Source organism: Rattus rattus, chromosome 2, assembly GCF_011064425.1.
Source record: "Rattus rattus isolate New Zealand chromosome 2, Rrattus_CSIRO_v1, whole genome shotgun sequence".
Lineage (NCBI taxonomy): Eukaryota > Metazoa > Chordata > Mammalia > Rodentia > Muridae > Rattus > Rattus rattus.
Genome location: NC_046155.1, coordinates 199,685,454 through 199,757,542, shown reverse-complemented (window position 1 = coordinate 199,757,542; position 72,089 = coordinate 199,685,454). Strand labels below are relative to the sequence as shown.

At 39.2% G+C, this 72,089-nt stretch overlaps 3 protein-coding genes across 4 annotated transcripts; all 3 read right to left on the bottom strand.

Moving 5' to 3' along the window:
- Positions 1–739: 739 nt before the first annotated feature.
- LOC116893530 (zinc finger protein 664-like) lies at positions 740–10,344 on the bottom strand. The gene is made up of 3 exons (XM_032895257.1): positions 10,321–10,344; positions 9,778–9,940; positions 740–3,931 (listed from the first exon to the last, which is right to left on the bottom strand). Exons 1-3 carry the CDS (start codon positions 10,342–10,344, stop codon positions 2,814–2,816), a joined length of 1,305 nt encoding a protein of 434 aa, XP_032751148.1. The 3' UTR covers positions 740–2,813.
- On the bottom strand, positions 4,024–4,876 carry LOC116892898 (60S ribosomal protein L34-like). Its single transcript, XM_032894811.1, has one exon. It carries the CDS (start codon positions 4,395–4,397, stop codon positions 4,044–4,046), a length of 354 nt encoding a protein of 117 aa, XP_032750702.1. The 5' UTR covers positions 4,398–4,876; the 3' UTR covers positions 4,024–4,043.
- An 8,746-nt stretch (positions 10,345–19,090) lies between the features above and the next one.
- LOC116892897 (zinc finger protein 58-like) lies at positions 19,091–61,416 on the bottom strand. Of its 2 annotated transcripts, XM_032894810.1 has the most exons (5): positions 61,286–61,416; positions 55,458–55,584; positions 54,910–55,005; positions 22,871–22,966; positions 19,091–20,966 (listed from the first exon to the last, which is right to left on the bottom strand). In XM_032894810.1, the coding sequence occupies exons 1-5, from the start codon at positions 61,289–61,291 to the stop codon at positions 19,801–19,803; spliced, it is 1,491 nt and encodes a 496-aa protein (XP_032750701.1). In that variant the 5' UTR covers positions 61,292–61,416; the 3' UTR covers positions 19,091–19,800. The 2 variants fall into 2 exon arrangements, with proteins under 2 accessions (XP_032750701.1, XP_032750700.1); XM_032894809.1 differs by lacking the exons at positions 19,091–20,966; positions 22,871–22,966 and adding an exon at positions 50,649–52,977 and having other exon boundaries at positions 61,286–61,415.
- Between the last annotated feature and the right edge of the window lie 10,673 nt (positions 61,417–72,089).

The following is a 72,089-nucleotide window of genomic DNA, read 5'->3' as shown; positions in this document are numbered from 1 at the left end:
TAGCTCTGACCATCTTACTACCTTCCCTCCCTCAGGGTTCCCTGAGGTTTGGCATTAGGTGTGTGATGTAGGTGTTTCACTCAGGTCAGTGAATCCACAGGGTACTATTTGCTACAGGTAAGCAATGGTGAGTTTGTGTATTATTGTCCTACCACACATTTCATATTTCATAATGAGAAGTACTTGAATATCTGGGTAGAAAAAGGAAAAAGTAAATAAAGTAAAAGCACATGGGTTCATTTAGTTACCATGCTCACTTACCAGAATAACAGGTTCATCACCACATTAACACCACCTGGTATTATTTACAGCCTGTGGGCTGAGCTTTAAATCCAATTAGAAGATGACTGGTTACTACCATAACTACCAGGCCACCATTGCACTGGGAGGCACATTTTCCTTATTATACTCCCAAGGTTCATAATTGAGTCAGAATGTTTACTACTTTATACCCATGATAGCATATAGAAAGCTCCATACCTATGAAAGTCACCCATTACAGAGGAGTACCCTATGTTAGCACCACTGGATTTCACAGACACAGTTCACAAAGTGAGATTTTTGTCTTTACTTCACCACTGGCTAATGAAGGAACCCATGCAATAAAGTTTGAGATGCTCCAGGTTGTGAGCATCAAGAGTGAAGGAAGAACTGCATACACATAATTCTTCATGGTTGTCATCAGGCATTGGGTAATGTTGGGGTCTGGGAATCGCCTCACAAACCACACGAACACCAATAACAGTCAGACAGGGACAGTTTATTGAGCATACACCCCAGGATTCATTGGCCACAGCTACAGTCTAGATTTGGGAAATGAACCATGACATTGAGTTTAGATCTTATAGGATTTTTAAGCCCCAAGTCCACAAAAAATCTATGCCAAGTTATTTCACCCTCAGGATTTAGGGATGGGGACATTTCCTTAGGAACATGTCTTTGTTGTGCACTTATCCTGCCCCCATTGCTTGAGATATTCCACTGTGTCGGGGGCTTACCTGGTGTAACATTCATGTCTTAACTTTCCAATCAGGATGTCAGTTACCCACTTACATGTTTCCCTCTGCCAAGTAAGATGTCAGTTCCCAGGGAGGTCTTGGGAACTTAAACATTACTCAAGTATAATTCAAAATAGAAAACTTAAGTAGTTTTTTTTTATAACTCTTACATTGGGGCCCATCCCAGGAGCAGCTTATACCACAGAAGCCTAGACACAGGTACAGGAAGTGCTGTTGAAGGCTTGGTTTTAGTCCAAGCTTATTGTGGGTAACTACACAAAACAGTTCCACTGACTTCTATAGCCATTAGTTTCCAAAGGCAGAGAATGTAACATAAAATTTAATCAGTCACATGTTAGAAAGTTTCCTAGTAACAGCAGAAACTTATGATAAAGTTTCCTTATAATGGCAGGCTAGCTATTATATATCACATAATCCTTAACATTTTACCTCGGCCTTAATGTTCCATCTAGGCTCAACATTCGGAATCTAGGCTTTAACATTTTACCTAGGTCCCAAACAATAAGCATATCTATTGTCTCTGCTGAGTGAGTGCATTTGGCTTTTGTCCTTATTACAGTATGAGAGTTTGTTATGACAATGTTGTTGGTACTGACACACATATACACATATGTACAGGCACATGTATGCACACAATTAACACTTTCTGAACTTAAAGCAGATCAGAGATTCTTTATTCTGGAACCGAACACAACTATCTGTTGTTTTGGGGCTTCCTGGGGAGACAAACACTAGTTCTCACTCACCTCAGGCTGGCTGGGACCCAAAGCAGGTCATTTCATCCTAGTCATATCTGGTGAGAAATGTGAGTTCATGGAGCTTCCCACAAAGCCCATAAGAGACATCATTACAGTGCTTTGGTGTCTCCGCGGGGAAAACAACAGTAAGTATACCATGGCCCAGTACTCAGATTCAGGTCACCCAAACAACCATGTAACAGCATGGTAACAGTTTCATGGTACACTGATAGCACAGAAGAAAGAAATTTATCAATCAAGGTATATTCCAAACACGCTGGGTTAGAGAGTAGTGGGGAGATTACATCAAAGATGCATTTTTACGTCATCTGATCATATTCTTAGCATTTGTGCTCATGGATAAGAGATATTTAACATTTCAAAACAATTAACTTAGTGGGTACACAAGGGTAACATAACACAAGGAGACACTCTTCACACTTGGTTTTTCTACAGTATAAATATTTTGAAATTTAATTCTAGAGTGAAACGTTTTGCTGCACTCTTCACCTTAGTGGCATTACTCTTTCTGCTGATAACAGTCAATAGAAAAGGCTTTTCCACATCCATTACGTTTTCATGCTTTCTCTTGACGTTGTATTCATTTATGTTTTTTCAGTTGTAATGTAGAGTAAAACATTTTCCTACATTCTTCCCACTAGTAAGGTTTCACTCTAGTAGGACTTGTGTTAAATTAGGGAAGAATTAGAAGACAAGGCTTTCCCACATCATTCCTACTTTGACAGTTTCTCTAGAGAATGAACAAACTTGTGTTTTGTAAGGGTAGACAGCATAGAGAAGACTGCTACATTACCCACACTTGTAGGGACTGTCTTCACAATGAATTATTTCATGTCTTTTAAGGGTTAAGGAAGAGGAAAAACATTTCCTACAGTCTTCACACTTGTAGGGTTTCTACTAATATGAACTGCCTAGTTTCTCCTAAGAAATGAATGGCAAAGGTTTTTTGACAGTCTTCACATTTGTATGTTTTCTCTCCACTATGAATTTCTAGGTGTTCCTGAAGGCGGGAAGAGCTAGAAAGCCTTTTACCACATTATACCCACTCATGGGGACTGTCTGCAGAATGGAGTGTTTGGTGTCTTTTCAGGGATGTAAAAGAGGTATAACATTTCCCACACTCTTCACACTTGTAGGGTTTCTCTCTAGTATGAACTGCTTTGTGTCTCCTAAGAAATGAATGATAAAGAAAGGCTTTGTGACAGTCTTCACATTTGTATGGTTTCTCTTCAGTATGAATTTTCTGATGTTCCTGAAGGCGGGAAGAGCTAGAAAACTTTTTGCCACATTCTCCACACTCATGGGGAGTGTCTTCAGAATGGATGATTTGGTGTCTTTTAAGGGATGTAAGAGAGGAAAAACATTTGCCACACTCTTCACAACTGTATGGTTTAACTCCAGTATGAATTGTTTGATGCTCCTGAAGCTTTGAAGAACGGGAAAACCCTTTGCCACATTCTTCACACTTATAGGGATACTCTCCAGAATGCCTTCTGTAATGTTCCCTAAGATAGGAACGATAGCAAAAGGATTTGCCACATTCTAGACACTGGTACCTTTTCTCTCTGGAATCAATTCCTTTATGCTGGTTAAGGAAGAAAGCAGAGGAAAAGACTTTTCCACATTCCTCACACTTGTCAGGTTTCTCTCCAGAATGAATTCTTTGATGTTGCTTCAGCATTGCAGGATAGTAAAATGAATTTCCACATTCTTCGCACTTGTAGGGTTTCTCTCCAGTATGAACTGCCTGGTGTTTCCTAAGATATGAGTGATGAAGAAAGGCTTTGTGACAGTCTTCACATTTGTATGGCTTCTCTCCAGTATGAATTTTTTGATGATGCTGAAGATGTGAGGAACGCAAAAACTGTTTGCCACATTCTTCGCACTTGTAGGTTTTTTCATCAGTATGATATTTCTGGTGTATTAAAAGTGATGAGCGACTACTAAGCGTTTTATGACATTCTTTACACTTGTAGGGTTTGTCTCCAATATAACGTCTCTGCCGTATAGAAAGTGTTGACTGAGAACTAAGGGCCTTACCACATTCTTCAAAGTAGTAGCATTTCTCTCCTCTATGAATTCTCTGGCATTGAATACTTAGAGAGTTGTGGTTGATGGTCTTGCTGTGAGTATTAAATTCATTGCCTGTTGAGCAAAAGTTAAAATATGAACAAAAGCTAAGAAATAGTCAACATACCTGCAATATTTATCTTTTTTTCCCCCATAGACCAAGTCTTGATTTTTACTACTTAAAAAAGTTGCACATTTACTTTGCTTTCTGACTCTGTGCTTGTGCCTTCAACACTTTCACAACGATTTTCTGCTCCTCGATAAAAAAAAGCCCCCTTGATCCTGCACGGACACTCTTGGCACACATGGAGCCACCATAGGCCCTGCTGACGTGCTTCTTTGTCTTATATAATCTCATAAGGACTTTGGGTCTCACAGCATGAACCCCTCGCAGTCTGCCTGGGCATATGCCACATGCAGATTTAGGTGCTTTCCCAACCTTCTTGGTGTAAAGGTAAACAATCCTGTTGCCAGGAGTTCGAGACAGCCTAGTTTTGTTAGAAACTGTATTGTAGGAAAGCCTACGAAGGTATGTCAAATGCTGAGCCATCCTGATTGCCTCTAAGCACCGTCCCCAGAAGAGGAAAGCGCAATATTTCTTTACAATAGAGACCTTTACTCACACATTTAACCATAAATGAAAATCTACAATATATTTTAAAAGTTGTAGGTACTGACCATAAGTCAAAAAAATATAGTAGGTGAGCTAATCTATCCTTCTACTGGAATAACTACAGAACCAAATAGAACATAGACACAATGTCATAATTTTCAAAATTAAATAGCTAAGTAACTTGTTAGGTTATTTTAGTAACAGCAATAATCCTATTAAAGAATACAAATATGATATAGCTGGACATCCATGAAGGTATAAAGCAGTGTCACCTAGAAAAAGAAAGCCAATTGTGATTGTTGGGCCATCTTCAAAATAAAAACAAAATTTATTATACATTTAAATCCTTATTATTGAATATGCCACTGGAAAAATTTAGAAGACATTTTTAAAATTTACAAAGCAGTTTGATGAGATGACTTTCACTAATAGAAATCGTAGGGCAGTGGAACTGAGTCATTAGACAGAAGAACTGGTAAAGTAATAGCTTGTGCAGAACCCCAATAAAACTGATAGTTGAGTACAGCATGAGTTGGAACTAGGTCCCTGTCCTGGAGCACTTGACAAGGAGCACACCCTACTAAGAGGACCATGACAACCAGTCACTTAGCATAGAATCTAGAGTTCCCCATGCTAATGATGTATCTAGATAGGCTCTGAGTGTTTAAGCAATGAGCTTCCCTTCCTAGGAATCCTTTTCTGCAAAAAATATTTAATCCCTGTTTGCCCTTAAGTAAGACTTAGGCATCTTTATCCCATGAATAAAGCAGTTTGGACAAGGAAAGACTCCTTCATCAAGTATCACAATGGGGGAGATCTTAGACATACAGAGGCTTATAGTGCAGAAGTCTCCCCTATAAGACTACTCCTGAAACTTACTCAGAGTTAAGCCAGATCACCACCTCCCCACTACCCCCTTCCTGCCCAAGACTCTTAGACAGGCAAATTTACAGTTATGAAGTAGCAATTAAAACAATTTTGTGGTTAAGGTCACTACAACATGAGGAAGTATATGAAAGGGTCATAGCATTATGAAGGTTGAGAACCACTACTGTCAAGGTATCAAAAGAATGAATTTTTGAGGCTGGAAATCTTAACAGAGATAAATTACTTTCATTTATTACATAGTAATCCTATGAGAGCCACTACTTGATTTTAAGGTATTATAACAAAGGTAATTATTAAATTTTGTTAAGGATGAGTCACATTATCAATGATTATCTAATCCTTAATATGAACAGAACTGTGTTTGTATTCATGATAAATACAGATATAATTTACAGAGACAATATTCGAGGGAGAGACACGTGCATAACTTCCATTAGACAGGGCTCTGCACATGCCAAACTTAAGCATAAGGCAGGTATCTCAAACACAGTGACGTTCAAATCAAAGTTTGCTTAATATCCAAATATATTCAAAATCAGGTGTACTTAAAATGTTTATTGAAACTGAATGCTTGAATAAAGAGGGTTAAACCTACATGCCACATTGGCATGGTAGGGCACTGCCAGGAGCCAAGAGCACACTTGCCTTCTGATGGGACACAGACCTATTAGAGTAAATAGCATGATAGCCTCATCACAGGATAAGGATGCATGGGGAATAGAACTTGCCAGCAGCTGCTGCTCCTGACTCCCTCTGGCCTATAAACTGGACCACGAACTTTAACTCCTTATGTGCAGGGAAGATGAATTACTCTTCCTGTTTCACAAGACAAGGGGATGGATCCTCTCATGCTGATTCTGCACTCATATCCTAAATTTCTCAAGCAATGGACACACCCAGTATAATTAACTGGTACTCATGTTTACTGAATATATACAGAAGCCAATACACTCAAAAAGGAAGTTTAAAAAAAACCAGATCTTTAGAAAAGACCACATGTTCCCTTTTTTCTTCTTGACTCATATTAAAATACATACAAAATGCTTCCTATAGGACTAGTCACAATGGTTGTCCATTACTGAACTCTATAAATAAGCATTTTACTAGCTGTAATATAACTTGAATTTGAGGTTAAAATTTTATAATGTTAAAAATTTTATAAATGAAAGTTTTTGACTTCTTAAATTTAAATTATAGGGCTGACAACTATGGGAGAAGCCTTTTGCTTGGCAGAGTCCATGATGGTACCCAGAACCCAAGATAAGACCATGCTCAGAGATCACCAACATTTCTCAGAGTACACAGAGCTTTGCGGAAACAGCTCGCATTACCCTCATCACCACATCCCAGCCCACAAAACATGCAGAAGCCCACTGCTTTACCAGAGGCCACAACTTGAACTGGAACTCCAGGTACCGCTGCAGAACCCTAGAGGCCATGCCAGCACCCACAGCCCTAGAGGTCACCCAGGGTTTCATAGTGAACCAGTAGAGTCACCTGTCACCATAAACACAGGCCACCCAGGCCAGAAGATCAGAGAGGAAATAGAAACTATGAATAAAAAAAATTAAGTAAGACAAAGGCAGAAATCAGCACCTAAACTTATAATTACCACAAACCCAAATGGCTAGAAGCCAGTGTGAGGACAAACAACAGCTTAGGCAATTTGTCACCTCCAGAGTTTAGCTATCTTACTAGAGCAAGCCCCGAGTCTTCCAACACAGCTGAAGCAGAAGTCAAAGACTTTGGAACCAACTATATGAAGGTGATAGAGGTCCTTAAACAGGAAATGAATAAATCCCTAATGACATTCATGAAAACACAAATAATTGGAGGAAATTAATACATCTCTTAAAGGAAGCCAATATAAATAAATAAATAAATAAATAAATAAATAAATAAATAAACAAACAAACAACCAGAAAGGAAATGAATGAAACTGTTCCAAGACCGGGAAAAAAATTGAAGAAATAAAGAAACCACAAACTGAGGGAATCCTGGCATGTTAACAGGAACTACAGATGCAAGCATCGCCGAAAAAGTACAAGAGAGAATCTCAGATGTAGAAGGTATGGTAGAAGAAAGTCATACAGAAGTCAAAGAAAATGTTCATTCTAAAGAATTCCTGGCATAAAGCGTGGAGAAAATCTGGGACACCATGAAAAGACCAAGCCTAAGAAAGACATGAATAGAAGGAGAAGAATCCCATCTCAAAGGCCTAGAAAATATTTCTAATAACATTATAGAAGAAAATGTTCCTAACTTAAAGATAGAGATGTCTTTAAAGGTACAAGGAATTTACAGTACAACAAACAGTTTGGCCCAGAGAAGAATGTCCCCATGACACATAATAATCAAAACACTAAACATACAAAACAAGGAAAGAATATTAAAAGCTGCAATGGGAAAAGGCCAAGTTATATATACAGAGAGACATATTAGTCAGGAGTTCGGAAAGGAGGCTCTAAATTTAGAAGCTCCTGGAAGGATGTCTTGCAGTATCTAAGAGACCATGGATGTCATCCCAGCGTACTATATCCAGCAAAACTTTCAATCACCATATAGGGACAAAACAATATATTCCATGACGAGGTCAAATTTAACCAATATCTATCCACAGACCCAGTCCTACAGAAGGCACTAGAAGGTACACTCTACCCCAAAGGGAATAAATAAATGCATGAAATCATAAGAAATAAATAATTTCACACCAGCAAAACCAAAAGATAAGCAACACACACACACACACACACACCACTACCTTTTCCACCACCAACAAAATAGCAGGAATTAACAATTATTGGTCATTAATGTCTCTCAATATTAATGACCTAATTCCCAGTAAAGTAACACAAGCTCAGAGAATGGATGCAAAACAGGATCCATTTTTGTGCTGCACACAACCAACACACCTCAACATCAAAGATACACATTATATCAGAATAAAGTGTTGGAAAAAGAGTTTCCAAGCAAATGGACCCAAAAAGCAAGCTGGTGTAGCTATTCTAATATCCAACAAAATAGATTTCCAACCAAAATTACTCAAAACACATGAGGAAGGGCACTTCATACTCATCAAAGGGAAAATCCACCAGAATGACATCTCAATTCTCAACATCTATGTCCCAAATGCAAGGGCACCAACGTTTGTGAAAGAAACTATACCAAAGCTCAAATCACATATGGACCCTCACACATTAACAGATGGAGACTTCAATACCCAATTCTCACCAATGGGCATGACATCCAGACAAAAACAGAAATAATGGAGCCAATAGATGTTATGAATCAAACATACCTAACATATACACAAAGAACATGTCACCCAAACACAAAAGAACATACCTTCTTCCCACCATCTCATATACCCAGTCACAAAGCAAGTCTCAACAGATATAAGAAAACTGAAAGAGTCTCTATCTTTTCAGGCCACCATGAACAAGAGGTGAATTTTAATAACAGCAGAAAGCCTACAACCTCATGGAAACTGAAAACTCTCTACTGAATGACTGCTGGGTCAAGGCAGAAATTAAGAAAGGAATAGAAAGACTTCCTAGAATTGAATGAAAATGAATGCACAACATACTCAAACTGATGGGACACAATGAAAGCAGCCCTAAGAAGAAAGCTCACGGCACTAAGTGCCTTCATAAAGATATTGGACAGATCTCATACTAGCAACATAACAGCACAGTTGAAAGCTCCTAGAATAAACCAAAGGAAACATACCCAAGAGTAGTAGATGGCAGGAAATAATCAAATTCAGGGCTTGAGTCAATGAAACAGAAACCAAGAAACAATACAAAGAATTAATGAAATAATTGATTTTTGAGAAAATCAAGATGGATAAACCCTTATCCAAACTAAGGAAAAGACACAGAGAGAACATCCAAACTAACAAAATCAAAGGAAAAACAAAATCAAAAGGAAAACAAAACAAACAAACAAACAAGAGGACATAACACTGGACTCCAAAAAAAAAATCTACCTAATGGTCACACTTCAAACACTAGTACTTTATAAAATTGGAAAATCCAAAAGAAACAGACAATTTTCTTAATAGATACAACTCATTGAACTTATGCCAAAGTCATATAAAGAATTTAAATAGATCTACAACCTCTAAGCAGTCAGTAAAAAACTCCCAACCCAAAACAGCCTAGGGCCAATGCCACTTCAGGGTGGAAAGATCCTTCTGGGTCAGTCTGCTTATGAGCAGAGCTCACTAAGAGGGCAAGGAAAAAGCTAAGACACTTAAACCATCGCAAGTGTCTGAGAGATGTCTTTCCAAGATAGCAGAAGACTTTAAAAGCAATACCTTAAAAACAATTTCTAACATAACAAATGGCTCAATGTTCATGGTAGATCCTGGTTTCATGTTGTATCTTTGTATGTCTCATCTATCCTCTGACCCCTCACTTCTACACACCTGGAGGGATGGTGGCTGCTTCTTGTCTTTTCACACCCGAAGACCCTTGGGTTTGCTCCAGAAATGTTACCAAGTATGGCTTAGCAACAGCAAGACCTGTTTGTAAAAAAAAGAGATACAACACTGTTGTAGTGTCCTTCTCCTGGGAATAGGTCAGTTCCGACTAGAATACTGCTTATGAGAAAGGATATGATGCAATGCAAGAAACTATAAAAATACTAATCCTTTATATGGTTCCTGATAGGTATATTAAAATACTGTTGGGGGACTTAGAATCTGCAGATTCTGATTTTCATTTAAAGGGAAAACATGAATAATTGAATTGTGAAATATATAAATAAACTTTCTAAAATTCCCATTAGACTGGAGGAGATATACTTCCAATACAGGCAAGTTACAAACACAAGAAGAAAAGTAACATGTTTCTTAGCTATATTGCAGTCTCTCCAATAGAAAGCTCAGGGAGCTATTATACCAAAGGAAGAAATTACACTTGATGGTGAAAAAGAATTCGCTCTAGATGGAATGCTCACCCAGGAACACAAGGTTGCTGTAATTCTCCAACATCACGTCCCTGTACAGACTCCACTGAGCAGGCCCCAGGCATTCCCTCTCTTCTGGAGAGAAATCAACGGCCACATCCCTGAAGGACAGCATTTCCTGAAATAAAGACCAATGAATGGCAAAACACTGTTAATAGGTCAAAACAATTAATAATAATATAAATACCAATAGACTTCAATGTCATGAGCCAGGCTGAAGCTCACAATTTTTAGACTGAAAATTGGGAAAACACGAATCACACAGGGTGGAGAACCTACAACGTGGCAATTACAGGACCCTGAGTGACCCAAAGCTCCTCAATTCCATCTTTTAGTGTTTATGACATAGTGTAAGTGTTGAAGAAACACTTCCATAAGACTGTACAGGGACATCACAGACCCTGCCTGCCATACTTAGCAGCTGAATTGGTTGAACAGAAATACCAGACTATACAGAGGCCTGGAAGACAAGGCTGTGAATGGAGAGCGATGCACACAGCCTGTCAGGTCAGCAGGAACTGTGTTCCCTCCACAGAACTTCAAGACCCCTCAAGTCACTAAAATCCCTAAAAGTCCACATCTGTCCTCACACCAACTCGTGTCTCCATCCCAAAAGGGATTCACACTCTCAACATCATGTTCTCTGATGGAACATGGAGGGTTGTTGGTAGTTTCTATTATTTTTCACTCAGCACTGTAGGGTCAATGTTGTTGGGACAGTCAATACAAAGCTCACAGTATCCTGTGACAGCTTTGCTCTGCCTCCCTATGTGAGCGTTTGTGTGAGAATTCGGCTCACAGTGGTAGACATTTTGTTATGATGTTGAAAATCAAAAGCTAACATTCAGATGTTGAAGGAAAAAAAATTTTTTTCCACAGGAGGGCCAGAGTTACCGTCTCTCAGACAGGAGAGACTGAAGAATCCACAATATCCGGAAGCACAGAGAATTTATTAGGTAACATAGATGTTTAGTTCAACAGTAGGATAGCCAATCAGGACAGACAGCTCGTTCACAAAAATCCAGAAATCAGAACTGTACATTTGCAGAAGAATATGATCAAGGGTCAGCCAACTGAAACAGGCAGAATGTGTGCAATCTTACAATGAGGGCACCTCTGGTGTCATTGTTAACACCTTGTGACAGGTTTTACAATCCTATGTTTGACAACCTCTAAGCTTACAACCTCCGAGGCAAAAGTTTTTTATCTCTTGATAATTAATCCTGCATTGAGAAACAGCTCAATATCCTTTTAGCAAACATGGATGTCATGCTACTTTCAAGTAAGGAACTAAGGGTTGGGGATTTAGCTCAGTGGTAGAGTGCTTGCCTAGCAAACGCAAGGTCCTGGGTTTGGTCCCCAGCTCCGAAAAAAAAAAAAAAAGAAAAAAAAAAAAAAGTAAGGAACTAAACAGTCTTCATGAGGGATTCCTATTCCAAATGAACCATCTTTAAGTTCACAATTCATTTCAAAGAAAGTAGGATAAACATCACGTACACCAATGTCCCCTTCAGGACTCTGAACCTGGAACCTACCAAGTCCTGTCACCTCAAAGCAGGAGTATGTGCAATGGTTAAAAACCAGCTCGGTTTCCAACTGAGCATCCAACACAGCAACAAAAACAAACAGCAAACAATATTAGTGGGACATGCATTTCTGCTTCTTCTGTAATCTCTCTTAACTGCTGCTTGCTCAGAAAACAAACAAAAAATATAAAGAAGCAGAAAATCCCGAGTTGAGACAGTTGTGTTTTGTGACTTGAAGAATTCCAACCCCTGTCTTCCCTTGCAGCAGTTCTCAAACTGGCAAAGGAGGTTGTAGCTCTAAATAAGGCAGTTTTGTTTGTTTGTTTGTTTGGTTGGTTGGTTGGTTGATTTCCCTTTTAATTCCTAGTTTTGTTTGGTGATCTTTCTCAGTGGTCCTGAATTCCGTACAGTACAGAAAGGACCAGATCTTCTCTTATCTAAATGCACTGAGAAAAAGAGTAACAGCCACGTGAGAGTGACCCAGCTAATGAACAAATGCTTCCACCAGCAAGCTGGAAAATGAACGCCCAGAAGCTCCATGCCCAGGCAAAGACCTTCACCCAACCCGCATTGCCGGGGAATCCAGGTCCTTACAAGCGTCTCCATTCCTTGAATTCTGTCAGCTAGCTACAGTCTACCACAGAGGTCAGTCCCACCACCACTCGCAGCGCCCTCTCTCCAGTCCTGATCAGAAAGCTTCTGCAAATCAGCTCCCCTTCACCCCCTTTCTATCCTGTTGCGTTTTCCCTCCAGACCTACGCACCCCTCACAGCCCCTGGGATAACTGAACCCTGGACCAACCTCCATGTCAGAGATCCAACGGGAGAGCACAGCAGGACCAGAGCCTGGCCCAGTTTTGGCAAAGAGCCGCACATGCTTATTAAAAGCTGAACTCTTGTTTACCAAAGTACCGACTGTGATGTCACTGTGTTACAGACTACATTTCCCACAAATCTGTGCGATGGCGTTTCAGCAGTCCTGGGAGAGTGCGTTGTACTACTTAATGATCCTGGATTTCTGCACTATTATCTTTTGCAATGTAGTGTCACCTAGTTAGGTAGCATGGAGACTTCGAACAGTGTCCAGTTATAACGAGCCGAATGCTTTGTTTTCCTCAGTTTCTGGGCCCCAGCTTAAAGGGGAAGAGGATTTTAATGGGAAAGTTAATAATTACTTCATTTCCGTGGAATTTGCAGCTATTTGGGGAACTGCCTCCAGGTGAGCCTTGTTCTCCTGTATTGACACCCTGTGTGAATAATTGACAGTGTACTGAGTTACCAGGATGGTAAGAGGAAGAGACACTGCAAGATGTGATACACTTTAACAAAAGCAACAGAGGAATCGGCTTTTGATGTTCTGACAGTCAATATTGTCATGTTTGCCAGGATTGTTTTATAACTGAGGTTATGCTAAGCTTCTGAAATTCCCAAAGAACATAATCCCATGAATTTGAGATAACAACCAAGGATTATTTACAGGAGATCACAGCAAGGTCTAAGAGCCATCACTCTGGAGTGAATGCCATGTGCAATGGCCTTCTAAAACATACACAGACCAGAAGCCACGGCAGGAACTAGTTTCCATGTGAATATTGGAATCCATTTGCTTTGGAGGTTAGTCAAGAGAAACATAGACTATTTAAATCATTGATCAGTTTTAAAGTCCTCTCTATTGTTTATTAGTAAAGAACTCTCAGATTATCTCACAGTCTCTCCATCTGTAAGTTCCCTATTTATGTAAGTGTTGTGAGTTGTCCTGATGTTGTTTCATTTTTGATGTTTAATTTTGCTTCCTGCAGAGGGGTGGCACCTGGAAGAGAAGTTGATCATGTACTCAGGTGATCTCGCGTGAACCGTCTCCCCATTTACTGATCAATAAAGGGAAGAGTCTGTGATTGGGCAATGGAGAGGAAAGGTGGCACAGGAGAGGGGGAGAGGGAGAGCGAGAGGACAGGAGAGGAGAGGAGGAAGAAGCAGCAAAGATAGAGCAGAACAACCTGGCCAGGAGAAACTTGAAGTAACTAAGGGTCTCAGAGCTGGGGAATACGTTAGTATATTGTTAGTTCTGGCCAATCTAGGTTTATTAGTTATAAATATAATAACTGAATTATATGGATTTTTTTGTTTGTGATTATTGGAGTTGAAAATTACTGCTACATGTATAAAAGTTTTAGTGAGTCTCAGAAATACTTCTTACCTTAGTTACTGTACCTCATTTTGGAACTTTACATAAATCGGATGAACAGAAGTCTGCAAGATTCTCTGAAAATTCTGAAGTACAAAGTGGTACCCAATGGTGTAGCTTCATCTAGATCTGACTTGCCTTTGCTTAAACACTCCTCAGGCCTCAATTCATCTTTCACATTTTCACATTCTTGTGTTCAAAACTATGTCTTAAGGCTTGTGTGACCAGCAATTTTCCATATTAGTTCATTTATTGTCCCTGGCCATCTTGTTTGCAATCTTAATTTCTCTAAGTATTTTATGCATTATTAAAACTCATAAATACAATGTTCAATAGCCTTGTTTCTGACTTTCCATTATATTAGTCATCATAGAACTAGGAAAAAATACAATGGAACATAAAAGAGGAGAGATAACAAAAGCAACAATCAAGAAAAGATAGATATATCTTGGCTGACCTCAAACTCTACTACAAACTCTACCTATTTAGCTGTCTCTGTAGTTCCAACCTGTTGCTAAAGATACTTGAGGAGCCGCTTGTTTTAGTCTATGAGGGAATCCAGAATATTTTGATTTAATAAGGGTGGCAACAAGTGGATGGAGAGTCAGGGCAAGCAGTGGAGAAGCAAAAATTCTTCCTTCAATACTCTTTTTTGTGTATTATTGACAAAGAAGAAGTACTACTCAGCTATTAAAAACAATGACTACATGAAATTCTTAGGCAAATGGATGGAACTAGAAAATATCATCCTGAGTGAGGCAGCCCAGTCACAAAAGAACACACATGGTATGCACTCACTGATAAGTGGATATTAGCCCAAAAGCTCAGAATACCCAAGAAACAATTCATAGACCATATGAAGTTCAAGAAGAAGGAAGATCAAAATGTGGATGCTTTAATCCTCCTTAGAAAAGGGAACAAAATACTTATGGGAGGAAATACAGAGACAAAGAGTGGGGCAGGTACAGAAGAAAAGGCCATCCAGAGACTGCCCCACCTGAGGATCCATCCCATATGTAGCCACCAAACCCAGTCACTATTGCTGATGCCAAGAAGTGCATGAGGACAGGAGCCTGATATGTCTCCTGAGAGGCTCTGCAAGAGCCTTGCTGATACAGATGAGGATGTTTGCAGCCAACCACTGGACTGAGCACAAGGACCCCAATGGAGGAGTTAAAGAAAGGACTGAAGGAGCTGAAGGAGTTTGCAACCCCATAGGAAGAAAAACACTTTATAAGAATTCCCAGAAGCTTGGGTTTCAGTTGATTCCAAGGCAGTCCATGGTCACAACCAAGATGAGGAATCCCTGTATCTAACAACACAGACACAAGTGCACATACAATCAAACATTCAAGTTTTTACTGAAAAAGGAAAAGGACATTCATTTGTACAGAGGTTATACTGATGCTATACTAGTGGTAACTGTGTGTGTGGGCGGTTTAGGTTGATGCTGATATGCAGGTGAGGGCTGGCACAAGTTAGGTCAAGGCCCATGACTGGAAACTAAAAAGTAAGGTGGGGGACAAAGTTTTTGTAAGGTGAAAGGGAAGAGGAAAAGGAGGGGGAGAATCAAGATGGAGATAGAGAAGGACGACCTAGATCTGGGTGGTCTTAAATGACCATAGGCAGTTATGAATATTTCTTAAGGGGTGGCTTTCTGTAGGTCAATTTATCTTATCTATGTGGGAGGATTATATCTTTATCAATTGGCTGTGAGTTTATTGTGTGGATGTATTGAGAATTTAACATATATATCTGACTGCTAAAGTACAGTTTATTGAGTCTTGTTTTCATGGGTTGCTGGGAGTTTATACTATAACTACCAGGGGGCAGTTGCTGGGAGTGTGGGCAGAGTCCTCGACAGGGAGTCATGATAGGCCAGCCGCAGGAGAGGGCAGCTGGCAATGGGGGCCAAGAGACTGACGGGGGTAGAGGATAGCGAGAGGTAACGTGGCATGGTGCCACACTGGAACCGGTTGCCACTGAGATGAAGGTACCCCACAGATGTCATGTGGCCCTATGGTGCCAACACTAGCATGGGATAAAAGTTCCATTTTTTAAAATAATTTAATAATGGGAGTGGTGTATGTGTGGGGTTACATGTATAAGAAAGGTAACATTCTTAAGGGGAATAGGGTAGTAAGGAGGTAGACGGAAAATAAGAGGGTAAAAAGTGCTGCTACATATGTATTAATGTCAAAGTGATATTTTTACTTGGCATGCAGTCTAAGTAACTTACCCTGTCACTATCATAAAATATCTGACAAGGGCAACTTACAGGAAAAAGGGTTTAATCTGACTGTGGCTAAAAGTTATTGTCTACCATGATGATAAAGTTGAGGCAGCAAAAATTTGAAGCAGCTGCTCATGCTGCCTCGTCAAGAAGCAGATGGAGAAAGATGAGATCCTTCTTATACAATCAAGGATCCCAACCAACAAATAGGACCTATCTGTTCACCTACTATCAAAAAGTCTTCTGACCTCAATTAATCAAGGTTCAAAGGAATGGTCTGAGGCTTATCTAGGATGTGATTCTCGATTTCATCTATTGGCATCTAAGATCCCTTCTCCAACTCTTGTTACTTGAACCCAAACACAACTTAAAAACATGTTTTAAGTTTATATTTATGCATATACATATGTCTGTCAGTGTAGGCCCATACACAGAGGTCAAAAGGCAACTTACAGGAGTGGGTTTCTTCTTTCTCTATTATGTGGGTACTGAGGAAAATTTCCAGTCATCAGGATTGTTGCAAAATACATTTAACCCACTGACCCATGTTGCTGGCTCCTGCTATATCACTTTAAACCATAACATTCCTTCCAAGTACCAAGTCTTATATCCATCTCCTAAGTCAACTGGAGTCCAGCTTTCAGGAGATATAATAAATTTAGCAATTTCATGAGTTGAAAAGATCATAATCCATACTTCATCCAAGACTCACGGCGATCACTTCATTCTGATCCCCTCCAAAATAAAAATCTAGCAACAATTCCCAACATACAACATAGAATAAATATTCCCGTTCCAAAACAGAATAATCAGAGCACAAGGAGTGACCAGACCAAGGACTAAAATTCAGTATGACAAATATAAACAATCTAGCAGCTCCACTCTGACATGTGGGTGTAGGTTGATATCATTATGCAGGTGAAGGCAGACACAACATAAAACGAGGTCTGTCATTGAATGAGAAGGAAGGGAGGCGGGAACAGATGTTTTAGAAGGAGAGGGGGAAGCAAGAGAGGAGAGAGGCAACATGGAGGCAGATGTAAATGATCCTTGCCATGAATCTCTACATAGATACACGTTGTTATGAATATTACTTAAGGGTTGGGTTTCTAAAGGTCAATTTATCTTATCTAGGTGGGAGGTTTATATCTCTATCAATTGGTTGTGAGTTTATTGTGTGGATGTATTGTGGATTGAGATTTTAATATATAAATCTGATTGTTGAGTTATAGTTTATTGAGTCATGATTTCACTGGGAGTTTATATTTTCACTACCAGAGTTTATTGCAGGGGCCCACAGTAGGCCAGTCTCTGCTGGACTTCTAGAGCCCTGATTTTATCAGGTAGTTGGAACTAGCTCTCGGCTAGTAGAGAGCTGCTGAGAGAGATACTAACCAGAGATAAATTATGATTAGTTCCATACGACTCTCCAGTGGCGGAAGTAACTCTAGGGGCTAGGGTAGCAAGGTGCCATGCTGGAACAACCTGCAGACCACCTAGGACAGAGAATACTTGGAGACAGCATGGAACCACTGAAATAAAGATACCCCGCAGTGCCATGTGGTCCTATGGGTGCTGGAACTAGTGCAGGATAAAAAGGTTCCACCTTTTTTAATATTTACCGCAACATGTGGGGACCTCTGATGAAAATCAGTTGACTGCGAATGGCATAGGGAGCCCAACCATCTGGCTCTGCCAGCGGGACTCATTCCTTTGTCTTATCTCAACCTCTCTTTTTGCTGATTATTCAGCAGACCATCCTTGCCCCACACTCCTGCATCATCTTCAATATCCTCTGCCATGCATTTATTCAGTTATCTAACAGATTGTTATTCTCAGACTTGAGTGATCTGCAAGATTCTGATGTCTGTAATGTCTTCCTTCAGTCATATCAAATACATCAAATTATTTGCAAATAATGCCTCGTGTTTAGCCACACTCTGTATTATTAATATGTATCATTAATACTTCCATAATATACATTACTAAATAAGTTCTAAGGACAGACATTGCTACATTATTGATATCAGTGTAGTTCATTTGCTTTTATGAAGTGTGTATACTAGAAAAGGATTCTGCCAGACTCAGTGTATGTAGGTTTTTCTGTAATATGGACTCATCATGAATTCAATACAAACCCTAAGAAATTAACTTGGTTAAGGCTATTTAATTTGTAGGGTTTCCTTAAGAAATGTTTTATGATGTTAAGGTGTGAAAAATAGAATAAACAGCTTCTATTATCAATTAAGTATCTTACTTTCATTCCTGCATGCAGTTTTCACTGAGTTTGGAATAACTTTTCCACATGTAGCTACAAAGTTCATCTACAGTATGATATTTTGGTGTTAAACAAAGGAAACAAAGTTCTTTGCTGTACCCTTACAGGACTTTTCTGCAGTATACAAGCTCCGGTGTCCTGGAGAGGCTGAACATACCTAAGGGCTTTGTGTTATTGCTTCTAGTACAGAGGGGAGGGAAATGCTTCCGATGCTTCCCTACAATAATTTGTTGGTGTCATGAATGGCATGACCAAAAACAACTTTGCAGAGCAAATATTTTATTTCAACATAAAGGTCACTGTCTTAGGGTTTTATTTCTATAAACAGACACCATGATCAATGCAAATTTTATAAAGAACAATATTTAATTGGGACTGGCTTACAGGTTCAGAGGTTCAGTCCAGTATCATCAAGGTGGGAGCATGGCAGCACCCAGGTGGGCATGGTGCAGGAGGAGCTGAGTTTTACATCTTCACCTGAAGGAAGTCAGGAACACACTGAACATCCTCAGGCAGCTAGGAGAAGGGTCTCCAAGCCCACCTGCACAGTGACACACTTCCTCCAACAAGGCCACACCATCTAATAGTGCCACTCCCTGGGCCAAGCATATGCAAACCATCACAGTCACTGTTTCTCTTCCAGGGAAGCAAGGGCAGCAAGTGAAGTAGAAACCATGTTTCCTGACATGTTACTTACTCTCCTGCTCACCTAAAATTCTTATGTAACCCAAGAACACTTCCCCAGGGTGGTGCTGCTTGTCCTGACTGGACACTACAACATTAGTTAACAGTCAAGAAAGTGCCCCAGGACATTTGTAAAAGGTACTCTCATCCAGGAAAGCACACATTCAGATATTGCTGGGCATTCATGCTTATGTAGACATAAAGAATATCTAAGCCTTGGTCCTTTTCTGCATATAAGTAGAGTTTCTCTCAGAAATGAATTATTGAGGTTTAACTAGGACTGAATGATAACTAATGCCTTCACCACACCCTTCACCTGATAGCACTGATGTTCAGGATAAAGATCATTGTGACTTAAGATATGAAGCAACACTAAAAGCCTGTCACTCCCTTCACAGTTGGGCAAGTTTCTCTGCAGAATGAACATTACTGATGGTAGAAAAGTGTTGACATCATGTTAAAGCACTAAGCATTGTTCACATGCACATGGCTTCTCTACTTAATGGATTCATTTGTCTTGGGTAAGGTCTGAATATTTAGCAAGATTTTTATCACATAGTACTTATAAAATTTCTATTAAGAATGAATTCCTTGATGTCTTTTAAGGGATGAAGATCGGAAAAAACATTTGCCACATTTTTCACATTTATAGGGTTTCTCTCCAGTATGAACAATCTGGTGCTGATTGAGGCTATCAAGTCTAGAAAAGGTTTTCCCACATTGTTTACATATGTGAGCTATCTCTCCAGTATGGACTCTCTGATGTGCAGTCAGGGCTGAGTAATTAGGAAAGCCAGAGTGGCATTCCCCACATTTATAGGCATGAATCTTTTGGTGTTTTTTAAGGTCTAAAGTAGAGTAAAACATTTTCCCACATTGTTCACATTTGTACAGTTTCTCCCCAGAATGACGCAACTTGTGCCAAGGGAGGTATGAAAGGGTAGAAAATGTTTTCCCACACTGTTCACATTTGTATGGTTTCTCTCCGGAATGAAATCTTTGGTGATCCTGAAGGTGTGGAAAAGAATAAAACCTTTTGCCACATTCTCCACACTTGTAGGAATTCTCTTCAAAATGAATTCTTTGATGGTGCTTAAGGAATGCAGAAGAATAAAATGCCCTGTCGCAGTTTTTACACTTATAGGGTTTCTTTCCAGCATGAATTTTTTGATGTCGCTTAAGCAATGAAGGGTAGTGAAATGCTTTGCTGCATTCTGTACACTTGTAGGGTTTCTCTGCAGAATGAATTATTTGATGCTTCTTAAGCAATAAAGGACAGTAAAATAGTTTCCCACATTCTTCACACTTATAAGATTTATCTGTAGAATGAGTTCTTTGATGTACCTTAAGCAATGAAGGGTAGGAAAATACTTTGGTACATTCTTCACACTTGTATGGTTTTTCTCCAGAATGACTTTTCTGGTGTCTATAATGTGTTGAGCGAGTACTAAAGGCTTTACTACATTCTTCGCATTTGTAGGGTTTTTCTCCAGTATGTATTCTGAGGTGTTCAGAAAGGTTTGAATGAGTATTAAAGGCTTTACCACATTCTTCACACTTGTAGGGTTTTTCTCCAGTATGAACTCTCTGGTGTATAGAAAGTCTTGAGCGAATACGAAAGGCCTTACCACATTCTTCACACTTGTAGGGGTTCTCCCCTGTACCAATCCTCTGGTGTTGAACAAGCAGTGAATTGCAATAAAAGGCCTTGCTGTAATCTTTACATATATTTAGTGTTTTTCCTGTTGACCAAAAGTTGATATATGAACAAAAGCTTAGCACATTCTTTATATTTTTAATGCTTATCTTTAAATGGAGACATTTACTCATACCTTCTTATTGATAAATCAGAAACAACACAATATTCCTACACCTGTATTCATTAAGCATAAATCAGAAAATATAATAGGAGGAAACAATGTAAACTTCTACTGAGGTAAAAGCTTGATCAAATCAAATACAGAAATAATGTCTGCCAGGTGGTGGTGATGCACACCTCTAATCCCAGCACTCTGGAGGCAGAGAGAAGTGGATATCTCTGAGTTCAAGACCAGCCTGGTGTACAGAATGAGTTCCCAGGCAGTCAAAGCTACACAGAGAAAATCCACCTCAAACAAACAAGCCAAAAAAGAAAAAAAAAAAAAAAGAAAGAAAGGCATATTATTCAAAGTTAAATTAGTAATTATCTATGACAAACATATCCTAAGGGTATTATTTGAACAAAAATAAATACCTTAAATACACATAGATATTATATGTGGACATACCCAACATTAACAACTTGGAAAACAGGAGATAAAAGGTGACTGTGTGAGACTGGCGCAATACAGAAATAGCATTCTTACCCTAAGTATGAATTTTAGAATTTTTAGATATGAATGAAAACATGCATAATAAATACATCTACAATAATCTTAATATACCTCATGGATTTCAGGCAGTATTTATATTCTTCTTGAATGACAAATATCTTACTATCAAAATTATGAAAAAATATTAGGTTAACCTATGAATAACAACTTCTGCTAAAGACAATATATTGTCAATGAAAAAGTGTTAAAATTAGCCTACATTGTAAGAACTATTAATTTACAAGATGTAACACCCACTGAGCAGTGAAAAGAGACAATGTTCAAGGCATGAAAACACGAGACTTGTTCTTTTTTTTGTTGTTGTTATTTTTTTTTAATTTTTTTAGATTTATTTTTTATTTATCTGAGTATACTGCAGTTATCTTCAGACACACCAGAAGAGGTCAATTAGATCTCATTACAGATGGTTGTGAGCCACCATGTGGTTGCTGGGAATTGAACTCAGGACCTCTGGAAGAGCAGTCAGTGCTCTTAACCGCTGAGCCATCTCTCCAGCCCCATGAGACTTGTTCTTACACAGGAAGTGGAAACACACTGTTGTGATGCTCGCAGTACTAGAACTCACATATATCCTTACCTTACACTGGCCGCAAGTGCTTATCATTGGAAAATCTATCCACAAAATTATATAGGTTACATAGAGACAAATGATTATAGGTTAACCACTGTCAAGTAACACACTCAAACTACCAAGAAAAAAGAACCTTGAATCCACAACACTCTGAAAATGTATTGAAGAGCTATTAAATTTCTTCGAATTTTGGGCAGTTTTAATCTATGACTAGATATCCACAAAGGATACACATTCTAAATCCTTAGTAGCAAGTGTGTTATAGGGAAAAAATAAGGATACATTTTCATCGTCATTCACAAAGAATTCTGATGAGGTGATTTGAGTATAAGTGATACCAAATACATTTATGTATGAAGTTATGGATTCAACAGATAAGTCTTTAGAAAATGTGTGCAGATTTTCAGAGGTTTAGGACACAGTGTGAAGTCAGTTACAATGTAAACTCAAAAAAATGAAGTTCTTCCAAGTCCCTGTAAGGATGAGTACATCTCAACATCAGGGAAATACAAAGCTTAAGAAAATAAAACCATCATAAACATCTGAGGTGAATGTTTTTGACAAAAAAAAAAAAAAAAAATGAAAGGAGAGATCTAAAGAATGATTCCCTTGACAGCACTTCTCAATGCCTCTGGTGAAGCCTGGCTTTCTGTTGAATCTTTGGACCTCAACTCTGTCCCCTGATTCCCTCCTTCCTACACACCTGGGTGCACAGGGGCTGCTGCTTGTCTCTTCTCATCCCAAGGTCCTTGTCTTTGCTCCAGGAATGTCACCAGGAATGGCTTAGAGGCAGCAAGACCTGTTTGTAGGAAAAGAGAATAAGATTGTTTAAGTGTCCTTCTACTGGGAATTGACATGTCCCTTCCAGTACAGTGTTTATAAGGAAGGAGATGCTGCAATAAATGACTGCAGACATTTAGTTCCTTAAATGTCAGACAGGATCATTACCATATGTGAAGGAATTTACAGTGTCCAGATTCTGAGTTTAAAGGGAAAGGCATTAAAATTGAATTGTGAAACATTTTCTTTCCTAGGTAAGGTACATGCCTATTGCAACAGTGTTTCTAACCTTCCCACCTCTGTGGAGGATGCATTCCACCAACACAGACAGGCTAAACGCACAAGAGAAAGCAATGCTTTTCACAAAAGCACATTCCATAATTTTTCTTTAAAACCAAGAAGATGCAGCTCACCGTGGGGAAGCCTATGCACAGGTGAGATAATGTACAGGGGAAGAAACATGTTAACAGTGAAAGAAGAATTCACAGGGCACATGTTCTCACCCAGGAACACAAGGTTGCTGTAATTCTCCAACATCACGTCCCTGTACAGACTCCACTGAGCAGGCCCCAGGCATTCCCTCTCTTCTGGAGAGAAATCAACGGCCACATCCCAGAAGGACAGCATTTCCTGAAATAAAGACCAATGAATGGTAACACACTTTAGTTAAAACCACTAATAACAGGCATTGTGGATCTAGACATACTAGCTCTCTGTCAATGTCACACAAGCTAGGTTAATCTGAGAAAAGGGAACCTCAATTGAGAATGTATATTCCATATTCCTGCATGCAACCCTGTAAAAGGCTATTATTCACTGGTATGAGACAATTCAGCTTGTTGTGTGGTATAATCCCTGAGCAGGTGGTCTTAGATGGTATAAGAAAGCAGAACCAGCAAGAAATGGAGAGCAAGCCAGTTAGCAATGTTTCTTCATGACCCATGCTACAGTTTCTGCCTCCAGGTTCCTGCCTTGACTTCACTCAGTGATGGACTATTACCCAAAGTTCTAAGTTGAAATAAATCCATTCTTCTCCAAGTTGCTTTGGTCATAGTATTTAGCACTATAATAGAAACTCTAACTAGCAGACATCTTGGGCTTGTTTCTACAATGATATATTTTGCCCAGGATGAAGAAAGAGCCAGAATGCTTCTACCATAGGTTAGTAATATTCTTGGAGGCTTCTGATGTGGTCACATGATCTCACTATTGGACCCAACCTCAAGGAAAGAGAAGGCAGAAGATCCTACAAGCCCATGTAGATACTCTACTTTTAAGATAGATGAAATCTATAAGATAATTTAAAAAAAAAGCTAGATGAAATCTAAAGTAAATGCTTCCAAAGAAAAACCTGTATTTAGTGCCACATGCTGGTTTTATACACAACACATACATTTCTCAGAGGATAAAGTCCTGGTGAAGGAGAAGGAACTTCCCAACACTTTATTTGCACAGTTATGTGAAGTGGAAAGTAAGCCTTCAGTCATGAGTATGAAATGCAATGCAAATGTGGATTATGATGCAGAGGCTCTGGGCTGGGGTCTGGCTTCCTTAATTTGTACATGGTTCAGTAGTGAGTCTAATGACAGTGCACCTAGAGACACAAGATGGAACAGCCAAGGGATGGAACAACAACAAAAACCTCACAGACAAAATATAATTTAGGTATCAGAACCAATTAAAAACCAGCAAGCACAGGAATAAAAACACTTCTAACCAGACGTCGCTGGGATCTTCTGGTCATCTCCCCTTCCACTTTTCCTCAGACAGAAAACATTTGATATATTCCTAAAGATACCTGTGTCTCACTTTGTTGTGTCCAAGAGTTTTAATAGATGGTTATGGTGGACTGAATGATAATTCCCACCCCCCACATATGTATTTGATTGCTTTGTCCAGTTTGTTCAACTCTTCAGGAAAGATCAGGTGTTGTGGCCTTTTTAGAGTAGGTGTGGTCCGGCTAGAGGAGGTGTGTTAATGGGGGGGGGGCTTTAAAGCTTCAAAAGCCCAATCTAGGCCCAGTGTGTCTCTGTCTCCCTCCCCTGTGGATTAGGATACAAGATCTCACCTACTGCTGCAGCACCATACCTGCCTGATTGCCATCATGCTCCTTGCCCTACTGATCATTAGCTAACCATCCAAGCTGTATGCAGGCCCCAATTAAATGTTCTGTTTGGTAAGTTGCCATGTTCCTGGTCTCTCTTTATAGCATTAGAACTGTTCCTAAGAGAGCAATGATAACACATTTTCCTTGTTTTCAAATTTTCAATATTTCAGTTTATTTTTTTTAAAAAATGACTTATGACAAAAACCATATAATATCTCCTTGTTTAATGAAAAAAGAGATTTCTATATTAATGAAGTACTTTGCATTAAATTTATGGATAAACTTTGCAGTTTTTCCATGAGTTTTTGTTACAGGATATTGGAACCTGTATCTAGTTAGGGTGTGGCTCAGCCTTAGCACACACCTTTAGTCCCTCTGACTAGAATGCAGACATGCCTTTAATCCCAAACAATGAAGGCAAAGTTAATATGTAAAAGAAAGTACCCATGTTTGAGAGTGATGACTAATTGAGTGGCAGAAAAGGTGACAAATCAGAGAAAGATTTGACAGAATAGGATATGCCCAACTCTCACAAGAAGAGAGAGGAAAGAAAAGCTACTTAAGGGAGAGACAGACAGTACAGGTGGAAGAAAGTACAGTACAGGAATACCAGAGAGCCCGTGGAGAGCAGTGCAGTAGAAGTAGAGGGAGAGTGGAGCAGCACAGAGGAGGAGGAGGAAGTTTTAAGGGGAGAGTTTTATAGAGACAGGTTGAAGGGAGAACAAGCTAGACAAAGTGAAGACAGAATAATGAGCAAGAGAATGAGGAGCCAGAAGATTAGAAAAGATTGCTAGAGTTAGTTTGAGGGCAAACAGAGCAATTCAGTAAGAAGCTGAGAAGCTAGATTGAATGAATCAGCTGGGAGAGGAGTTGGAGCCAGAACAGCTGAGTAGAACCAGCCAGCCAGAGTTCAGAAAGAACAAGAAAGGGTGGGTTTATTCAGCAGCACGTCTCAGAGGCTGAATGCATTCTAAGTCTAGATAAGATTGTGTGGAGGCTAGAAGCTTCTAGGACTAGGACTAGGTTAGGAGGCAGAGACTATAACAGGTTTTCAGGCAAATAAAAAGTGCTTTTATAGTTAATCTCCTTAAACAATATTTTTATTATTAAAATGTCAAAAGTGCTGTCTTGTATGCATCTAAAATGTACACACCAAAGTTTACACACACCCAGCATCCAGCCTAACTGTGGTGTGAGCTCTGTTTTCCTAGGGCACCATTTCAGAGCATCCAAGCTCAGTACATCTTCAAGCTGCAGCTTTCTGATATCACTGGCCAATGAGAAAAACCATTATATTTCCACTATCTGTGAGTTACAACTCTACACATTTAACATATGAATGGGATCATGTGATACATGTCTTTCTGTGCCTTAAATAAGTTACAGTTTCAGCCATATTTTCCCAACTTGCATGACTTTATTCCTTTTCTTAAGTATTATTTAATTAAAATATAATTACATTTCCCAATCTCCTTCCTAACTCCAATCATGTTCTTTTCTAAGTTCCTAGACCTTATGTTCCAGAAATATATTCTCTTTTAAGATCCATGAACTAACTAGCTAGAGATATTTGCCTATAGGTCTAGTCCCTTTTGATCAGGTTTTAAGTCCAATTAGACAGTTGCTCTTTATGCCAAGATGTGAGTGGTCCTGTGGCACTTTTAGGGATATCTGGCTGTACTGGTCATTGTTGAGGTTCATAGATATAACAGCTAAGTAGGACTGTTTATTGCTTCCCTCCCTTGGTAGCTTGCAAAACACCTTCCAGAGCTATGAAACCTAGTCCTTAAAAGGTGGAGCTTCAGGTTGGATCCAGCTCCAGTCCTTTGAGTCTTGGATCTGAAGTACATGGTCTTTTCCTTAATGGGAAGAAGGAGTAGCTATAGTCAAAAGATTCTTGGTAGGGATGAAGCATACACTTTGGAAAGAAAGATTATACTGAAAAATAGCCTTTAATCATAAGTGTAGAGTGAACAAGTAGTGAGGCCGGTAGACTTCCAAGTCAGAAGTAGACTGAAGAATGCAATGGATAAAAACCCTGTCATTTCTCAAGGGGGGAAAAAAGCAGACTCTGTAGAAAGTGTCTTTGTACACATGCTCCACTATATTCATAGCAAACTTATTTATAATAGCCAAAAGCTGTAAAGAACCCAGATGCCCTTCAACTGAGGAATGGATACAGAAAATGTGGTACATCTACACAATGGAGTACTACTCAGCTATCAAAAACAATGACTTCATGAAATTCATATAGGCAAATGGATGGAACTGGAAAATATCATCCTGAGTGAGGTAACCCAATCACAGAAAAACACACTTGGTATGCAATAGATGGATATTAGCCCAAAACCTCGACTTACTCAAGATACAATCCACAAACCACATGAAACTCAAGAAGGATGACCAAAATTCGGAGGCTTCACTTCTTCTTAAAAAGGGAAACTAAAATATCCATAGGAGGGGTAGGGAGGCAAAGTGTAGAGCAGAGTCTGAAGGGAAGGCCATTCAGAGCCTGCCTCATTTGTGGCCTATATATATATAGCCACCAAAACTAGATAAGATGGATGAAGCTAAGAAGTGCATGCTGACAGAAACCAGACATAGATCTCTCCTGAGAGACACAGCCAGAACATGTCAAATACAGAGGCGAATGCTACCAGCAAACCACTGAACTGAGAACGGTACCCCTGTTGGAGGAAATAGAGAAAGGACTGAAAGAGCTGAAGGGGCTTGCAACCCTATAAGAACAACATTGCCAACCAACCAGAGCTCCCAGGGACTAAACCACTACCCAAAGACTATACATGAACTGATCCTGGGCTCCAACTGCATGTGTAGCAAAGGATGGCCTTGCTGGGCACAAATAGAAGGAGAAGCCCTTGGTCCTGCCAAGGTTGGACCCCTAGTGTAGGGGATTGTCGGGAAAGGGGGGTAAGGGTGAATAGATGGGGAGGGGAACATCCTAATTGAAGGGGAGGGGTAGGGGCTAGGGGGCTAGTGGACAGGAAACCGGGAAAGGGAATAACATTTGAAATGTAAGTAAGAAATACCCAATTTTTAAAACATGGAAAAATAGATAAATTAATTAATTTAAAAAAATAAAAAAAGAAAGTGTCTTTGTAGTTAGCAGAACACTGTCTCACATTTACAAGTAAACAAAAATCACAATTCCACTCTTTATCTGTGAGATTGCTCACACCAGGAAAATGGTCAGCTTGGAGAACTGCAGTAACTCTGGGCAGAGTGAAGGCTGAGAAGTTCTGAGAGAACTTGAGCAAGTCTCCAGTGGTGATCTGACTGCAAGGATCAGTCCCTAATGCTGCCCAGTACAGGCCACCACTGTTCCCTGTGGGGAAGAGACTCAGGCCACTTCCTCTATGTGGGATGCTGGTGAGGGGACAAGAGAAAGCCTGCTGCCAGGATCTCAGTTAGTTGGAATTTTAACCAGTATAATTAAGCAAACATTTCAGGGGAAGTTGAGACTGGCAATGTCTACTTCCTGTGAAGAGGAAGTGCAAATAAATTCTGGCCAGAAGGGACAAACTGTGATTTATTAAAAACTGTGGCAAATTTATTCTAATCTCTGAATTGGGAATCTAATTTTCCTTTCCTTGAATGGAGGCTGGTCCAATAAACCAGCCTATTACAGAACAGACACAGCTCACAAGAACTTTATGTTCAGCGTTTCTCAGAGATAATTTTTGGCAGAAGCCAGACAAACTTCAATCCTAGGAAATTTTAAGGAAGTCAAGGCTAGATGGAAAGAGACTCACAAGCTCCACACAATAATGACTCTCCATTCAGACTGGGCTTATTAATTTATCAATTAAAGAACACATTGCTTTAAAAAATACTATAAGTGAATCATTAAGTAACATTGCACTGATCTTTCCCAACCTTTTTTTTTAAAAAGAGATTTATTTATCTATTTATTAATTCACTGTGGTTGTTTTAAGACACACCAGAAGAGGGCATCAGATCTCATTACAGATGGTTGTGAGCCACATGTGGTTGCTGGGACTTGAACTCAGGACCTCTGGAAGAGCAGTCACTGCTCTTAACCACTGAGCCATCTCTCCAGCCCTTTTCCCAACCTTTGATGCACAAAAGTGTGGCACACAACAATCATCAACTTTTGGTTTAAGTTAACACATTTTTGCAATAGGAAGATTCAAATACTGCAATTGGAACCCTAAAAAGGACATAATAGAACATATTCCACATATTTATTGGAAGAGTGCAATGAATTTGAATTTTAGCTTCATTATAAATGTCACAGGACTTCTGTACTTCACATGCCTAGATATATCCGGATTTTAAATAATCAGTATTCGTTACTGAGTCTTCTTAACATACTAGTAAGAGGTGTGTATCCAACAAACAGGTGTGGCTCACATTGTGATCCACTGACTCATTTTTATGTAGCTACAACAGAGAAATGAGCAACAGGATACAGAATTTAAAGAGGCCAGCCAAAATGTACAGACACTTTACACCTCAAAATATGTCATTGCATTTGAAAACAATTTTAAATGGACCCAATAACTGAGACTTTTATAACCTCAAAAGGCAAAGTAATGAAAAATCTGTGTTTCCCTAGTCTTTTCCATGCATACATGTTTGGTTTCTATTCAATTCTGTCCAAATACTGTCTGTAACTTCTCTCAATGGTCTAAGACATAATCATTTAGATGACCAAGAACAATGCTACTATCTAGCATACTTTCCCTTCTGAGTTTCCTGTGTAACTCCTCCCGTCATTAAACACGGTAGCATACAAGCAAAAGATCCTAGAAGAAGCAAGTAGAACTGGACACTACAGGGCACTAACCTCCCAACGGCAGAGGAAGGACTGGTGTGTTTCTTTGCTCATTGAATGGCACAATGCCACATGTAAATGACAGTGGAGGATCTGGCTGTCATTCCGCATGTGCGGGGGGCGGGGAAGGTTTCTGTTTTGGCTAACTAGAGATGCATTCTACACATTCGATGTGATGTGATGTGTAAGGAAGGAGAAGGCATCCAAGAGGCAGAGAAGCAGGAAGGGGGTGTAAACCGCCATGGGCTGCATCAGACAAGGAGAATTCCAGAGTGGAAATGAGGTCTGTTTACTTTCAATTACATAAATACATAAAGTTCTTTAAGTTCTTCCTCACCCTGCTGACCTGACAGGAAAGGCTGGCAGCCTAAAACAAGGTGAGCTTTTCACCTGCTCCTGGGGCCTCTGCTAATGGACCGGCTCAACGAGATCAAGGCCAGACTGAAGCATGTTTGTACAACAGCTGTGGGCCAAGCAGACATCCTGTGTCGTTCTTGAAAAGGAATTAACCAAAACATAGGGATGGAAGGCCCTTCAAAGGCTTAAGAAACTCCAGCCCTGAAGGAGAAGCTGGGCATCAGTGATCCCAGCCCTCACTCTGCTTTCTAGTGGCTGCTTCTGTCATGAGTCCACTGCACCTGTGTCCCCTCACCCCAAAGCTTTTCTTCACCACGTGATTCTAGCAGATGTGTCAGCAGTGGCCCAGAATTTCCCAGCTACGATTTTGTGCTTCAGATTTTTTTTTCGTTTAATTCACCAACTGGCAGAGAAAAAATGATGGTAATCAATACTCCACGATCATACCTAGGCCTGTGTGGAACACACGAGAGGCAGAAAACCCACCTACTCTAGATGTACTGAGAAAACCGTCAACATTCATCTAAGAGTGGGGTCAGCTAGTAACAGAAAATCTCCCCAGCCAAGTAGGAAAGTGAGCTCCTAGCACCACCTGAGGTGCAAGTTAATTGACTCGCCAAGCTGGCAATCCTGATCCTTAGACCATATCCCACTCCTGTGCAACCATTCTGCACTCCTTTCCCAGAAGCCCATGGTAGACTCGCGTTGTGTTCAGAGTTCTGACAAACAGCAGTCAAGGCACCATCACGCACGCCCTCTCCCCAGCCTGGAAAATGTCAGCATTTTCTGCCCTCCCAACCACCGCGGCTCTGCTCGCTGTCAGACAGATCCCCGCACCTCAGGCTGCGCTGCTCCCTGGACCAACCTTCATGTCAGAGATGCAACTCGAGAGCTGAGCAGGACAGCACTCTCGCCCAACTTTGGGGAAATAGCACACTTTCAGACAGAATTAGCAAGTACTGTTTCCGGAGTAGGTCCCTGTGTCGACACAGCGGTCAGACTACACTTCCCACAAGTCTGTGCGAAGAAATTCCCGGAAACCGGGTAGGGCATTTTCTTCTGTTCCGGGATTTGTCACTGGCAAAACGCAGGAGGGTATGAGGGAAAGAAGCCTTCTCTGCTTGACAGCCATGGGGAGTCAGGCTGGTTTTCACCTCCAGTTCCACAACGTGACATATATAAATATGAGTTAAGCCGTTGACAGAAACATTAGGGTTACAAGTCCTTTCTTGTCCATATGTTGTGATTTTATTTTATTTTTTTTTTCTTTTTTCTTTTTTTCGGAGCTGGGGACTGAACCCAGGGTCTTGCGCTTTCTAGGCAAGCGCTCTACCACTGAGCTAAATCCCCAACCCCATATGTTGTGATTTTAATCTTCAATCACTAGTGTGGAAATAAAACATGTCTTTTAAAGATGATTTTTCAAACCAGCTGTGGTGTGCCTGGTTGTGCTCTTAGCTGCTCGGTGGCTTATGACAGAAGGACCTGGAATCCAAGGCTGGACTGGGCAATTTACAGAGACCTTATTTCTAAATAAAAAAGTAGAAAATGGATAGGGAGCTAGTTGAAAGTAAAGCCATTGGGTGTAAATGCTTTGGCTCAACCCTACACACATAAGTAATTCTTGTTCTCCTGATCCGGTGTGAGATTATATATATATAAATATGTGTGTGTGTGTTTGTGTGTGTGTGTGTTTATGTGTATATATATACATATATATATATGTATATATATCAGATTCTACAATTGGTAAAATTGTATTCCTGTGAATGCTGGAACCCATACAGTATATGGACCAAGAACACACAGATTAATAATTGAACAAAGCTAAGAGCCCAGTTCTCTGAAATTTAATTGCATAAAATTCTCAGACTCGATCTTAACATCTTTGCATAATTAAGTCCCTTGTTCACAATTTCATTGCTTAATACATGTAAGAAACTTAGTTTTTGTGAGAAAGGTTCCGGAACTTCACCAACCCCACTTTCCCTGCCAACTCTATTGAGTACCAGCCACCATGTTTGTTTTGAACTCATGCTTGCCTCCCTTGCTCTTCTCTCAAGTGGAGGAACACAGCTCCTGGGATCACACAACAGTGTGATGACGCCTGGCCAATCATCCATTGTTGAAATTCCCCATGCAGAGGTCTGGTGTCTTGTTCAATTTCCTATCTTTTCTGACCCTGAAATGTCCTATGTAACAAAAATTTGAAAGTCAAGAGCATCTGCCTCAATCTTCCCCCAGTTGGGACACAGAAATGATTCTTTCTTAAATGCAAACATATCTGGGATATCTTCATGGGGTTATTTCTCTGTTGTCTCCATTTCTCAATAGTGGGCTCTCTGTTTAACCTTGGAAGAGAAGGAAGCAGTATCCTGTAGGTGGAGACTAATCATGCAGAGTGTTCCACAATTCCCGTCTAATTATCATGTTAGGGGCTGAAGTCTGCTGATGGAGAATTCCACCTGAAGCTGGATTCTCAGGCAATATTTACCTTTTTTTAGACTACATTGACAATTTTACCTTTGATGCCTCTTAAACACTTTATTCTCATTTCTGGATCTTTCATTTCCTCCACTGCAGCAGTCTGAAAATTGATAGCTTTTGCAAGAGTCACTTTAAACTCTCACACTAACCCTAATGTTCTACCATTTACAACACCTACCTGTCAGTTCACAAAAACCTGTAACTTCACTTCCAGAAGATCTAGCTCCCTTTCCTGACATTGTTGGGCTCATGCACCTATGTATAATATGTACATGCATACATATAGAAGAAAACAATAGTTTTTGTTAACCTCATGCTTAAATATTAGACAAAGAATTAGTGCTTGAAGTGTTTTGTATGTGAACCATACAAATTGTTAAGCATCTACTCATGGGTATGTAGACAGCTATACCTGAGCAAAATGAAGTGAAATGGCCTCCTTTATATTTCTAGTGCAGTTCTTAAGCCCCTATTTGTCCACCAGACACTGAGGCCACACCACTTCCCCATCTATACTGCAGGACCCTTCATTACTGCATCCTTTGCAAGGAGACACATGATCTGACTGTGTAGACAGTTTTGTACTTTATCTAGCTTAGAATGGTAAGTCCTTTAAAAGGTTGTTCAATGCACTGCATTATACAACATCATATTTAATCCAAATATTTCCCCAGTTTCTCTCTACAAAAACAAATTTTTCTATCCATTTATGCACATATGGAATGTTTCTTGCTTACCTTATGAAATTTGTGCCTTTTGGCTGCCCACCTTCTAGACTTCTGTGACTACTTTTACTTGGTTCCAAATCATCTGCCTATGCTTCACATGCTGATATTGAGTCTCTCTCTTGGACAGGATTAAGCGGAGTTTTTATTAGCAATGTCTAGCTTGTGAGCATTCTAATTCAAAGAAATAAAAAAGGGGTCATAGAAGATCCATCTCAATTTTCTGCTCTACAGATATAAGTGGTAGGTAGGAAATGCCTTTAAGCACATCTCACTTGTTATCTTGTTCATACTACAAACTATAAATATATCAGCTCATCACATACATCCTTGCAATATATGTATCCTTCCTTTTCATTCCCTTAGTCTCTGGATCGGTTTCCCTTTCTGTCCCTATCAAGAACACCCTGACCAAAAGCACCTTGGTCACTACCAAAGTGATTATCTGGGAAGGGGTACCTCAAATGAGAAAATACTCCCAACTAGATTTCCTAGGGCATTTTCTTGATTAATGGTTTAGTGGGGTGGGGGGCTCTGCTCTTGGTGTGTTAATGGGGAATGGGGCTTCACCCGTGAAGAGGGTCCTGAGCAATATCAGAAAGCAGGCTGAAGAAGGGAGTAAGTAACATCCCTCCACAGCGTCTGCCTCCTGTGCTGACTTCCCTGAGTGATGGGCTATCATCTGGAGGTGTAAGCTGAAGTAAACCCTTTTATCAAGTTGCTGTTTTGTTATCATGTTTTATAACAATAATGGAAGACCCTAGTGAAAACAAGCTATCATTGAAGGAATTCAGGGCAGAAAGTCATATGGGAGGAACCTGGAAGTAAGGACAAAGCGGAAAGCATGGATATATGCGGTTTACGGGCTATCCCCATTGGTGTGCAGTTTGATTCATTGTAAACAGAGGACTAGTTGCTCAGGGTAGACAACAGCCACAGTGGTCTGAGCCTTCCCATATCAATCCTCAATCAAGAAATTACCCCACAGACTATAGGCTAGTCTGATAGAGATAATTCCATAATTCCATAATTAAGGCCCCAACTTCCTAGAGGACTTGTTGTTCCATGTTCACAGAATTTAACCATCATACTCTCCTATATGGAACTCCATGTTACTCATTTTAAATAGTTCATATGAATTTTCAGATGCTAAAGGGAATATATATATATGAATCTTTGCCCAACATGCATGAACAAAGTGCTAAATTAGTTCTTTATGCTTGTGATACATTATTTTCTCCCCAAAGCAACCTTGCAGCAAGGACTGACATAGATGGTTTATTACCATTTACTAAGACAAGTTGAAAAGTGTTATATAATTTTGATACATTAATAAAAAACATTGCCCTGTTAATTTTACAGATCTTAAAATACAGATAATGTAATACACACAGGATTGTTTTGGACAGTTAAGGTGGAAGGGCCACCCTGTAGTTAGTGTCATTATTCCATAGGCTAGGCTCAAGGGATAATAAAAAGTAGAAGGGACATGTGGTGGTTTGAATGAGGATGCTCCCTATCCCAGGCTCATACACTTGAATTGTTAGTCTCCAGTAGACGGAACTGTTCTAGAAGGATTTGGAGCTATGGCCTTGTTTGAGGAACTGTGTCACAGAAGGGTGGGGTAGAACTTGAAGTTTCAAAAAGCCCACACCATTCACAGTTGACTTTCTCTGCATCATGCTTGTGGATCAAGATGTAAGCACTAAGTTACTCCAGTGCCATGCTGCCTACCTCCTGCCACACTCCCTACTGTGATAGTCATCATCCCTAACTCTCCTGAACCAGGGGCCCAATGCTTTCTTTTACAAGTTGCCTTGCTCATGGTATATTAACACAACAACTGAAAACGTAGACAGGTGGGGAAAGAACAAACATTGTTGTTTGACTGTGAACCAATGTAATGGGTTATTTCAAGGTCCTGCCGATGTGATTTTCCCACTGGGATCTTCTGCAGCCTTCTACCAATGGTCTAAATAAACCCTGTCTTCAGTTTCTTTTAACAAATGTTTTACCACACAAGAAAGACAAACATGAACATCACTTATCCACTTGCTTTTCCTTCAGTGCAGGAACATGTTTGATTCAACTATGTAATAATGAATTTTATGAATATAGGCTTGGGATTTAATTAAAAATGATGATGTATAAAAGTGTTTTTCCTGCATGTGTGTCTGTACACCATGTGTAAGCAAGCCATGGTCAATGGTGGTGAAAAGAGCACATCAGGTTCCTAACCCTCAAGAGACCTGAGGTCCTAGGGAATGGGCTGGCCTGGTTAGGGGTAGGAGGACAGACATCCTCTTGGAGACAGGGGGAGGAATGGAGTGAGAAACTGTGGAAGGGGGACCAGGAGAGGGTAACGGCTGAATTGTAAAAAAATGAAAGTAATAATAAAAAAAAGAATGCTTGGAACTAGAGATAGAGTTGTGAACCATCAGGATCTTTAGAAGACCAGCCACTGCTCTTAACCATTGAGCCATTTCTCCAGTCCCAGATTCAGACATATATATCCTAAAGTAGCACACTAGCAAATGAAATAAAAAGCCATCAATAAGTTTAGGTATTATGACAAAAAGAGACCTGTCCTTCACATGCAAAGCAAATCTTAACTTAAAAAGCAAAAATAAACAATCACAATGATACCCTAATAGAACAAAAGATGCACAGAAACAATGGAAAGATGTTGAAATCTTAAAATGTCAACACCCTTTGATGTTGAAAAAAAATCTTAGCAGAACAAGAGTAGAAAGAAAAATTTCCAAGTAATATTAGTTTAAAAAACAAAACAAACAAGAAACAATAAATTAAAAATAAAAAATCAACAAAACAAACAAAAAACTTGGAGTTCACATTGCACATTCAGGGAAAACCTGCAATCCTCTCTTCAACAATTCAGTCTCTTCGCTGCTTTTCCCCATAATCCTAAAGTGCTGTCCAGAGCTTCCATAAAATACAAAGGAATAAAATGCACAGAAATCAGGAGGTGAGAAATCATCTTCTTGCCTTTTCTATTCCACATCCTACAGGCAGAAAACCCAAGGGATCAATGAAAGACAATAGCAATTAGTGGATGCCAGTAAATTTCAGGGTCTAAAAATTAAAGTTAAAAAATATTAAATACTTGTGTTTCTTAAAATCACAGCAACCTCTCTGGAAAACATTCTAAGAAATAATCCAATTCATGATACTATCAAAACACTTGAAGAAATTAAACCAACAAAGTGAGAACTTTGTAAAGAGGAAGTGATAAAATATCCATCAATAAGAATACTTGGATGAAATACATCTTATGCTTGGGGAGTGGAAGAATTAGTAGTATTAAAATGTCAGTTCTACAAAATTCAATTTGTACCCAAAGTACAATGTCCAGCTAACTTTCAGTGGAATTCATTGTGACCAGAAATTTGAATAAGGTAAGGAAATGGATTCATTACATTTGGAAATCACATTTTACTTATTGTGGGCTGTTTCTCTAGTATGAATTACCTGTCTAAAAAGTCTTCCAAGATTATAAAATACCTAATCATATTCATCGACTTGTGTGGTTTCTCTCCCTAATGAATTATTTGATATTTCTTAAGTTGAGGAAGATAGTAAAAACATTGCCATAGGCTTCATACATGTAGGCCTTATTTCTAGAATGAATTACTTGATGTTGCCTAAGGCTTGAAGTAAAGTGAACATTTTCCCAATTTTTTCACATTTGTAAGGTTTTCCTCAGTATGAAGATATTCGTGCTGAGCAAAGTGTGTATAAATTACAAAAGGAATTCCCACATCCTTCACACTTAATGAAATTTTGCTCACAATTGTGAATGGATTCACAGGTAGTTAGAGTGCTGCAATGAAGATTTAAAGGCCTTTTCACACACTTCACACTTATGAGGATTCTCCAGAGAATGAATTCTTTGAGGATTCTTAAGGCAAGAAGGATAGTAAAAAGTTTGCCACACCCTACATCTGCAGGATTTCAGTCCAGCTTGACCCACCTTCTGTAGATTAAAGGGTGAATGATCAGAAAAGGTTTTTTCACATTCTTCATACTTGAAGGGTTTGACTTGTATGAATTTTCTAGTGTTCAAAATGTACTGAGGGGAAAAAAAAATCACCGACCACATAGTTCACATTTGTAGGGTTTCACTAGTATGCAGATTCTCTGGTGTTTAAGGAGTGGTGCCAATCAACTTCATGACATTCTATATTTGTATAGGGTTTTGTTCCTGGTAAGTAAAAGTTAATATATGAATAAAAGCTGAGAGACATTCTTTATATTTATAATGTGGGTCTTTAGTATGTATACTTTTAATTACATGTGTATTTTTATATAAAAGAGTAACTATAGACAACTTTTCACACCTATATCCACTATAGTATAATTCGTAAAATAAAGTGGAAACAATGTAAAATTCCAATGAAATAAGAGGAAGAAAATTGTCTGACTAGACATATACATAAAATATAAAGCAGTCAAATTGGGAAAAAGGAAGCTAATGATGACTATGTGAGAGTGGATGGACATAGAAATCCAGAACATTTGTTTGTTTGTTTGGTTGGTTTGGTGTTTGTTTTGTTTTGTTTTGTTTTGACACAGGTTTTGACAGCCCTGGCTGTCCTGGAACTCACTCTGTAAAAACAGGCTAGTTTGAAACTCACAGAGAACCTCCTGCCTCTGCCTCCCTCTGAGTGCTGGGATTAAAGGCGTGTACCACCACTGCCTAGCTACAATTTATATCCTAAGTTGGAATTTCAGTTTCAGAAGTTACAAAAAAAGACTTGCTGTAAAACAAAAAGACTGTGCATAATGCTGTTAATAATATATTTTAAGTATTTAAGATGGGAAACCTTGTCATATTTTCACAAGTAAACAAAGACCTGAAAAGATAACTAATTGTGAAAAATAAATCAAGTTCCCCTATAAATGGCAGAATCCCTGCAAGCACAGCAGAGCTCACTGCTGAGAAAAGACTTAAGTTCAGAGAGCTGAAGTAGCTTATACACCTGGAAGATGTCCTCCTTTGCTGTCAAGGAACATGAAAAGAAAGAGCTAAGTATGATTCCACTGCATCATCATGTCTCAATGCACATGGTAAAGACTGGCCTTCTGGTAGCTTTCTGTTGTTCCACTCTGTCCTTTGCTGCCCTCATTCCTTTAGACATGTGTGCATGACAGATGTCTAAAGACGCTTGTCTTTGCTTTAGAAATGTGACCAGGTATGGCTTACAGAACACGAGACTTCTCTTCAGTAAGACTAGTTTACTCTTAATCATCACTAATTTTTCAGCGACATCTGACAAATATCAATTATTCCAGCAAAGTAAGCCTTCACGTTAGTGTCTCTTAATTCAAAATATCATACAAATGACATTGATAGAACCTTTGAGGGATTCCCAGACTTCTATCTACACCTTCATAAGCTGGGCCTCAATCATTTGTATTTCTCTCACACTCCTGTCTTCCAAACTACTACAGGACATCCCATTTACCTTGGAGCACTCATGGCTTTTCTAACCCAAAGTGCAAATGCTACCACAATCTTTCTCAAAAATGCACTGCTATGTTTGTCACAATATCTCATGAACTGGTACCAACTTCTATTATGATGAGCATTTTCTTTGCTGTGGTAAAATACCATGACCAGTAGCAATATGGGGAAAATAAGGGTTTATTTCACTTCCATCAGGAAGTTTTCATGCCTATGACCAAATGTGCAACTGTGCAGAACATGTATGTGTGCAAGGATTGTGCTTAGGTTCCTTCTCTTGACACCACTGAGACAGGGGAACAAAGAGGAGTAACAGTGTAGCAACCATTCATTCCTAGATTGCTTCTCTTCTGTTTTTGATTTCTACAATTTGTATCAGTTTGTCAATTTACTGCTAATACATTTTACTTAAAATGAGAACTTTATGAATACGCCAAGTTCTGTATAAAGCCAATCAATACTGTTTACAACCTCAAACTGGCTCCCAGTACATCCCAACACATTCTACACATGAACTGGAAGTTGATTTCCTTATTTATCTCTTACTAATTCATGTATATAAAGCTGGTCCAGCCACCAGATGAATATGAAGACAACCTTGTCACTTTCTCAGAAGGCCAGAAAGCCCTTGCAGACTCCAGTGTAAATGCAGACCACGCCTGCTTCTCAGAGGACAAGATATAAGAAATAAGCTTTGGTGAAAATGCACAAGCTGTCGATGAATTGAGACACTGAAAAAGATGACAAACATATAAGTATATTAAATAAAGAGAAAAGGGATTGGAAACACAGTCCACTCTAGGAGTGCATGCTCAGATGTGAGGCCTAGGTTCAGTTCTCAGCACAGAATATTAACAGAAGAAGTCATAATGTTATTTATGCTTGCCTGCTCCCTGCTCACAGGTAGAGTAGTAAGGCAGAACTTGACAGCCTTCAAATTTCTGGCTCTTTCCTCCAGATATTAATAGTAGAACAGGTACCCAGTTCCTGCCTTATTTTAGTCCCAACAAAGACACTGAATTCTGACTTGTCATCCTCAGTAAGGCAATTGACAAAGACTTATGCTTTATATTGGTTAAAGGACAATGAAAAGAGGCTACAGCCTAATCTATATGGTCCTATAATACATTAGGGAAGTTCAAGCCCAGGAGGGATCACTGTTGTTTTCAAGGCTCTAATATAAATAGGCATTATAAGGTTTAGGACTAGGAAATGTGGATCAGAAGAAGAAAAAACAAAATCCAGAAAATAGAAACAAAAGCACTTCCAAAAATGAACATGTTACTTGGGTTAATTTAATAATCTGAAGAGTTCAAAAACTAAATGGTAAAAAATAAATTGGTATATTAACTGCTTAAGAAAGCAATACTATCGGAAATCAATCCTGCAAGGTTTAGAGAGATGATGGCTCATTGCTGTGAACAGTGGCTGCTTTCCCAGAGGACCAGGATTTGGTTCCCAGCACCAATATATTGGTTGACAACAATCTGTAACTCCAGTTCCAAGAAATCTGTCACTTTCCTATGTCCACTGTGGGCAACAAGCAGGCAGAACACCAATACATATAGAATGATAAGGTGAAACTGAAAACAAAGAAAATCAACCTTACAATAAAGTATGAAATCACAAAGGATAAAGCTAAAATAAAGATTCCAAAACCAGACAGGGTTGGGAACAAAAGGAAGACTAGCAAACATATATGCTTGCCAAAGGTAAGAAGACTGTGAAGAATGATTAAAGGACAATAAATGCCTTTAAGATGGCTCAGCAGACAAAGGTCCTCATTACCTGAGGCTGATCTACCTGAGGTAGATCGTTGGTGCTCACATGGTGCTTACATGGTAAAAGGAAAGAACTGACTCTCATACATTGTACTTAGAAAGGTATAGGCACAGCATGACAATGTGCCCACATATATATGAACACACACAATACATAAATACTCCAATTAAGAACACTGAAGAAACGATAAAGGATTTATAAAAGGGAAGAAGCAAGGATGGTGGCACATGCCTGTAAGCTTAGTTGTTGAAAGACATCAGTAAGAGGATGAGGTATTGAGACTGGCTTAGGACATAGCTACGTCAAAGCTAGCCTAGACTAGATGAAGAGTCCTCTCAAAAATAGTACAAGACAGAAAAGAGGTAAACATTAAGAAATATGACATTTAAACTTACATTATTTTGAAGAAAGTAATGGAAGCAATTTAAAAACGTCAAGAAACTGCAGTCTGGATAAGTCCATGAGTCTAGCTCTTTGTGTTGGTTATATTTTCATCACGTAAAAAAAACACTGGCCATCTGGGAGAAGGAACTATTCATTGAGAAAATGCCTCTATTAGGTTGGCCTACAGGTGAAGGCATTTTCTTGATTAATGATTGTTGTAAGAAAGTACAGGCCACTGTTGGAGATGCTGCCACTGGGCAAGAGGTCTTAGGTTTTATAGTTTAAAATAGAGAGCAAGCCAAGGGAGAAATGGAGATCAAGCAAGTAGCAGAGTTCCTTCACGGCTTCTACTTCAGTTCCTGCCTGTGGTTGCTGCCTTGAGCTATTAGACTTATCAATTTTTAGATTTGCTTTGTCTGACTGTAACTGATCCCTGGTTTCCCTGTGAATGAGGCTTTTGAGAAGAGCAGTAGAACCATGTCTCCTCACACAGAGCTTCTGTAAAATCCTCTCTAGGTTATCTCAGCAGGAACTACCACAGGGAAGCTAAAGGGCAATCATCACGACAGGGATATGCGAGGAGAACCTGAAAGCCTGCACCTTTTCAAGTAGTTAAAACAGATCTGGAGAGGAGAGGGGGGCCACAGAACAAGGATTTTGTCCCAGAGCCAGTAGGGACAAAAAAAAAAGTCTGTTATACTTTGTAAGAAATGATAATACTGAAAACTGTTTTTTGTTAAAATAGGAGAGGGCAGCAGCAACGAGGTGGCCAATGGATCACCTAATCTCAAGTAGAGTGAAGAAAGCTGATTAATGGGGAAGCCAGTGATTTCTTAGGAAAAAGATTAGACTCCACTGAAAGCATCTTTATAGCTAATTGAACCCATTCCAAGCTCTAAAATGGAAAACGAAAACCACAGCCTCCACTCTGTTTAATCTATGAGCTAGCACCAGCCAGTGAATACTCAGCCTGAAGTATGAAGACTGGCAAGAGCCCAGAAGGCAGGCTGAAGATGGAAGACTTTTTCTGAACCACAATAGGAGAAATAACTGCTGAGAGGACTAGGTATGGGATGCTCTGCACAGACCACCCACTGTGAGCATGAGCAAGTGTTTGCTGTGCAGACCAGTCCCCTGACTGTGGCTGCTTACGTGTGAAGGGCAGAGGACATGCTATCAGGATGCCATTTCCTTGGATGTTTCCAGCACAATTAAAGGCAAGTAGTTCAGAGGCACCTGACATTGGCAAAATCTATTTTCTATGTGGAAGAAATACAAAAAAGTGGAGTGGGGCAAACTGTGATTCATTAAAAAGTAAACAAACCAGCTGCTGCGATGGAAACTAATTCCATAACTGGGAAGCAGAGTTGATAATAACGAAGGCTGTGCCTAGACCAGCAAAATGGACAGAGCAGAGCTCATAAGATGTCCCTCACAGATGTATCTGTGAGAGAAGCCAGACAAACCTAACTATGAAGAGATTGTGAGAAATACATAGCTAGCTGCAAAGATAGGGACATATTCCTGATCAGCCTTCAGCCAGCAGTAACCCTACATTTCAATCTTGGGTTAACTATCATTTATAGAACAAACTGCTTTTAAAAAAATAACAGAAACATCATGAAAGTGCCAACTCACAACACTCTGTCAGGCTCTTGTTCAACAAAAGTGAGACAGGAAGCGGTCAGTATCATCGGTTTTAAGTCAAAACATTTTGCAACACTTTGACTAAGAGGATATCATTGGAATCCTGAGGAAGACATGAGAAATCATAGGGAATATTGAGATAGAATGTTTCAAAATCAATGACATATGCTTCATTCTACATGCTAGATGTTTAAATGTAAATGGGAATTTTAAATACTCAATATATAGCTACTACTTATTCTTACTGATTGGGTTCAGTTTCTCCTGGAAATAGCTGGGCATTATGCTATCATCCATCTGACGATTAAAGTGTAGCTCATCTATAAAGAGACCAGGTGAATACAGTCTTTGAAAAAGTCTGACCTTACAATTTAATACATAGTTTTCAACTTAAACTACACCACTGAAATTGAAGCAACTATGGTTGGGCTCATTGAAAGAAATATTTTTAACTTCAAGGAGCAAATGATGAAAATGAAAATGTATGCTTCTTATATTCATTGCTTGCATATTTTTACTTTTGTTCAAATTTATTAAAAACATCTTCTATATATTCTCCATGACCACTGACATATGTCACACACATAATGAGGAACTGAATGTCAATACACAGCACATCTTCCCTTCAAATTTTTCCTCCAATGACATGTCTAACATAACAAGCTGTAAAACAATACCACCTACAGTTGGTGGCATTGACAACTGGTGCAGCCACTCTAGAAATCAGTGTGAAGAACTCTAAAAAGCTAGAAATAAGTTACCACATGATTCACCTTCTCAGCCTATGACCAAAGGAGTTGATAGCATCTTCCAGAGATCCATGTTCAGTCACATTCACTGCTGCTCTACTCAAAATCTCTAGGGAATAGAAACAACTACGTGTTCTTCAACTAATATGGCATCTCATTGCTGGCCCTTACAAATAAACTTTGAAGCAAATGATGAAAAGGCCTGGTGGCAATCTTGTAATCCTTGAGGTGGGATGATCACATTCAAAAGGTTGACTGGGTTAGAGTAAGTTCAAAGCTGGCCTGAGAAATGTAGGGAAAATGTGAATGAAAGAGAAATAAAATCAACAAAAAATAAGAATGGAAAGGTAAACAATTTTTCATTTCAATAACCTATGTAAGGAAAAAAAAACCCAAAATGAACAAACACAATCTTCATTTTACCTATTATGATACTGTGCAAACCAGATTCCACATGAGTCAGATTCCACAGCTACAAAAACAATTTCAGTATGAATGTTGTGTAGGTGATGAACTGGAGGACTGTTCACTACATTTATACAAGGCTTATAGTCCTGCTTTCTGGGCTGGGCATTGTGGAACATACCTTAATCTCAGCAAAGGCAGTCAAAAGGACCAATGTGAGTTTGAGACCAGAATATTCTACATAGCAAGTTCTAGGCTACCCAGGAAACACAATGAGACTGTGTAATTCCCTGCTTTCTTAATTTTCATACAAAGAAACTTCTAACATGTATTTAGTATCTTTCCATCTGTCCACCACTTCCTCGTACATTCATTTAGCTTTTAAGCTATTGAAGAAATTTTATTTTCATGACCACTGAATCAATTTCACCCTCCATGCCTGGTTTTCAGAATGGAAGCTAAACATTCACTACCAGGAACTGTGTTCCTGTGTTCTTTTCTTAGAGGGAGAGTCACATGGCTTCGTGGTAGGGTTGACTGGTCTTGAGGTGGAGTGCTGAGTGTATTGAATCTTGATTCGGCATTAGGGTGTACTTTACCTTCTTAAGGCTTAATGTGCATTTCTTAATGTCTTGACTCTTGTCTAATTCTGAAATTGTGCCTGAGTGACAGTACCCTAAAAGTCCAGGATGCTTCCCTCAGTCCCCACAGCTCAGAACACAGGATGATTCCCTGAATAAGAAGGAATCAGAACTGAGTTCTTGCAATACAAAATGAGCTACTTGGAATAAAGAAATTATCACAGCTGCATGGATTAATGTGTCCACCTGTCTTCTCTTACTGTCTTCTGTTTGTCCATTCAGTGTTACTTTTATATTCATGATACTGCAACTCCTGGGTTTGTAATCCTTGATATCAATTATACCCAAACTCTCAGAAATAAGTGTTCAAACATGAAAGAGAGACACTGGTTTCTAAGCAGAGCCAGCAGAAGGATGGCACTTATCATTGTCAGAAGCCACTCATGTCCTGGTCTTCTTAAAAACATCCTTTCAATACTGATCACGATGTGAGTTCATATTAGGTGACAGAACTGGAGTCTTCATATTGTAATGGACACAAGAAAATTATTAATACAGATTGTGGTGAAGAAGAAGCTCTACTACTAGACTGTAAGTTAGAATCTGGCAAGTTTTACCAAGAACTCAGTGAAAATAGTTAGGAAATGTGTATCTGCAGTGTTACTGCACAGTAATTTAATAGTTACAACCTGCTCAAAATACAGATTCACCTGTCATCCTTTCTGCCATCAGAAGGATAGGCTTCCTGATTAAGCAACATCAGTACCACATTCTGCAAGCAGACATTACCACCATCACAAGGATACACTTCCTTATAAGATCAGCATTAGTACCACATTCTGCAAGGAGACATTATCTCTTGCACTAAAGCTCGTGCTATTGTTTTTAAAATACTGTTCTTAGTCTTTGAGAATTCCATACAATTTACTCTTTCAAATTTTTATTTTCTGCAATGAAAAATGAAAATATAATTACATTATTTTCCCTTCCCCATTCCAAGTTTCCCATATTCCTCCTTCCTATCCTTATTAATGTTACATATATGTAAATGCATGAATAAGAAAATGCAACCCGCTGAGTACATCCAGTGCTTCTTTCCTACTTATAGTTGACCGCTTGGTTTTGGATAACCAGTTAGCAGACACCTCTCTGAGGAAGATGAGTTCGCCCTCTTTTGGCAGCCATTAGTTGCTTCTAGTTCTTTCTTTGTGAGATTCCCTCTCCTGTTTTAGCATGTCCATTGCTGTCATTGCTCAGGTCTTTTTTCAGTCATACTGTTATAGTACCTTGGACGCTGTTGTCCTGTCATTCCTAGGATAACAGCACACTTCCTGTCTCCCACCCTGATACCCTGATAGTCAGATAGCCAGGTTGTGTTGTAGATGTGTTTTTTGTATGTGTGTGTATGTGTGTGTGTGTGTGTGTGTGTGTGTGTGTGTGTGTGTATTCATGTTCACCTTTTGCATCTCTCCAGGAAATGTCTGTCACACAACATAATTGGTGCTTGAAAAGGGACACAACAGACCCAATAATTTGGGGGAGAAAGCGTACATGGTACTGGCTATAGGAAGCAAGGCATGTAACTAAAGCTGATAGTTACAAAATTCAAGAACATTCAAGAACAAAATTCCAATATAGCCAGACTTTCCCATGTTGACAGTGGCTGAGTAGTTCTTGCTACAGGAAGTAAAACACACAACTAAGGTTGAACAATCAGGAGTAGATGTGCCTACCGAAAGAACCCCAGAATGTCAATCTTCATCTATATGCTATGGGGTGGCACACCAACTTGATGAGTGTGGTCCTCCATTTGGATATGAAATATATTTTTAAAAGTTAAAGGTTTAAAAAGACAATTTTTGCAGCCTCTGACTGTAAAATCAAGGTTTGGCAAGCAGCTACAGAGGTTGCTTGGCCTCTGTAAGTGTATAATAAGAAATGGACCTAGGAGTGCTATTCATTTCTTTATGTGTAAAGGGAGAACTGCAAGAAGAAAGGGAGTTAGGGATAACACTCCACATTAGCCTCTGATCTGATAAATGAACTAGAGAAAAGAGAAGGTAAGAGAGGTGCCTTAACTTGCCCTTTCTTACAGCTTGGCAACCAAAAGAAAAACATTGTAAAAATCATAGTGGGCACCTCTCAGGAGACTATGGTAAAAGTCATAGTGGGTTCCCCCTCCGGAGACTATGGTAAAAGTGATATAGGGCATGCCTCAGGTCCTGCCTTTGATTAAAACAAAACAGAACAAAACAACAAACAAAAATGCAAGATCCATGATCTAAAATGCAGGCAGAGGTGTAGCAATGGCCAATAAAAGAAAGTAGCACAATCAGGAAATACTCAGCACTTGATTGGAATTAGCAAAGACTTTTAAACTAGAAATAAAAGAGCCTGCTACAGCCTGGCTAGTGAGACTGTGACACATCTGATGGGATAAGTCCACCTGTTTGGAGGCAGAGAAACAGAGCACTACAACCACTCATCTCTCCTGAAAGCAAAGGCTTCATAAGCTGATAGAATATGAGAGAAAGCCTCCCTGATGAACTAGCTTCCCAGAGCCATGTGAAACACCTGTTTATTTTTATCTGAGGTACAAGAGGATCATACAGAGTGATGGACATCACTGAGGGACCCAAGAGTAACAAAAGCCGTGTCTGAACCCCAGTTCATTGGGAACATAAATAGAACTATGTTCTTAGAGAACTTAATGTAAGAGGTTGATTCTTCAGGAATCTGAAGACTCGCATGCAGCTTTGGTGGCTTTGCTGAGCTCTTTGGTTGGGCAAGATCATAAAGTAGAAAGGCTTTGACAGAACTAATTGATTTAGGCAAATATGTAAACAATGTTCATAAAGTAAGAAAGCCACGTAAAAGACAATAAAAATGTAGAATAGACGAAAATATGTTTAGTTACCCAAAGACAGATGTAGCAATATTTGTTTTGAGTCAGATATCGGGACCTCCAAATCTGTAATGTGTAAGAAACTCCAAGATAAATGCTGAAAATACCTGTTAGACTTAAAAGATATCTATAGAACATTACAAAGAACAGGCATTCTGATAGGAGCACAAGGAACTGTCTCTAAAATGAACCAAATTACAGGCCACATCTGAGCATTTCCCTCAACCAGGAAAGGGGATAATATTTAAAATGTAAATAAATAAAATATCCAATAAAAATAAATAAGAAAAAAAAATCTAAATTGGCAAAGGAAAAGAAAATTTTGTACATCCTATCAGAACATATTGTACTAAAAGTAGAAATAGAATGACTAACTTCAGAAAGTGGACAACTAATTGGTGATATAATCAGTGAATAAATTCAAGAGGAAGGCAGTCCTAAAAAGAAAGGTCACACTAAAATTCGTCACTGGAATACCAGAGAGATCTTAAATAAATAATGTAATGATGACTCTCAAAGTTGGAGGAAGAAGCCAAAATGCAGAAACTGACATGAATTATAAATAATATATACTAAAAATAATAAAAAATGAGGACTAAAATTCATGAAGTAGAGACATGATTAAAAAAAAATACAGAACTAAACAGATACTGGGTTATTTCACAAGATAGACAAGATTCACTGAATCCTAGCAAAACAACCAGAGATAGACAGGGGGTGATGGTGAAGGAGGGGGAAGAACAGAGGGGAAAAAAAGGATAAAAGGTGGAAGGGGAGAGACTAAGAAATAAATAAGAGACAATTTAGAAATGTTAGACGACATTAATAGTTATAAATATTTACAACTAAGTAAACATAAAGTCAGAAGATATAAAGAACCTAACCAGTCCTATAATAAAAAAGACACTGAAGCAGTAACTCAAAGTCTGAACATGAAGTAAAGTCCAGGACCAGATAGATTTACTGCAAAATTCTACCAGGCTTTCGGCTTTCTTTTTTTTTTTTTTTTTCCGGAGCTGGGGAAGTGAACCCAGGGCCTTGTGCTTCCTAGGCAAGCGCTCTACCACTGAGGCAAATCCCCAACCCCCTCTACCAGGCTTTCAAGATCTAATGACACTATTCAAATTCTTTCACAAAACAGAAACAAAAGCTAATTCTAAAAAAGACAGTATAAAGAAAATTATAAAATTAGGTACACACACACACACACACACACACACACACACACACACACACACACACACTACTACGTTATGAATGTTTATACATACCCCTTCAAACAAACAAACCCAAACCTGAAAACTTCTGAAATATATTACCACTTATACATCACAACTAGTTAGATTTACTCTCCTAAGGTTGGCTCAACATACCCAAATCAATATATAATGCAGCAAATTAATAGACATAAAAACAAATCACAAGAACATTTCAAGAGATATAGCAAAGGTACCTGATGAGCTGCAAAACACGTTGAGGAAGAAATTAGGAATAGACAGAACCAAAATAAAGTTAGTGGATGACAAACTGATAGCCAACCCTTAGTAAACAGAGAACAATTTCATTATTTAATGGAAATATTTCCTGGAAAATCTGAGACAAGGGTCACCTATCTTGATTCTTATTGAATATTGTGCTCTAACTGTTAACTATAGAATTGAGACAATATAAATAGAACAAAGGTACAAAATTCCAATCGGAAGTTAAACTATCCCTATATTCAGATGACATGATTCTAAAGACCTCCAATATACCACGAAAAACTTGTGAATCTGAATCTTTTAACAAAATAGCAGCTTACAAAATCAACAGGCAAAATCATTAGCATACATACACACACACACACACACACACACACACACACACATATATATATCAACACACGTTCTAAATAAGAAATCAGAAAAAAATGCCCATTCATAATGAAAGAATGAGAAAGAGGAAGAGGAGGAGGAGGAAGAAGAGGAGGATACATATAAAGTAACACTAACCAATGTTGAGAAAGATTTCTTTTTAATTGTTTTTGAAATGCTCTCACTATGTCACCCTGGCACTTCTGGAATTCCTATGAGTAAAATTCTTACATACTGAAAACAGTTTCCAAAGGAAGATATTAGGTGATAAAAAGATACCACGTTCCGTGGATTGGCGGAGCTTACACTGTGAAAATGGCAATACCAATAAAAAACATCTACAGTCAATGCAATCTGGGGCAAAGTTTCAACGACATTCATCGTAGAACTAGGGAAGCAAAACAAAACAAAACAACTCACCTGGGAACACAAAGGACCACAGAAAACACAATTTATACCTGACCTCAAACTATAGAGTCATAATGAAAAGAACTGCAAAGTCCTCATATAAAACAAAACCAAACCAAAATCATAAAACAATATAGACCAATGTAATGTGAAGTAAAATGCAGACTTGAACCAATATGGCAAAAACCTGTATGGTGAAAACCATGTAGAGGAAAAGATGGCCTTATCAATAATTAGAGGCGGCAAAACTAGAGATGCACTGGTAACTGGATGAGACCAGATCTTTGTCTTTCATCCTATAGAAAAATCATTTTGAACTGGATAAGGTACAGTAACTTAATATTCAAAATGCAAAAAGATGTTGGCCAGGCAGTGGTGACACATGCCTTTCATCCAGCATTTGGGATGCAGAGGCAGGAAGATCTCATTTGAGTCCAGTCTGATCTACAGAGCAAGTTCTAGGACAGCCAGGACTACACAGAGAGACCCATGTCTTTAAAAACAAAAGCAAACAAACAAAATTGCAAAAGTGTTATAAACACTAACATTACATTTGTGCCAAGATAAATACAGCACATGTGGTCTCAAAAGTTTGCAGAAAAAGAATACCATAGTAATTAAACTTTCACTGTTACTATTTTTGTGATGCATGTGTGCATGTGCGTGTGCACATGTGCATGCATGTGTGTGTGTGTGTGTGTGCGCGCGCGCGCGTGCGTGCGCGCGTGTAAAGAAAGGAAGTGGTTTTGGAAAAGGATAAGTTAAGACAGGGACAAAAGGGAGGATGGATAATACATGAAGTAGGAACAAAAGATCATGATGTATGCCACTAAATAACAAATTTTACTTCTCTTTGGCTTGCGGCCTTATTTTCCCTCTCGTGATGATAAAATACCCTGACACATGCAATGTCAGTATAAACCGTTTAATACTGTTCCTGGTATAAGGGCAATGTTGTTATTAGTTTCTTTTCTCTTGTGATTAACCACCATGACCAGGCAGGCAACTTATAGATGAATGACTTTACTTCATTTTATGGTACAGAAGGGATCAAAATCTGCAACAGAGGGAGGACATGGCAACACATTGCATGGTGCCTCAAGCAGGAAACTGAGAGCTCACATCCTCAATGGTAAGCAGGAAGCAGAGAGCAAACTGGATATAGAGGGAGCTTTTTATTCACAAAGTTCACCTTTAGTGACCTACTTCTAAATCTCCCCAAATAGAACCACCAACTCGGGGAAACAAATGTTAAAATACTTAAGACTACAGGGTACATTTCTCATTCAAATCATGACACTGTGACTCATGGTGAGAAATTTAGGGCAGCAGGAGCTGAAGCAGCAGTTCATATTGCCTTGACAGTCAGGAAGCAGAGGAAGCTAGAGGAATGGTTGTTTTCAGTTCACTTTCTCCTTTTATACAATCCAGAATCCTTACCCAACAGAGATGGTTTGGTTCCTCCACAATCAACAGGTCTGAGCATAATTAACCTAAAATAAAAAATACCTTCCCCAAACTTTGCCACGACTGATCAGAATCAGGAATGAATGGGTTAAAAAGGATTTTCCAAATTCTTCACACTTGCAGTGTTTCTCTCCAGAATAAATATTCTGGTAGACAGAAAGTTCAAGGTAGCACATAATACCTTGTCACATACTTCACACTTGAAGGGATTCTTTTGAGAATGAGCCCTTTTGCTGGGTCTTAAAGTTTCAGTACAGTAAAACATTTGGCCATATTTTTCAAATCTGTAATTTCTCTACAGTAGGAAGGACCTTGTATCTAATGAAGGCTTAAAGATTAATAAAAGTATGGTTTCTCTTCAGTATGAATTATCATGGTGTTATTTAAAGTCTGAAGTACAGTAAAGAGTTTTGACACATTCTTTACCTTTGTGGGGATTTTCTCTAATGTGAATTTACTGGTGTTTAGTAAGTCTTCAGCAAGTATAAAAAACCTCACCACATTCTTCCCATTTGTAAGGTTTCTCTTCAGTATGAAGTAATTTGTGCAGAGTAAGGTATGAATGAGTAGAAAAGCCTTTTCCACATTCTTCACACTTATAGGGTTTCTCTCCGGTATGAATTCTCTGGTGTTTGGAACGTCCTGAGCGAGTACAGAAAACCTTCCCACAAACATCACACTTGTAGGGATTTTGAGAATGAATTCTTTGATGTTCCTTAAGGAGTGAAGGGTAGCTATATGATTTCCCACATTCTTCACACTTGTAGGGTTTCTCTCCAGAATGACCAAGTCTATGCCTCATAAGGTATGAATGAGTAGAAAAGGCTTTCCCACACTCCTCACAGCTGTAGAGCTTCACTTCAGCATGAATTCTCTGGTGCTTAGAAAGTTCTGAGCGAGTTCTAAACATGCTGCCACATATATCACAATTGTAAGGTTTCACTCCAGAATGAATTCTTTGATGTTCTTTAAGGATTGAAGGATAACAAAATGTTTTGCCACATTCTTCACACTTGTATGGTTTCTCTCTAGAATGGCCTAGTTTGTGCCGAATGAGGTATGAATGAGTAGAAAAGGCTTTCCCACACTCTTCACAGCTGTACAGCTTCACTTCAGCATGAATTCTCTGGTGCTTAGAAAGGTCTGAGCTGGTTCTAAACATGCTGCCACACACATCACACTTGTACGGTTTCACTCCAGAATGAATAATCTGATGTCCCTTCAGGTTTGAGCGATAGTAGAATGTTTTCCCACACTCTTCACACTGGTAGGGTTTCTCTCCAGTATGAATTCTTTGGTGTTGGTGAAAGTATGTTGACCTACGGAATGCTTTGCCACATTCTTCACAGCGGTATGGTTTTTCTCCAGAATGAATTCTTTGATGTTGCTTTAGGGTTGAGGGATAGGAAAAGGCTTTCCCGCATTCTTCACACCTGTAAGGATTTTCTGCAGAATGAATTCTTTGATGTTGCTTAAGAAATGAAGGTAAATAAAAGGCTTTGCCACATTCTTCACACTTGCAGAGATTCTCTGCGGAATGAGTTCTTTGATGTTGCTTGAGTAATGAAGGGAAATAAAAGGCTTTTGCACATTCCTCGCACTTGTAGGGTTTTTCTCCAGAATGAATTTTCTTGTGTATATAAAGTGCTGAGCGAGTACTAAAGGCCTTGCCACATTCTTCACACTTGTAGGGCTTCTCTCCTGTATGGATTCTCTGGTGTATAGAAAGTGCTGAGTGAGCACTAAAGACCTTACCACATTCTTCACATTTGTAGGGTTTCTCCACAGGGTGAATTCTCCGGTGTTGAATAAGGAGTGAGTTCCAATCAAAGGCCTTGTCAAACTCTTGACATTTATAGGGCTTTCCCCCTGGTGAGTAAAGGTTGAGATATGAAGGAAATCTAAGCAACATTCTTTATGTTTATAATGCTTATCTTTAATATGGAGTTACTCATATTTTTATAGACAAATGGGAAACTACAATATATTTCCATACCTATATTAACTGTAGTGAAATTCAGAAAATACTGTACATAGAAATAACGAACTTCTATTGGAAGATAAAGAAAGTAGAATATAGAAACATTGAAGCCATATCCAAAGTCAAATGGTGAATGAGTCAGTAATACTATCAATGATAAGGGAATCTCTTATGCTAACAGAAATAAGCCCACTAGACAAACTGTTTGATTGGGCATATACAAAAAGGAAAATGTATCTTAATAGGGTACTTTTCTGTTGCTGTGGTAACATACCATAACCAAGGCGAAGAAGGAATTAAGTTAGGCTTATGGTTTCTGAGCACTGTGAGTCCATCATGGAGGATGGTATGAAAGCAAACAGCAGGAATCATGGCTAGAGTGGAAGCTGTAGCTCATTTTGTGAATGCAAACCAGAAAGCAGAGAACAAACTAAAAGTGCAGGGAGGATTTGAACTCTGAAAGCCTGATCCCAGTTATGTACTGCCTGCAGCAAGGCTGAATCACCAACTGGGAACCAAGTAGTCAAATACAAGGATGTATGAGGAGACATCCTTATTCAACTATAGTAGCCAAACCTGGATATCTGGATGTTAATTTTATTTGCCTTAAATTAAATGGATGTAGAAATACACACTTTTTATATTAAGAATAGACTTTAGTTTTCGAGGTTTGAAAAGATTTGCTTCATAACAAGCTTACCATTTCTAACAATGTGAAATAATAAATTTCAAGAGTTGGAGACAGTATTTTATGTTACATTTGCATAACAAGAAAATAGACTCCTGAAAAATACAAAATTATGAAGAACTTTCAAGTTCATGTATAAAAGACAAGAGTTTTTCTTTTTTTTTTTTGGAGCTGGGGACTGAACCCAGGGCCTTGTGCTTGCCACTCTACCACTGAGCCAAATCCCCAACCCAGACAAGAGATTTTCTAAAGGCAACATTTCTGTCAATGAGTATTTCATAAAGCTAGCCCAATTGTAAGAATACTTATTCATGAGATAAAGAATTGCATAACAAAATATATAAGACATGGAAATATGAGATTCACATTTGCTCACTAAGGATAAAATACAGTCCTGATGTTCAGAACTAAAGCTCATACGTGTTTTTTTTTTTTAAAAATCTTACATTGTCCTGAAGTGTTTAGTATTGGACATTACACCCTCAGACTGCATGTGTGGAAATAATTTCAGGCAACCTAGAGTACAAAACAGCAATGCAGTACATAGAACTGCCAAATAAGAAAGAACTTCATGAATCCACAAAATTCCGAAGACCTTCTCTGGTGATCTATTAAAAAATATACTTGTAGATGTGTAATTTTTGTTTAGGATGTTATACCCACAAAAGGAATGAAATAAATTATTACTGAGTATGTTGTAGAAAAAAGTGATTAGAATACAGAATAATCATTCACAGCTTGGTAAGAAATGTGTAGTTTACAAGGATGTACATGACATGGAAGAGATTCATGTTTAAGGTTACTATACTTACAGGTCTTTAGAAATGTGTGGGAATTTCTGTGTACAAAACAGTAAAAAGTCAGTTACAATGTAGACTCAGCAAACTGTAGAACTCTCTCGACTCAAGGTAAACACAAGCAGGGCTCACTGGAGGGGACAAACTAAGCTTAGAGACTTAGAGCACCGTAGAGATCTGGCCGATGTCCTTCTATGACAGCAAAGGACATAAAAGGAGATCCTTATATATGACTTCCACCAGAGCATGTTATCTCCGTGATCAGGAGAAAGCCTGGCTTTCTATCATATCTCTAATATCCCACTCTGTCCTCTGACCCCCTAATTCCTACATACCTGGGTGCATGGTAGCTGCTGGTGGTCTCTTCACAACTGAAGGCTCTTGTCTTTGCTCCAGAAATGTGACCAGGTATGGCTTACAGGATGCAAGACCTGTTTGTGGGAAAAGGGAACAACAATGTCTGTTCTCCTGGGAATTGACATCTTACTCCATTATTAATCTTCTAAGAAAAGGTGAGAACTGTAGAAAATTAGTTCATTAAATGTTTCCTAAGAAGCACATATAGAATATGTAGGTGGAATCTATAATGTGAAGATCCTTAGCTGCATTTAAACAGAAACATGAAAGCTGAAGGATGAAACATTATATTTATTAATGTGTGCCCCAGGCCTCGTGCTACTGGGTTTATGGAGTTACAACCAGAATGAAGGATGTGTATTTCAAAAATCAACCCAAAAAGCCATATTAAAAACACAAGGATACAGTAAAATATTTCTTAGAATATCAGCAAAAGCAGGTATACAAAAGTTACTGCTACATGGCACAAACCCCCATGGGATGTTCTACATGTTGGTGGTAAAACATGTATGGAAGTGAGTCTCACCCAGGAACACAAGGTTGCTGTAATTCTCCAACATGACATCCCTGTACAGATTCCACTGAGCAAGGTCCAGACATTCCCACTCCTCTGCAGAGAAATCAATGGCCACATCCCTGAATGACAGCATTTCCTGGAAGAAAAAGAAATGATTATTATACATATCAATTTAAAACCATAATAACAACAACATAAACAGCTATGAACACAATTCCAAGTTTTGCACAGGATAAGAAGATAGCTAGAATACTTCTGCCACAGGTGAGTAACATTCCTAATATACTTTTAATGGGGTCCATGAGCTCACCCTTGACCTATCTTCATGGAAAGAGAATGAAGAGATCCTACTATCTCTTCTTGATGTTTAAGAGAGATTAAAAGGCAATGAATGCACTCACAAGAACATATGCATTTGTCTTATGCTTATTTTATACACCATATTACACACATTTTTCACAGGAGAAAGTCATGAGAGAGAAGGTACTTATCAACATTTAACTGAATAATCATGAATGTAAAATGCAATGCAAACAGATTCTGACCTACTAGCTCTGGCAAAGGTCTAGATTTCTGAATTTGTCCAGCATTCGATAGTGGTGCTAATGACAGTGCACCAAGAAACATGACACGGAGCAGCCAAGACGTAGAACAGTAAAGGAAGAACTCAAAGACTGAATGGAATAACAGGCATTTTAACAAATCACAAATCAGTAAGTGTAGTAATAACATTTGAAGATTTCAAATACACTAGACAACACTCTAACCTTTTTCACCACTGTTGAGGCTTGGTCTACTGTTACATATTGTAATTCTAAGTGCAGGTTCCGAAGACCCAGTTGCTCCAGAGATGAGAAAGTACAAACATAGACCCACATGGCACTATGTGACCTTGCCCCCAAGTTATTTCTGATTAGTGACAAACGATGTCAAGAGACAGGTACAGTTTAGGGTTCCTGGGCTCAGGGTTCGAGGAGAACCATGAGGGGAGAGAGAAGACGGTGACTAGAGGAGAAGGCATCCTGGAGTAAGAATTTTAAAATAACAGCCAGGCGGTTTGCATAATTGTAGTTATGAGCAGCCTAGACAAAACATGGCAAATTTTATAATGGGATTATTGGTTAGAAGATAGACAAAATAGCATAAAGGGTGAATATCTGCCCAGATCTTGAGCTGATTAAGGTTGTGTGCATCTTTTATTCTGGAACTAAATAGTCAAAGGTAAAGTAAAAACCCCAGATTGGGATTAAATGATTCTATAATACACCTCCCTTTCCCTTTTTCTGTATGTTTTCCTTTTCCAGGAAGCTATCTGTGCTTTTGCTACGATCCTGCAGCAGACTCTGAGCTCATGATACTTGTTCCTTGGTAATCGGATGTCAAGAATTATAATCTGTGATGTGACTTGCTATATTCTCTTATTTCAACATTCTCTAACTTTAGTTATCACATGTTGGGGGGAGGGTGGTAATGGGGAGAGGATGGGGAGGGGAACACCCATATAGTCTTACCACATAGAATTCTCAAAATGATCTATGACAGCAACGATAACAATTTGCTTTTCTATGATTAGATATCAAAACTATGAGAAATGTACATTTAATATATTACTTTGTAATTACTGTTACAGTTGTACTTCACATAGTCTTCATACCAGTTTCATATGCTCATCTAGTCAAACACATTCCCACCTCTCACCTCTGTTTACAACGTCCAAAATCGTGTTTTCCAAGTACTTGGGATATATACTGCATTAGGGTCACCTACAGTAACTAGGTCACTGCTCCATTAGCTTCTTCCTCCTGTCTAACTTCACCAGAGCATACATTCATCAGTGTGTCCTCAGGCTTCTCTTCCAATTGACACTGACCCACATCATTAAGTGTGTCATGCAGCAACCATTTTTGGTTTTAGTTAACAGATTTTGCAATACTATGACTCAGAGTATGGAACTGGAACCCTGAAAAAGATAGGGCAGACCACATGTGTCATATTTTCATGAGAAACATAGAATGTAAATTTACTTGTACTATTACTTCTTTTTTTTTTTTTTTTTTTTTTGTCAGTACTGGGGATTGAACCCAGGGCCTTATGCATGCTAGAACTGTTGAACTTCATTACCAACCCCGAAAATGTCATAATGAAACTTATTTTTTCATATATTTTCTTTTTTTTAATTGGATATTTCCTTTATTTGCATTTCTTTTTTTTTTTTTTTTCAGAGCTTGGGACCGAACCCAGGGCCTTGCGCTTGCTAGGCAAGCGCTCTACCACTGAGCTAAATCCCCAACCCCACATTTTGTTTTTTTTTTTTTTAATTTTATTCATTTATTATATATAAGTACATTGTAGCTGTCTTCAGATACACCAGAAGAGGGCATCAGATCTCCTTACAGATGGTTGTGAGCCACCATATGGTTGCTGGGAATTGAACTCAGGACCTCTAGAAGAGCAATCGGGGCTCTTAATCACTGAGCCATCTCTCCAGCCCGTACTATTACTTCTAATATCAATGTCAGATGCTTCATTCTATATGACAGATGTCTAAGTATGACTTACGTTTAAAATATTCAGTACATTGTTACTGCATGTTCCTAATGAAATATTAAATACAGTCCATCAGATAAACAGTTGGGACTCTAAACTCTTATCCATATGATTTTTATGTACATAAATCTTATGTACAAAAATTTTATGTAACTAAAAGAGAACAATTAAATTAGATCTTTGAAAGAGTCATAACGATTCAACTAACAATACACCACTGCATTTGAAAACAACTGTGCTAGAGCTTCCAGGACTAAGCCACTACCCAAAGACTATACATGGACTGACCCTGGGCTCCAACCTCATAGGTAGCAATGAATAGCCTAGTAAGAGCACCAGTGGAAGGGAAGCCCTTGGTCCTGCCAAGACTGAACCCCCAATGAACGTGATTGTTGTGGGGAGGGTGGTAATGGGGGGAGAATGGGGAGGGGAAGCCCATATAGAACGGGAGGGGGCAGGGTTAGGGGGATTTTGGCCCGGAAACTGGGAAGGGGAATAATAATCGAAATGTAAATAAGAAATACTCAAGTTAATAAAGATGGGGGGAAAAAAAAGAAAACAACTGTGGAAGGGTTCATTGACAGAAATATGTACAACAGAAATGGAGACAATAATACTGCTCATTTTTATTTCTTGAATATATTTTTACCTCCTATTTATATCTCTCTCAAGACTCAAATTTCTTTTTCTATTGCATCTCTTCCCCTCCACAGCCTCTGACATATATCAGAGTGACCACCAGTAACTGAATGTCATCACTCAGCACAACTTCCCTTCAGCATTTTCCAAGAATGACATGTTTAACCCAAGGTTACTAGTTGAAAAAAGAAAGAAAGAAAGGAAGGAAGAAAGAAAGGAAGAAAGAACGAACATTAGTTCCTTCCCTGGGATGGTCACTTACAAAAATAAAGAGTCTGTAAAGAAAGGGATGAGGACTGGATACCATGAAACATCAGACTCCTCACCAAGGAGGAGGAAGAAATCTCAATTTAGCAGTTTGGTTTCCTGGCTGGATGGGTCAGTACCACCTGCAAAGGGCACTGAAGGATGTGCTTATGGAGCTGGAATTCTGTTAAGGCAGAGAAAGAAAGGAAGAAGCCACACACAACTGAGCCTGTAGAGTAAGGCCTAAGAAGGGAACAGAAATCACTGAGGCTGCATCAGTCAATGATTAAAGGAAGGAAATGGTGAATGACTCAAGAAGACCCAGATTGAATGTTTAAGGAACCCAAATGGGAAAAATTTAAGGAAAACCAGAAGAAACATCAAGAGGTCTGACAGAAACAAATATAAATGAAAAAATAAAGAAAATGAACATTCCCTGCATATAGGGAGGAATATTCAAAGAAGATGAAAAGTAAGCTCCTCCCTCACATGGTGAATGCAAATGATTATCCAATCACCAAAATGTAATTCGTTTAACAGAAGCATGTTTGTGGGAGATTTTTAAGGTACACATCAAATACAATCAATAGACATTCTCAGGTATACATTTTAAATGTCAGCCAGTGTCAGACAGATTTCTATCAGGCTGGAAGGTACTCCCAAGTGATGGGAGCCATCAGAAGTAGTTAGTATATCCATGACCTGTTTTTTTTTTTTTTAAATCTTTAATATTTTTACACAGAATCTTACTTAGCATAAATAATCTACAATATGGAAGACAACCTTCAAGTTCTAATTCCTTGTCTTCACTTTACAATGAAGAGATAACAAGGATGCACCAAGAATAGGCTTCAGTTTTGGCTTGGTTTCCTTTTTTATTCAGTCACAGGTGTGTTTAAAGTATACATGCTGAAAGGGTCTGTAAGTTACAGGAGAGCATGCCTCTGCTTCACACCTACTTCTTAGGAAACCATTTTTGGTGCACAGAGTAGTGTACTCTTACTACTTTAAAAAATGTAAAACATAATGCTTTTCTTGTCCTGTAGGCCAGTGACATTAACTAGGAAGTGTCTGTATTTTGCATAAGTTACATAGTCCACGGAAATATTCAAACTGAAGATGGCTTAAAGCCCATGTTCCTTATAATAGACTTTAATGCTACACAAACTCTTAACTTGACTTAAAGTGTTGTGAACTAGGAAACTAGACAGAAGACAGGCTGAGGAGTCTATTATGTACAAATCAAGGGACCCTAACCGAGCAAAAGCTCTTCAAATTCACCTTTCAATCTCTCTGACACTGTATAAATATGTTTATAAGTAAATAAACTGGCAAATGTTTTCAGAAGACTGTGCAGGGAGCATCAGAGAACCAGGATGCCACATTCAAGGGCAGTGACAGAGGAGTTGTTAAGGGAGGTTAGATGCTGCAGTGTGCCCAGAGATAGAAGCAAAACTCACGATTATAGAGCAATGTAAAGACTGTTAGGTATGCAGGGTCACTTCTCCCCCCTAGGGACATTCAAATCCTTTTCCTGAAGTCACTAATAATCTCCAGGCCATCTCTCTGGTCCCATTAACCCTTCACTTGTTTCAGAAAAAGAGTCCAAGCTTCTAACATCATACGATCTCTGACATAAATGGATAAGGTATTTTCTAGTATGTTTTCCTCTTCAGTGTAGGATCAATAATTGCGTGAATGATGCAAAGCCCAAACCTTCTCCTTTAGAACATTATACTGTCTCTACATTTGAGTGTTAAGTCTGAGAATTCAGATCACGGAGGTGGTCATGAAATATCCCCATTCAAAACAACAGACCAAAAAAAAAAAAAAATCTATAACTTATTCCAAAGAAAACGGGACTAACATCCCATACACCAACCTCCATAGCAGAACTCTGTCCCTGGAAACTAGCAACATCTATCAACTCAAACTAAGAGTATTAGGCCGGCCATAAAGTACAGGAGGTGCCAGATCTCCACTTGATCTAGAAGTCCTGAGAAATCTGACCACAGTCAAGTGAGAGTGGGTCAGCTAGTACCAACTGGCTTCCCCAGGCAAGCTGGAATGTGGGCTCCTATTAACATCTCTGACGCAAGCTGTGAGTCAGCCCACCCTGCAGGGGACAATACTGAACCTTCCACCAGTCCACATTTCTGGACTACAGGGCCAGCTTTCCCACCCCAGAAGCGTATATGGCAGCGTCTGAACAAAGCTTTCACTCACAGCGCCACCCCCATACTGGTCTCCCCACTGCATCCAGGCTCAGTGGCCCAGCTTAGGTCAGCAGCACAGCATCTCCAACTCGGCTTCTCCTTTCCTTTGGTCCACCTCAGCTCCGTTCCCTCCAAGTCGGACCACCCACCCTGCACATTCCCTCAGGCTGCACTGCTCCCTGGACCAACCTCCATGTCAGAGATCCAACCAAGAGCGAGGAGCAGGACTCAGCACCGCTAACTTAGGGGAAGACAAACGTCTGCAGACGGGATGCGGAAGTGCGGTTCGCAGAGCGGCTGTTTGTGACGTCACAGAGGGCACGACTACATTTCCCAGAGTTCTGTGTTCTCCCTACTGACAACGGAGGAGGGTGTACAGAAACCAGAGGTGTCAGCACTGAGACCAGCGCTCACAGTAAGGCTGCTTTAAAAGTCGCGGTTGAAATCAGGATTTGCTTGAACATCAGTTGAGGCTTTAATAGGAGAGTTTATTAGTTATAATAAACTGATCAAACTGATGTTTAAAAACTCGTGTACTAATTATAAAATTGGAATCCGCACAGAAAGTTGGCAATCACTTAACTGCACTTTAAAACGAAGGAAGAGACTAAAGGCGCTATTACCTAGAGATACTTTTTGACATCAACTTTGGTGTCTCAGCCTTTCATCCAGTTTAAAACGGAAGGATTACAAATCCAAGGTGGCCTAGGCAATTTACAGAGGCCTGTCTCAAAATACAAAGTACAAAAATAGCATAGGGAGCTAGCTTGGGGTAAAGTACATGCCTAGAATGAAGGAAGCCTTAATTCAATGCCCAACTCTTGTAATAAATGCTCCATTTTTCCTGTCTGTCCTGACAAGCCTTGTGAGCCATACATATATTACTAAACTACACAGGTGAAAAAAAAGTTTTCCTGTGAACATTGGAATCCATACAGTGAAGGAGGTAGGTCAGAGATGTAGACGTTAAAAAAAAAAAAAAAATCACTGAACGAAGTACTTACCCTCACACGTACGTGTCAAGACTTCCAGAATCCATCGGTGGATCCTTCATCTGTCCAATGGTCCCGTACATATATTTTCATTCATTAATCTGTATAAGAAATTTAATTTTATGAGAACTGTACCAGAACATCACCCACTTCTCCCTGATTTACCACAAACTCAGAGAAGTATCCACCAGGAGGTGTCTGAGCCTGTATCTCCTCTGCTTCTACGTGAAAGAAGAAAATGGTGAGGAAGTCACTAAGTCACTGTTTTTTAGTATCACAGCATTGTACAGACTCTTGGCCCATCATCCACTGTAGAATTTCTCACTGCATTAGGCATGAGGTATCTGGTTAATTTTCTTCTATCTTCTCTGACCCTGAAATAGCTCCTTCATGGCAGAATTTTGAAAGTTGGGTAACAGGAATATAATAAAGGGATGTTAGGGAAGAGGTATCATAGGGAAATGAGACCTCTTGTCTCAGGAATGTTTATTCCTGTACTAGTTATGCCTGAGAGCAAAAACTTCACATGGTGGATAGTATTTCATAAGTTAGTTACTTTTGAATGGAAACATAGGGTCTTATACTGTGTCTTCCTTCTTTCCTTCCTTCCTTTTATTTTTATTTTTGCTTTTCCAAGACAGGGGGTTTCTCTACAGAACCATGGTTGTCCTGGAACTTGCTCTATAGACCAGGCTGGCATTGAACTCAGAGATGCCCTGATTCTGCTTCTCAAGTGCTAGGATTAAAGGCATGTGCTACCAATCTCCATGGTTTGTTTATCACCATGAAGAACTCAAGTTCTTTTTTCCTACTTTCTCTCCTTGTAATGATTAAGCATGTGTTCTTAAAAAGAGGGATAATTAGTGTACTCCTACAGGACTTTTGTAATAGGGTGCAGTCAGGAACTATGTATATGTTGTTTTTGTTTTGTAGTAACTTGATAAATTAGTATGGCCTCTAAGAAATGACAGAGATATAAGCCTAAACTTTCTATCACTCAAAGGGACACTGCCTGTGACAATCATCATGATATACTCTGAAGATATTTTCACTTGCAATAATGCTCATTTTGGAACACAATTGGAATTCATAACCTCTATGATGAAAGTCAAATTTTACATAGGCATTTCTGCAGTACAAAAATACTCAGTTAAATGAAAATTAAGTCACCATGTGTAGAATAATTATCCAAAACTATAACCTTTCTTTTGAGACATAGTGGGTATCAGTCTCCCTGTGTAAGTCAGCATGACATAATGTCATCTGCTTCAGCCTGACTGCTGGGTGTGGCCAGCATCACCACACCTGTATTTCTTCCTTTCCTTATTGCTTTGCTAAGGTGTATGACAAACCATTAGGAATGAATTTTTTCTAACAATTTGAAGACAATACCGATTATAGAAGGAAATTCCTGGAAGTATGAGAGTGAAGTGGCATTGTATCCAAAGCAAGGAAGCAGAGTAGTGAACACTACTGCTCACTCAAGTTGCTCTTTGGTGGTGGTGTTGGAGGTGGTAGTGGTGGTAATGTTGGTGGTGGTGGTGGTGGTGATGGTGGTAGTGGTGGTGATGGTGGTGGTAGGAGGGAGGTGGTGGTGTTGGTGGTGGTGGTGGTGATGGTGGTGGTGGTAGTGGTAGTGGTGGTGGTAGAGGTGGTAATGGTGGTAGTGGTGGTGATGATGGTAGAGGTTGTGGTGGTGGTGGTAGAGGTGGTAGTGGTGGTGGTGGTGATGGTGGTAGTGGTGGCAGTGGTGGTGGTGGTGGTGGAGGTGGCGGTAGTGGTGGTGGTGGTGGTAGAGGTGGTTTCAGTCTTTTATTCCAGTCCATAGGATGATTTCCATAAGTAGAGCAGGTTGTCATTACTTAACTCAATCTAGAAACTTCTTCAGACAGGTCCTAAAGTTGTGGTCCAAAATTACTCTGAACTCCATCTAATTGACTATTCAGATGAACCATTACAGCCTCAACTTTGGTCAACTTGGACACCCAAATACCTCACTTTAACCATAACCTTCTACCTTGGCACCCTCTGGTTTCATTTTTATCTCTTACTATGAAAGTTATTCAGTGTATCTCCAAATGTTTCCATAGACTTTAATAGTCCTAACCCCATCAAATGTCCAAAGTCTCTTGACTTTAAAACTCCAAAAATTGCTTATCCCACAGTGTTTATAAGATTAATACTTGAATATACAATGGGACTGAGACATGGCCTGTTGTCCATAGCCATGAAGCAAGGCAGATGGGACCAAGTAAGACAAACCCAGTAGGGCAAATGAAAATCCTGCAGCTTCGCATGCATATTATATCATCTGAAGTTTCTGATAGAATGATTTGGACTCCAGAGGACCTCGCCCATACTAACTTTCCATTTGCAGCACAGATAGTCTCTTTCTTGGGCCAGTTCCTCTCCTTACATGCAAATTACCTCAGTGGACAGCCTCTGGCTCTGGCATCTCCAACATGGTAGGGTTGCAATTCAAATCAGTTGTCACCTTCACTGTTGAATGAAGTGACCACATAGGAACAATTTGGGAGGAACCCTGGACATCCCACAAATTGCCTGATGAAGCAGCTTGATCTAATACTTGTCTTAAGAGCCTATGTGGACAATGCTGCTGTCCATCTCTGGTTATTGCCTGACCCCAAGACCAAAGTTGCAGTTTTCTTTGTTTAGAGACCCCAGTGAAACTTTTTCCAGAATAAAAATGGTTTTAAATGAGGAACTCCTTAAATGATATTTTCCCACTAGATTTTCTCCTTTCAGATGAATTCACACTTCTGAAAGAATAGAGTCCCTCACAGATGGGGTCTAGGCTTAGGGCACCTTTCCTGTTCCCTCAGTATGGAGAATTAGATTTCTCCAATGGGAAGCATTCTTTCAATAATTACCTAGAATTTGAAATGGCCTTTTCTGTAATTTGAATATGATGATCCAAAGGTAACAGCAGCAAGAAGACACCTACTGACCTTAGGTAAGAACTCAGGACAACTGTATTCCTGCAGCACTGACCTGCAGGCAGCTCCACAGGAGAGGGAAAAGTGGATTGTTATCTATATGCAGGTGAAGGCAGGCACAAGATAGATAAGGACTGTGATTGGGCAGTGAAGAAATAAGGCAGGCACAGCATTTTGGAGAAAGGAGAGAGATGGGAGAAAGAAGAAGATGGAGGAGGAGAACAATAACCCCAGATCTGTGTGCCCTTAAAGGGCCACAAATAGTTATGAATATTTTTTTTTGGTAAGGCTTTACCTTTATTTAAAATGTCTCTTGTTAGAGAGACATTTAAATTTAAATCTGAAATCACCGAATGGAATTATCCATTCAGCGTGATCAAACACAGGAAACAGAAACACAGACTGAAAGAAAATGTGTAATAGTAGGGATAAGAGTGGGTCCTTTGCAAATTCTCAGGGCTTGAATTTCTCTCTGCTTAACGCTCTTCTTTCTAAGTTCAGTTTTATATCAGACAGACAAAATGTCCTTCAAGGAAGGAGAATCTGTAGTTGTGGAGCCCAAGAAATACAAAGATCGTATGGTGGTTACAGTCATTGGTCAGTGACTTGTAAGTCTGGGGCCCAATATTCTCACAGGTAAACAGGAGACAGTTTTACCCATTTCCACAGATATCACTAAAATTAACTAAAATAATACTTGTGAACAGAACATGCCCTGTAGGCCACAAATGAGGCTCCATGTGCAGAGAGGTTATGTTATTTCTTGTTTCACAGGTATTCTAAGTCAAACAATTTTTTTTTTTTTTTTATTGAGTATTTCTTTTTTTTTTTTTTTATTAACTTGAGTATTTCTTATGTACATTTCGAGTGTTATTCCCTTTCCCGGTTTCCGGGCAAACATCCCCTTCCCTCCCCCCCTTCCTTATGGGTGTTCCCCTCCCCACCCCTCCCCCCAGTTATGAATATTTTTATAGAATAATTTGTCATGTCTAGGTGGGCAGTTAAATTAATATTAATTGGTTTAGAGTTTATTGTGTGGATGTTTTGTGGGTGAGGACTTACTGATACAAATCTGATAAATTACAAGCTTATTGAGGTTTGATTTTAATGGGTTACTGGGAGTTGTGACTATAACCACAGGGGCAGATGCTGGGACTGTGAACAGAGTTCATAACAGAGAGTGGCAAAAGGGAGGCTACTGCTGAGGCCAGAGAGTAGCTGGCAACAGCTCAGGATGGAAATTAGAAACTTAGTGAGTCAGGTTGAGACACTTTGTTGACTATGATGATTATCCCATAGATGCCGTGTTGTCCGCCCGAGCTGGCACTAGCCTGAGATGGTAGAATCTTATTTTAGTATTTACCACTACAGGGAGACTCCTCTTCTACAGGCTTTACTGTATGTACAACCCGGGCAGTGCCAGACCTGTGAATTTTCTAAATATCTTATAATTCAAGATGCCTATCAGGGGCTGGAGAGATGGCTCAGTGGTTAAGAACACTGATTGCTCTGCCAGAGGCCCTGGGTTCAGTTCCCAGCAACCACATGGTGGCTCCCAACCATCTGTAATGACATCCAACACCCAGTTCTTTTGTGTCTGAAGACAATGACAGTGTACTCACATACATGAAATAAAGAAATCTTTAAAAAAAAAAAAAAGATGCTTATCAGCATTTGCTAATTTCCTGAATCTTTTTTTTAATTTTTATTTTATTTTTGTTTTAAAGGAGATGTTTAAAAAACAATCTATTTTCATTCTATTGGATATAAACCCCTTTGCCACTTGCAGCTGGCCTGTACCCTGGGCTCCAGTCCTACCAAGATCATCTCCCTCCCTGCTCCGATAGCCCTTGCGGACACCAAAAAGAAACAAACTTTCCAAAATGTTTAACGTTTCTGACAATAGACAGGGGAGCAAAGCCCCTCTTGATTTCCTTTTCTTCTGAGGCCTGTCTTGCTGGGTTCCACCATTTGTGTTTTTGTGTGTTTTACCCTCGCTCTGGTGACGCCATTGTTTTGTGAATTAAGAGTGCTTCCTAAAAGTTAATTTCTCCTTCATTCACAAGGAACAAATCCTGTTCCAAATCTCAGCTCTGTGGGTCTCCAGCTGCCTTCTCAACCTTGTCATCAGGGGCTCCAGATATCCCGTCGTCCTCCTCCACTGACAGTACAGTGGCCTGTAATGAGCCTCCTTTCAGAAATGAAACTTTGGTTTCAAAAGGAAGTGCCACACAACCACTCACATTCATCTTGCCCACTGTTGCAGATTGGTTCTAAATGCTTTGAATCCGCATGTCCAGAAGCTGAGGGTCTCTGTCCCCAATTGGTTTTTGATCAAAGATGCCAATGGCCAATGGTGGGGCACAGGGCAGGACACTTAGAGTTATGTGGGTAGGATGCAGAGAGGAACAGGGCAGAATCACCATGACCCTGGGGAAACAGAAGGAACAGATTTAGAGGTATAGAGGGGAGATCATCCTAAATGTAAGAATAAAGGAAAAGCAACCTCTGGAGGGGCTGCCCGAAGCATCTCAGGCAGCAAAGACTAATGGGCTTCACAGAAGGTAACAGGGCAGGAAAGTTAAAAGTAGATTTAGAAGGTGTTGAGCCAGGAGTCCCAGAGGGAAGCGCATGCTAGCTTCGGGAGGCTCAGAAGTGCCCAGCCACTGAGCTAGTAAGGCATGTTAAAAATAAGCTCGTGTGTGTTTTTCATCCACAGATCCAAAAATAGGTCCTAGGTTGGTACATGCAATCTGCCGGGAGCACAAAGCAGTGAAGCAAAACCTCACTGCAACAGCCCACCAGCACATTTTCATACTTTTCTCCTTCTCTTCTTGCTGCTTCTCATTGTAGACATTTGAGTGACGTGAAAGCCATGTGATGACCTGACTACGATGACTTTTCTGAATTGAAATTTCTCTGCCAAACTAATCAGTCTAGTACCTTTGAATTCTACCTCACTACATTTTCAAAACTTGGGCAGAATGAAGGCAGATTCCTTGCCTGAACATAACAGAAATGAGCATTACTGAAATTTTAGCTAGATCCATTTTTCCTTTAGTCAGATTGCCAATGTCCATCTTTTTCAAAACAGTCCCATCTTTGAAACTCCCAGATGAATGTATCACTAAGTTATGTATTCTCAGCCCTATAGATTCTCAACAATCCAAATCCTGAAAACCAGTTCAAAGTCTGCTCATAGCCTAGCAATGAATGCCCTACTTTCTAGGTGTCAACTTCCCTCAGTTTTTTACTTTTCTTGTTTCTGTGATAAAGCATCTTACTAAAGTAAATTTACGAAAAGATAATTCACTTTAGAGCATAATTGAGGGCATAGCCTATCGGTTTGAGGAGAGCATAGATGCCATGAGCAGAAAATGTTGCCCACATTCTATTCCCTGTAACAATGAAGGGAACAAGGGAAGCTTGTATTCAGTTTCGTCCTATTTCTAACCCATAACAGGGTCCATTGCATACTACAGTTTCTGTAATACTTTGCTTTCTGTAGCTGAGATAAACACCATGACCAAACATGAGAGAAAATGGTCTATTTCTTCTTAGCACTCCCAGGTGAGAGTCAATCACTGATATGGCCATTCCTAATTTAGGTTGACTTTCAAACTAAACAGCACAGAAAGCATGACTATTCAATTGATGAGAACTAGAAGCAGAGAGGAGACAAATGTCTGGCATGCTTCCCACCTTGTTATAATGGACTGAATCTCTGAACGTCTTTGTCATCATAAGAGTTGCCTTGGTCATAGTGTCTCTTCACATCAAAAAAAAACAAAAAACAAAAAACAAAAAAAACAAAACAAAACAAAACAAAACAAAAAACCTAAATTAAGACACCAGTCATTGCCAGAAATTTGTCTACTATGTGAAGTGTCCTGGTAGTTAGTTCTGACAATACACATTATTTTGTTACAGTGTCTCATCTTAGAAGATGGTCTTGACAAGACTAAATGTTCACTTTCCATTCCAACGTTTGAGTGTACTTTTCTGAAACCAGTCAAGTGTATGATGTTTACTATTTCTTAATTTTAGGACATTGTGCTGTTTTGAATTTTTAAAAGATGTATTGGTGTGCATGGTTGTATATAGGTATGGCTATGTAACAATAAACATATGGAAAGCATAGGACATCTTTGTGGAGTTATTTCCTTCTACATTTATGTGGACTTTGTTGTTCAAACCTATGTTCTAAGGCTTTTGCAGCTAGCACCTTTTCCTACCCAGCCATTCACTGTTCCCAGATATCTTGTTTTCAGTTTTTGTTTCACTTTGTATGTTTTGCCCTTTGTTAATGCTGTTTTAAATGTAAAGTGTCAAGATTGTTTCTCACTTTGCATACTATATATAATTTTTTGGCTAACCCATTTTAATTTGGTTAAGGCTATATGTCATTTTGAGAGTTGATACAGTGCCTTTAACTATACTCTTTACCAGTGGGGAAGTTTTTGGGTGACTTAAAGACAATATATTCATTTTTTATGCAAAAATAAGAGAAAATCAATCAATATTGCAGGGTAGCATTGAGGCAGGATTAGAAAGTGGGACACCCAGCAGAGGGAGAGAGAGGAATTCTGGGAAAGAGTCATGTGTGGGAGACTCACCCCAGAATGCTGAAGGAGACGGTCACATAAAGGAGGTGGCTAAACTGGTTATATAAGTAATGAGTAGTCAGGGAACAAGGCTAAGCTTATGAGCATTTACTAATAATAATTTAGTCTCAGAGTCATTATTACTGGGAGGATGGAAGGGAAAGCCAATGATTACAGGGTTACATATATATCACATAACAGATGGACTTCTGTTTGTAACAGAATGGAATGTTCCATTTCTACATTCATTTTTCCTAAACCAGGGGGTACTGACATATGGCTCTTGGTTCCTCTTTCAATACACATGCTTCCTTAGAATTCTTCTGCCCTCTCTCTTACTTTAACCCCTTGATTTGGAATGACTCCTATTCCTCTGAAACTCATTCAAGAAAATCCCTACTTACCCCTGTGTTTTAGTTTTGGAGATACTTGTAGGGTGATGTCATCGCAGGTGTAAGCAGGTACAAAATAGAATGAGGCTTGCCATTGGACGAGAAGGAAAGATGGGCAGGAGAAAAGTTTTAGGAAGAGGAGGAGACTGGAACGGGAAGGCAGGGGAAGCTGGGGAGTTTTCTTCCATAATTTTGTTAAACGTGCTTTCTGTGACTCTGACCTGGATTTTTTTAAAAATAGATTTTATTTTAACGTTCAGTTATTTTGAACTGTCCTAGAGTACATATTCCATTCTTGCACATTTTGACATTTCTCAAAGTATCCAATTCCTCCACCTTGGCATTTTTTTCCCACTTCATCCTATCTGTTACTGAGGCTTTTCTCTGAATTTTTTGTTTGAGTTCTTTAGTTTTACATTTCAAGTTTTATTCTATTTTTGGTTTGTTTTTCAGCGATCCTGTCCTTTGAATAAATTCTTTTTTCCTATCTTGAATTGCTTTCACTATTTAATTCCAGTTAGTTTTTGTGGTGTTCATTCTGGTATTTATTCATATTCCCTTTGAGTTCTTTGTTCATGTTTACTATTGTCTGTTTGAAAGCATTGTCTTGTCTATCATCTAAATCACTTTTCTTTGAGAATACTGAATTTTTGGTGGAGATTTCTTGTCCTAGTTAGCATTCTACTGCTGGGAAGAGATACCATGACCAAGGCAATTCTTTACACATTTAATTGGGGACTTATTTACAGTTTCAGAGGTTTAGTCCATTATCATGGCAGCACTCATGTTTGAGCACTAGCTGAGAGCTATATCCCAACCCATAGAGTGAGTTTTTGAAACCTCAAAGCTCACTCCCAGTGACACACTTCCTGCAAGACCACATCTACTACAAGACCACAATTACTCCAACAAAGCCACATCTCCTCATCCTTTTAGGGTTCCTTTCCTGCATGAATAAGCACTGAAATACATAAGCCTATGGATACCACATAGGTCTTATTAAACCACATTTGTTTGCGTTATTCCTGTATTGGCAATGGTACCTAAAAGTCCAACTTGAAACACAGTAATGTGTCCTGATATTAAAGTATCTTTCTTTTGTGGAATGGGTGTTTGAAACTTTGTTTCCTAGTTAAATGAACCTTCTCAGTTGTATTGAGCTTAAGGTTTACCTTAAGGCAGCTAAACTGGGCTTGAACTGTCTATCTCGTGTTTAGTCTTGCGCAATTCAGTTCTCCAGTCTGAACAGGGTTGCAGAAGTACCCATGGAGTGAAGTTTCTAAGTCCCCAAACAGACCCTATGTAGAGATTGAAGATTACAATCTTCAGGGGTCTGAGGGAGGTGTTCTGGGAGTTTTCTCAGATAATGGGTGCTAGTGGAATTGTCAATAACAATCTGGGTTTTCCTGTCTAAAAAGAAGGGCTAGAGTATGGGAAGTCAGGTGTAGGACATATGGACCTTAGGCATGTTGAAAGGGTGCGTAAATAATTTACTTTTTTGTGCTTTTTGTAACATTCTATTATTTCCCCCATCTACCAACACTGCAGCCAAAATTTGGGATGCTTTATTACTAATTTCACAAATTGAAAAACCCAAATAAAATTGAATACACTGAATACCCTATCAATTTTAAAGTACATCTTAAAGTACAGGTAATTTGGTCACAGGATGGTTCTAGAGAAGGAAGGTTCGTTAGGTATATGGTTAAGTATATATGTAGTACTATTCCATGACATGGGACTAACACAAATGAGAAATGTAAGCACAAGCATTTAGGACTTTTAAAAATAATTTTGTACATGTTTTACTTTTATTTACTCTTCCTCACTCAAGTCTTCCCAGATTCAATTGCCTTCACATTCTACTCATGATTGTATTCTACCTCCTCACAAATGACAACTTGTCCTTTCTAATATTCTTCTATGTGTGGCCTTTCACTGGAGTGTGATCAACTTATTTATGGCATTATTTTGAGAACCTTGACCCTTCCCACTCAGTAGGACCTTCGGTAGTGGTAGAACTTTGTAGCCAACTGCCCTATTTAGTC

What these genes read in the sequence shown, in the direction of transcription:
- LOC116892898 (XM_032894811.1), bottom strand. Translation starts at nt 4,397, where the DNA reads ATGGCTCAGCATTTGACATACCTTCGTAGGCTTTCCTACAATACAGTT.
- LOC116893530 (XM_032895257.1), bottom strand. Translation starts at nt 10,344, where the DNA reads ATGTTGGAGAATTACAGCAACCTT. An exon ending in TGGAGAATTACAGCAACCTT is followed by an intron (nt 9,941 to 10,320) that starts GTGTTCCTGGGT and finishes GCAGTATTCTAG; the next exon opens with TCGGAACTGACCTATTCCCA. An exon ending in AGCAGCCACCATCCCTCCAG is followed by an intron (nt 3,932 to 9,777) that starts GTGTGTAGAAGT and finishes ATTTTAACTTTT; the next exon opens with GCTCAACAGGCAATGAATTT.
- LOC116892897 (XM_032894809.1), bottom strand. An exon ending in CAGCAACCTTGTGTTCCTGG is followed by an intron (nt 55,006 to 55,457) that starts GTGAGACTCACT and finishes TCCCACAAACAG; the next exon opens with GTCTTGCATCCTGTAAGCCA. An exon ending in AGCAGCTACCATGCACCCAG is followed by an intron (nt 52,978 to 54,909) that starts GTATGTAGGAAT and finishes TTTACTCACCAG; the next exon opens with GGGGAAAGCCCTATAAATGT.